The 72,089-nt window shown below is 41.6% G+C and overlaps 1 protein-coding gene across 1 annotated transcript; it reads right to left on the bottom strand.

Annotated features, from left to right (window-relative positions):
- Positions 1-50,052: 50,052 nt before the first annotated feature.
- LOC147453235 (eukaryotic translation initiation factor 1A-like) lies at positions 50,053-50,301 on the bottom strand. The gene has a single exon (XM_086519119.1). The coding sequence runs from the start codon at positions 50,299-50,301 to the stop codon at positions 50,053-50,055; it is 249 nt and encodes an 82-aa protein (XP_086375245.1).
- Positions 50,302-72,089: the final 21,788 nt, after the last annotated feature.

Here is a 72,089-nt window from a genome sequence, read left to right as displayed (position 1 = left end):
CACCACGTAAGTGCAAGGGAGGGGGGTTTTTTTACAAGCTACATAAGTGTATAAGTTAGGGACAGGCTCCCAATAATTTATCTCCTAAGCATAAAAATAAGGAAGGGGGTATCATATTTGGGGGGCGAGGGGGCTGACCCAGGTTGATTACTTGTAACGATTAGTCACTGGTGTGCACTAGAACTTGAATGAGTTTTGGGGAAGCTTTTTATCAGTCACACATTAGATTTTTCATCAAGCCAATCATAGATAAGGGTTGATTTAGAGTAGGTCAAGGGTTTATTTACACCATCTTTGGATGGGTGAGAAATGGACGAGTATCCATAGTGCAAGCTGATGGGACACACATTTTGAAAGTCAAAGTTATACTCATTGAGGGTACGTCTAGTTCTCAATAGAATGGTTTCTTAGTACGTTGTCAGTCACTATGCTACACACTCTTTGACTAGATTTACTCAGTTAGATCATGTGAGACCTGAATTATATATGTAAGATAGGGGTATGATAGTTTTCTTCATTTATTATCGTATACGCGTAGAAAGGGGGTTCATATTCTCGAATATGAGTCGTATATAGGGGTTTTATCTAAGTTGTCTACTTGCAGGTGGCATCCCGTTTTGTATATAGAGTGAATCCCTCGGGGTACACCTTTACAACCCTCTTCGCAAATGCGCACCAGCACTTTTGCAACCCATTCTAGTATATGGCATCCTTGTTTAAATGCTATTTGTTTAAATATGTGTATGTTGCACGTATGCTCACACTTTCAAAACACGTGTAGAAAAAAAGCCAAATTTTTTTGAATTTATTTTATTGCTTACTCCAAACTTTTTCAAAATGTGTTTTCAAGCCTCCTAATCAATACTGCACAAAAAAATATCGCAGTATTTTTGAGGGAAAATTCTCTAATTTTGAATGCTTTTTAGTGTATTTTTTAATATGTGATTTTTGGTCCCGGGACGGTGATTTTGACCATGGTTGTCATTCTAGTCGTAAAGAGACGACACGGACACTAACAAAGTCTCACGCCAATTTTTCAAAAAAAATCTATACTCGTTTTTTTCCCTGGAAATCTCTTTAAGTTTCCAATCCTTTGGTATGACTCTCCCTCCCCTAAGAAAATGATTTTAAACCCTTCAAAATTCAAAATAAAAGAGAGCGGGAATTTTAGGTTAAAAATTTGAAAGTCAAATTTTGAATTTTGAATTAACAAAATTGATTAACCTTATCTGTATCTCTCTCTTTATTTCTCTCTCTCTCTTTCTTTTCGAAACCCTACTCTACTCTCTCGAACACAGCTCTATGTGCACTTCGTGCGCCTCTCCTAAATGCTCTCCGTGTGTGCTCCCTACACCCTCCCTCTCTACGGCTCTCCCAAATGCCTCTTTTGCAACGCATCTCCTGCGTGCCCTCCCTTTGCCTTGAAGTGCCTCCTCTCTCAACAAAGAGCACCCCTCTGTCTCCCTTGCTGCACCTCTTCTCCCAAACAAACAGCACCTCATGCTGCCCTTCGCCAAACAAATAGCCGCCCTTTGCCACCCTCTGTGCACCTCTCAAGCATGCAACATCTCACAACATTGAATGCCTCCCTAAGCCTCTCTCTCAAATGTGTAACATCCTGCGGTGCTGCCTCTGCCGTCTTCTCTCTCCCTCCCTGCACCTCTCTCCCAAACACGAGAGATGAGAAGAGGGAGAAAAATAGTTATTTGAAGTGAGAGAGAAAATAGAGGAAGGGAGACAAATAGAGGAGAGGAAGCTGAGAGAGAGGGAGGAGAGGTAATAAGGTCAAATAAAGAATTTAAATCCAAGAGAGAGAGAGAGAGAGAGAGAGAGAGAGAGAGGGCACCTTGTGGCCCTGGGCCCGTAGGGTGTCAACGTAGAGCATAGAGGGGTTTAGGGTAGCATAGAGCACACCTGGGCCCTGGGACATAGGGTGTCAATGTAGAGCATTTAGGTTTTTTTAAATTATTGGCATGGAGGATGACACCTTGGTGTCGTAAAGCAATAGGAGACAAATCTAGAGCAATGGTGGTTTCTTATTAGCATAGAGGACAACCGCCATAAGATGCCAAGATAGAGCATGGAGAGTTTTTCCTAGTATACAACAAACCCTATGTCCATAAAGAGAGCACCCTATGGCCCTGGGGCCATAGGTTGCCAAAAAACCCTCATAGTGGTTTCTAGCATACAGAGGATCCGATGGCCTTCAGGCCATAGGGTGCCATATAGAGCATAGTTCGGTTCTTACTAGCATAGAGCGGACCCTACGGACTTTAGGCAAAAGGGTGGCAATATAGAGCATGGAGAGGCTCTTACTAAAATAGAGGGGACCCTATGGCCTTCAAGCCACATGGTGCTAATATATAGAAAATAGTGTTTTTTACTGGCATATAGAGCACCCCATGGCCCTAGGGCCATTGGTTGTCAAAAATCCATCATAAAGTGTTTTTTCAAATTGAAAACATAGAGGGAACCTTGTGGCCCTTGGGTCCATAAGATGTCATTATAGAGCATAGAGAGGTTCTTACTAACATAGAGGGGACCCTATGGCCTTCAGACCTTAGGGTGCCAATATAGACCAAATAGTGATTTATACTGGCAGAGAGAGCACTCTATGTCCCTTGGGCCATAGGTTTCCAGAACAATGAGGGTTATTTCGAAACAATGACGACACCTTGTGATATTGGGGCCATAGGATGTCAATATAGAGCATAGAGAGCTTCTTACTACCATATAGGGAACCCTATGGCCTGAAGGCCATAGGATGCCAATATAGAGCATAGAACGGTTCTTACTAGCATAGAGTGGACCCTATTGCCTTTAGGCCATAGGGTGCCAATATAGAGCATAGATCGATTCTTACTAGCATAGATCGGACCCTATGGCCTTTAGGCAAGAGGGTGCCAATATAGAGCATGGAGAGGCTCTTACTAAAATAGAGGGGACCCTATGGCCTTCAAGCCACATGGTTCCAATATAGAGTAAATAGTGTTTTCTACTGGAATATAGAGCACCCTATGGCCCTAGGGAAATTGGTTGTCAAAAATCCAGCATGAAGGGTTTCTTCAAATTGAAAACATAGAGGGCACCTTGTGGCCCTTGAGGCCATAGGATGCCATTATAGAGCATAGAGAGGTTCTTACTAACATAGAGGGGACCCTATGGCCTTTAGGGATTAGGATGCCAATATAGACCAAATAGTGCTTTATACCGGCATAGAGAGCACTCTATGGACTTGGGGCCATAGGTTGCCAAACCAATGAGGGTTTTTTCAAAACAATGAGGGCACTTTGTGGCCTTGGGGCCAAAGGATGTGAACATAGAGAATAGCTCATAGAGCATAGAGAGATTCCTACTACCATAGAGGGAACCCTATGGCCTGAAGGCCATAGGGTGTCAATATAGAGAAAACGGAGGTTCTTACTAGCATAGAGGGTACCCTATGGTCTGAAGGCCATAGGGTGTCAATATAGAGAAAACAGAGGTTCTTACTAGCATAGAGGGGACCCTATGGCCTTCAGTCCACGAGGTCTCCTCAATGGCATAGAGAGCACCCTATGGCCTTGGGTGCATAGGTTGCCAAGAAACCCTCATGAAGGGTTTCTTCAAAACATAGAGAGCACCTTGTTGCCTTGGGGTCATAGGATGTGTAGAGCATAGAGATTCTTACTAGCATACAGGGGACCCTATGGCCTTCAGGCCACAAGGTGTCAATATAGAGCATAGATCGGTTCTTACTATCATAGAGTGGACCAAATAGTGTTGGCCTTCAGGCCACAAGATGTCAATATAGAGAAAATGGAGGTTTTTACTAGAATAGAGGGGACCCTATGGCCTGCAGACCACAAAGTCTCCTCAATGGCATAGAGAGAACCCCATGGCCGTGGGTTCATAGGTTGCCAAAAAACCCTCATGAAGGGTTTCTTCAAAACATAGAGGGCACCTTGTGGCCTTGGGCATAGGATATGTAGAGCATAGAGAGGTTCATACTAGCATACAGGGGACCCTATGGCCTTTAGGCCAAAGGTTGTCAATATAGCGTATAAATCGGTTCTTACTAGCATAAAGCGGACCAAATAGTTCTTTATACCTTGGGCCATAAGGTGCCTAAACAATGAGGGTTTTTTTGTAACAATGAGGGCACCTTGTGGCCTATGGGGCCATAAGATGTCACTATAGAGCATAGAGAGATTCTTATTAGCATAGAGGGAACCCTATGGCCTTTCAGGCCATAGGGTGTCAATATAGAGAAAAAGAAGGTTCTTACTAGCATAGAGGGGACCCTATGGCCTTCAGCCGACGAGGTCTCCTCAATGGCATAGAGAGCACCCTATGGCCCTAGGTCCATTGGTTTCCATAAAAACCTCATGAAGGGTTTCTTCAAAACATAGAGGGCACCTTGTGGCCTTTGGTTCATAGGATGTGTAGAGCATAGAGATGTTCTTACTAGCATTCAGGGGACCCATGGCCTTCAGGCCATAGGGTGTCAATATAGAGCATAGATCGGTTCTTACTAGCATAGAGTAGATGTGCTACTGCTTTATACCCGGGGCCATAGGGTGCCAAATCAATGAGGGGTTTTGCGAAATAATGAGGGAACCTTGTGGCCTTTGGGGACATAGGATGTCAATATAGATCATAGAGAGGTTCTTACTAGCATTCAGGGGACCTATGGCCTTCAGGCCATAGGGTGTCAATATAGAGCATAGATCGGCTCTTACTAGCATAGAGCGGATGTGTTACTGCTTTACACCCGGGGCCATAGGGTGCCAAATTAATGAGGGTTTTTGCAAAATAATGAGGGAACCTTGTGGCCTTTGGGGCCATAGGATGTCAATATAGATCATAGAGCAAGTGCATAGAGAGATTCTTACTAGCATAGAGGGAACCCTATGGCCTTCATGTCAGAGGGTGTCAATATAGAGAAAATGAAGATTCTTACTAGCACAGAGGGGCATAGAGGGAACCCTATGGCCTTCAGGCCACATGGTGTCAATATAGAGAAAACATAGGTTCTTACTAGCATAGAGGGGACCCTATGGCCTTCAGCTCACAAGGTCTCCTCAATGGAATAGAGAGCACCCTATGGCCTTGGGTCCATAGGTTACCAAAAAACCCTCATGAAGGGTTTCTTTAATACATAGAGGGCACCTTGTGTCATTGGGGTCATAGGATGTGTAGAGCATAGAGAGGTTCTTACTAGCATACAGGGGACCTAGGGTGCCAATATAGAGCATAGAGCGGTTCTTACTAGCATAGAGCAGACCAAATAGTGCTTTATACTTGGGGCCATAGGGTGCCTAAACAATGAGGGCACCTTGTGGCCTCTATGGCCATAGGATGTCAATATAGAGCATAGAGAAAGTTCATAGAGAGCTTCTTACTAGCATAGAGGAGACCCTATGGCCTTCAAGCCATATGGTTTCAATATAGAGAAAGCGTAGGCTCTTACTAGCATAGAGGCTAGTAACATAGGTTACCAACATAGGTTACCAACATAGATTTTAGATGGTTTCTTACTAGCATAGAGGCTACCAACATAGGTTACCAACATAGATTTTAGATGGTTTCTTACTAGCATAGAGTGCACCTTGTGGCCTACGGTCTCTAGATGCTAGTATAGATTTTTAATGGTTTCTTACTAGGCATAGGGGGCACCCTATGACCTTGGGGCCATAGGGTACCAATGTAGAGAACGTATGTTTTCTTTCTAGCATAGAGGGCACCTTGTGGCCTAGGAGCCATTTGATGCACCCTATGGCCCAGCGGTTGTAGGTTACCAATGTAGAGCGTAGAGGTTTTCTTTCTAGCATAGAGGGAACCTTGTGGCCTAGGGGCCATTTGGTGATCCCAACTTAGAGCACACAAGGTTTCTTAGTGTTACGGCATTAGCCGCACATGCGATCGTGCGGTCCTCTGGACACTACGAATCGGGAGTCAGGAGTCATGCGGTATGCGGTGGCCAGAGCAGCAGTTCTTCATAGGATATCATGGGACAGGAGTGTGTGCACCGTTATCGATCTGTGCTGGAGCAGCGGTTGTATATGGAGGGGCATACCTGTCTTTTGATGTAACTTAACCAATCTCTATGATATTCATGGAATCATCTATTGTACTCTGTGTCTGGATTACAGATGAATGAAGCAAGGGTTGTTCTGTGTCTGTGTACTTTGTACTTCCTTCTCTTGTCATTCTGTGCGTTGATGTTCATATAATGTAGTTGCGGGTAATCATTCCCGTAATGCCTATTGCTCCTGTGTGGGAAATAGCCATTACATCTGGCGACCACGATGCGTGATGAACGGCCTGTGATGAATATGCATATGCACTAGGTCGCAGGGTCCGCCTGACCCTGTGGTTCAAATTGTAGGAAGAGGCGGTTCATATGAATTTGTTTTTTCTTCACCACGGATTGAGGAATCTGTATCTCCATCACCAAGCCCAGTGCGTAGTAGGAGGTTGCGGCGAGCGAGACGTACTCTGCGCAGTCAGTCATGTCCTCCTATTGTACGTTCACCCTCACCCACACAGGTTGCTCTGCCACCGTCTCCGGTAAGCATTCCCGGAGTATCTCCGCCACTGTCTTCACCTCCTAGTGCTCGTCATCTTTTCCCGGGGGGAGGAGGAACAGTTGGGCAAGGAGTGATGGCTCATCCTTAGATTAAGTATAGTCGGTTTTGAGGGTTTTCGAGTGAAGACCTGGATGCACATTTACGCCAATTCAATAAAGCTTATGGATTGAATCATCCTCGGGTGGTGATTTCTCTCCATCAACAGTCAGTATTTGAATCTACACTGTCAGGGAAAGCTACGAAATGGTTGTCCGAATATCCTGATGATCATTTCTAGACCTATTCTGACGGATCCATAGCGTTTCTATGAAGGTGAAGGGAGCAAAGTGAACCCCTAACCCCGACGGCCTCTAAAACACCGGGGACCGAATGGCGCGCCTCGATCCTGTCATGGTAAAGCAAACAGGGAGAACCACCTAGCTTCAGCAGCTAGGACGCAAACAACACACCACCATAACAAATTTTTCATCCAAGAGAGATGGATGATTGGGAGTAATGATGAAGAGGAAGGGAAATGAGATCAAGTGAGAGAGAGAGAGAGAGCGAGACAGAGAGAGAGAGGGAGGGGGTATTGCGGCTTAGTACTTAGGCACCACAGAAGGATGGCGAATCCACACACCCTTCACACATACATAAGCTCACTCCAAACACAAGACTAGGTGGCGATTCCGCACACCTCACATGGGCAAAACATTGCAGGAAAACATACTCACAAAACCTCAAGCTTTATTTAGAGAATAAGGCGATGAAATGGGGAGCATAGGGTAGGGGAATGAGAGGGGAGAGAGTGGTAGAGCACATGGCGGATAGGTGGGAGTTGATGGCGAATACTCGCACGAGGGTTATGGCCATCATCCTTCATTTAGCTGCTCTTCATCTTCTATAGCCCAAGGGTGTAGAGGTCATGCTCAAGACGAGCATGGTGATTGCGGTGATGGTGATGGTATGGGTGTGTGTGTGTGCACTAGGCACACACAATGCATAGTGTATTCTTTGGTGATGTTGTGTGTGTGTGTTTTTTTTTTGTCCTGGTGAGCTCTCATGGCCTCCTTATATAGGGAAGGAGGAGAGAATTTAGCAATATTTCTAATTGAAGTGAGTGTCCCACTCTGGTGACTAGGAAAATGGGTTGCATGTGACTGTGGCTCCCATATTGTCTCCTCATTATTTAAAATACCAGAGTTAATAGAGAGAGAAGAAGAGAGAATGTGGGTAGGATGTAGAGGATAGGAAATATTTACAATAGTCTAGCTTTGGCTAGACATAAGCTTATTAGGGAGAGAAGAGAGAGGTAAGAAATTTATAAGAGAGGTTGTCGAAGGTGGATATTTGTTGATGAGGATGGATCCTCCAAAAACGGTGATAGAATCACTCTAGACTTGCCAAGACCTCATTAAAAGAGCCTTGTATCTTGTAATCATGTGTGCGCTCCTTGCCGCACTGTCGAAGCAAGGGACTTGCCAATACACCGTATGCGAGCCACAAACGGCTCCAAGCACACAACAAGCCTAAACTAGCAAGCTCAAGAAAACAAAGGGTGTGTCACTCACCGCTCTACGCTCGCCTTCGTGGTGGATTCCTCGCCACGATGAAGAAGAAGCTGTAGTCGTGCCGCGCTCAACCGCTTCGCCGCCGTCGTGCCTTCGTAATGCTCGATCGCACACACACTCTCCCTCTCTCTCTCTCTCTCTCACACACACACACACACAAGGAGGTGAAGAAGAAGAAGAAGATGGAGATGGAGCAAGAGCACTCTTCAATTGCACAAATGAGAGAATGAGTAAAAATTAGGTTTAGTTGGCTTTTATAGGAGCTCACCCCATTCACACTTGGGCGCCCATGCTTAACCAACTAATCCCTTGAATGTCCAAGTTAAAGTGCGCCTCTCATCGGCGATCACTCTACCTTTCCCTATTGGTCCGACAAGCCCGGTACCTGACTCTATCGAATACATAATACGCGTCCATCGTAGGTGATGGGTGTCCGTGAGCCGTGAGGGTTAACATGCCCCCCTTCCTGATGTAGATTCCGTCCTCGGAAGCTATTGAGTTGAAATTGGATCGTCGAGGTGGAAGAGCATTTGAGATGAATGTCCTTAGCCTTCTTCAGTCACTGCAAAATCAAACAACATTGGCACAGTAATTGCATTCTCTTAAAAAGCATATGCAGTTTTAGGTAGAGAAATTGATTGGTAAAAGAATTTCAAACAATTTGGTAGCAATGAACATTAAATTTGACGGTCGAAAAGCACTAGAGATCGAATATTAATACCATGGGTAAGCTTCTTAATTTTCAGTGGTCAATTAAGTTGTTTAATCGCGAGAGCCAAGTATTCATGTTCAAGGGCTGACTAGAGGCTATATCTAGAAAACCTTGTAGTTAAGCTACCATAAAAGGAATTTCTCATGAAATCATCGCCTGTCTGATTACTTTTTCTTTGACCCCCCAAAGTCTTTTCACATTGATTCAATTATGATGTGTGTGCTTATTTTGTATGCCTTGGGTTTTTTGCTTTTCAAGGAAAAGCGCCCACACTGGGAACCTCTAGGGCTCTAGTACCATAGGCGATACATGTGAGTGAAGTACCAAATCAAGCCGAGATTTTTTTTCATGCTTAAAATTTTACATTGTGGCACTTTGATTTTTTGCTTGTTCATTTTCAGCATTTTAATTTTGTAACTTTGGGGGGTCATATAACATTGTTACACTCCCCAAGCTCATCACATTAGTAAACTCCCTTTATAATACTTAAGCTAAAGGTCAATAGGTTTAAGCCCACTAGAAAGCCCTAGTACATTTCATACAATGCTGCCTAAATCGGATTAAGAACCTAAGTAACCATTGTTTATTAGGAAGGCATTCCCCATGGTATTAAGAGAAAATCTCTAACACCTAACTTGGTCAAACTAGCTTAGTCGGACTGCTTGATTTTTAAACCTAGACAAGTGATTATGACAAAACATTACATTGAATTAAATGTTTGATACTAAGCCAATGCGCTGAATATTATGCTACCAATCACAATCAAAGCAGACAATCATAGATGCAAAAAGATAAGGGCAATGCTAATGGACAAGAAACACCTGTTTGTGTTGATGGTCGTGCTTGATTTGAAGTGTGAACGAGAGAAAGGTTCCATGAAGGTCCAAATCCTATCAATAGCAACACGCTCCTGTACACACTAGGAAACAAAAAGAATACCTCCAGGAGGCACATCAGTGGGAAAAGAGAACTTTGCTAATCACTCAACTCTAAAACAGAAACACTCCTATCATACTAATCTTACCTACCCTCCATCATTCAAGTGATGAGGATCAAAGGTGTTTTATGGCATAGGTTTCTGTTTCATTGAACCAAATGTGACATGTGTAGGTCTGAGTCAATGTTTTGACTTTAATGTGCATACTCGTTTGCTAATTGCTCTTGCTCTTTTTTTCTTTTTTCTTTTTTTTGAGTATAAAGCTTTATAGGTACATTCCCTAAGATTGGAATTGAGAGGTCAGGGAAAAAGGTTGAGAGGGAAACAAATGAATGAGGACTGTCAGCAAACACTCCCCCCTTCCTTGGGTAGATCATACCGTTTGAAATGAGCTTGTCACCCTTTGAAACCAATTGTTCCAGTTTGGTAATAGGTGAGGATTTTTGCCAGTAGTTTTCTATTACCCTAGGTGCCTCGTCAAGTTGCAACGGTGGTAAGGTACTCTCCCAGGGTTGAACTTGAAGTGGTTCATCAGGTGATTCTTGAACACTGGGAGGTGTGGATTCTCTTGTAGCTTCATGGAGGTCCACTACTATAGATGGAGGTTGTGTAGAAGCTTTTACCTCTATGGATGTATTACATGAGGAGCTAGAAGCTTCATGGGACTCTCCCCTTCCTGAGCTAGGTGGAACAAATCGTTCTTTCTTTGGTACCCAAACTAGCTCGGGAGCGGGTGTGTAACATTCCGTGATTTTTCCCTTTCCACGATCATTGATTCGTTTTGGAGCTACGGGATTGGGCTCACTTGGGTCAGGTGATAGGTAAGAGCACAATCTACGTTTTGGCACCCAGATTTGATCATTTCCTTGATAGTAGCCTTGGGCTTCCAATAGTCGTTTAGGGATCCATCGCAACATTTTCTTACTTTTCTTGGAGCGAGTGGTACGTTTCTTACAAGGCTTCTGTTTTTTAGCACTAGCTATAGTCGCTAAAGAAGCTTTAGGGACCCACTTGTATGTTTTCTCTGTTATATTAGGATGGTTCTTGTGTGTCTCAAGCTTTCTTTCAACTACATTAGTTGAAGCTCTAGAGAGTTGGGCTATGGGGACGTATGGTTCAACCTCCTGGACATGCAATGTCTTGGGTTTTATTTCCTTGGGCAATATCTCAGGGACTATGGCTTGAGTGGTAGGGCTAAGAGTTGGTTTTTGCGTTGTAACACCCCCAGTCCCCCAATCAATAGTGCATTTGGTGGCTATCATCCACGTGCGGCCTAGGTTTATATTACCCTCCATAGTTCCAGTAGGCATGACCAAAAAGTCTTGAGCTACCACCCCATTGTCATAACTGACAGAAGTGTGCCAGATTCCAAAAACCGTAGTTTTTTTCTTGTTGACACCCTTGACTTGGATAATACTCTCAGATAGAGGTGGCTTCCCTAACTGACACCACACCCCATAGGATAGCAGATTGTATTTAGCACCCGTGTCCAATAAGGCGTTATATAGCACTTTTCCATAGGCACTATTTAACTCAATGGGGTATCGTAGAGGTGTGTCAGAGTCCAACCCATCCTCTTCGGGTGCTTCATTTGCATCAGGTTCCGAGCGAGTAGCTCTACCTAATGTTTCCATGAAACGGCTAAACATACTAGTACTAAGCTGTGGAGCTTCGGGAGGTGCATGGCCTTCTCTCTCAGTGTTTTGGGTAGGGTATGCTTCCATGATTTCTGAGTCGGAGGAGGAATCACTAGCGGCTATTTTAGGGTCTTGGGTGGTGCTACCTTGTGTCCCCGCTGAGGGTCTAGAGCTTATCGTGGATGGGTAATGGGTGTCCGTATGAACAGAGGCACCCTCAATATTCTCGTGTTCTAGCACCCGCCCAGAGCGTAAGTGCATGTGCTTCTGATACCCTAAGGTGTCAAAAAGCTGCTCTAGGAGGCCTTGTGACTAGTTTTTAGCGTGTTTTTTGTTTGTTTTTTTGCTAGATTTTTTAGAGCGTGTCGTGGAATGGGCCGTGTGATAGCTCGAAACGAGCGTATCGGTCAGAGGGTCGTGCCGTGCTTTATAGCCCTCCGTTTGGTCACTCTATGCCCTCGGAATCCCTAAAACTGTCAATTTCCAGTAGGGAACTAGGCCCAAACTAGAAAGTCTAAGGGTGCAAGTGGGAAGAGAAAGGAGGAGAGTGGAGGACTTGTCCCACATGCTCTCATTCTCTCTTGAGGGAGTAGGGTATATATATAAGAGTGAGTCTAGTATACATCATAAGACTGAGGACTGAGGCCTGGGCCTGGGCTTGGGCTTGGGCTTGGGCTTGGGCTTGGGCTTGGGCAAATGATCCCGATCTCGATCTCGATCTATCTTTTATACAAACCAACCCGTACGTTTTTATACCTCACGTTTTTTATTTTCGAAAAATATCGCCACCCACTCGCTCACGTTTTTCCTTTTAATTTTTTTTTTGGTTGGTGCAGAAAATACAGAAATTGAAAAAAACGTCTTTTATACAAACCAACCCGTACGTCTTTTATACAAACCAACCCGTACGTTTTTATACCTCACGTTTTTTATTTTCGAAAAATATCGCCACCCACTCGCTCACGTTTTTCCTTTTAATTTTTTTTTGTTGGTGCAGAAAATACAGAAATTGAAAAAAACGCAAGAATGCAGAAATTGCAGAAATTGCAGAGAAATTGCAGAAAAAACGCAGAAATTGTAGAAAATGCAGAAAAAACGCAGAAATTGCAGAAAATTGACAGAAATGCGGAAAATTGCAGAAATTGAAAACGCCGAACTTGAAAACGCAGAAATTGCAGAAATTGAAAAAACGCAGACAATAGCAGAAATTGAAACTTGACAGCAATTGCAGAAAACGCAAAAAACAGAAATCTCCACACACTCCTTCCCTGCCTTTCCTATGATAGAAATTGCACCACAAGGAAGCGTAAAGTGCTAACCGAGCTTAGTGTAGGGCATATCCCCGGCAGCGACGCCAAAAATGTGCGCTCCTTGCCGCACTGTCGAAGCAAGGGACTTGCCAATACACCGTATGCGAGCCACAAACGGCTCCAAGCACACAACAAGCCTAAACTAGCAAGCTCAAGAAAACAAAGGGTGTGTCACTCACCGCTCTACGCTCGCCTTCGTGGTGGATTCCTCGCCGCGATGAAGAAGAAGCTGCAGTCGTGCCGCGCTCAACCGCTTCGCCGCCGTCGTGCCTTCGTAATGCTCGATCACACACACACTCTCCCTCTCTCTCTCTCTCACACACACACACACACAAGGAGGTGAAGAAGAAGAAGAAGATGGAGATGGAGCAAGAGCACTCTTCAATTGCACAAATGAGAGAATGAGTAAAAATTAGGTTTAGTTGGCTTTTATAGGAGCTCACCCCATTCACACTTGGGCGCCCATGCTTAACCAACTAATCCCTTGAATGTCCAAGTTAAAGTGCGCCTCTCATCGGCGATCACTCTACCTTTCCCTATTGGTCCGACAAGCCCGGTACCTGACTCTATCGAATACATAATACGCGTCCATCGTAGGTGATGGGTGTCCGTGAGCCGTGAGGGTTAACATCATGCTTGAAGACTTGTAGAACCATAGCCATTCTAGAGGGAAGAAAACTAGGGATGGCCTGTGTCACCATTACATGAGAAAACTGGGGTCCACTTCAAAAATCATAGCTCCGTGTTCATAACTCCAAAAATTCTGAAAACAATTGAGCTAAAAGTTGAGATCATGAGCTACATCTTTCATGTTGAACGCTCCTTCAGATTCGGGGTTCTTCTTTACTTAAAAAATTCAGCCAAATAATGTATTATTTGTGGCTGCAAAAGTCTTTTGGTGGTCCCCTTTGAGTGGAATTCTCTCTTGCCTTCAAGTGTAAGCTCCTTCATGTGTATGAAAACATGGCCTAGATTTTGAAAAGATTGGCAATTATCTAGATGGAGGTATTATTGAAATTTGAAAGTGGGGTTGAGGTTTGAAAATGAAAACTAGTGAATAAAATATTTGGTAGGGTGGAATAATATACATACATGAAAAATATATTAGAAAATACTAAAATATATAATGTAATTTATATATATTTAATATTTAAGGTCAAAAGAGAGATCAACAAAGAAAGCTTACTTATTTATGCTACATCGTGATTGATTAGCATAAGTTTTATTTATTTAATAAAGGCTAAAACGTTTGTGAAAAAGGAAGAAAAAATCAAAAGTAACTTATATAATGGGAAATATTTTGGTAAAAGGGCAAAAATATATGGGGGGGTTCCCATGCATGTAAAAGCTTGCCTCATTAGCCCTCCCCCTAAGGCTAGAGGCATTCATGTCTCCAGCTCTGTTTCTTCTTCCGTTAGCTGTAGGATCCGATATCGAGTTGCCTTCTGAACTAGCAATTCCATTTGGCCATTGGTGAGATTTCTGGGATATTCATGAATCTGTAACAAGTCCGGGTGATAGCTTGTTCCTTGGAATAGTGTCGGTTGATTAAAGGGGATACCCATGGCTTCTAGAACTTTGTGCCAATGTCCTCCTGGATCCCAAGTGAAAAATAGGATCATTGTCTGCAGTGTCTTGGCTATAAAATTTGCATGCCAAATTGGACCAAATTTGTAACCACCAGTAGTGAGAGGGGAAATGAGCATCTTGGCTCCTGCAAAGACAGAACTGAAAATTATGATTCCCAAGAGTGTGCCAAGAATCCACCATATATGGCCGCCTTGTTGGTGTGTTGAGCTCGAGTTGTTTTTAGAATCCTACTTACTGCCATGATTGGAAAAAACTGCAAGCATATCATGCTTCTTTTGGGTGTGCTGAAACATGTCAGCTTCCTTTACTAATGCTAATAGCAAGCCACCTACCTTGCGGCTTAAATACAAGCGTAATCCACTTACCTTTCTCCAAAGAGAGGATGCACTATTTGTAAAAAATTGTACCAAATTGTGAAGGAGGTCTTCATTCTTGCATTCTATCAGGTTTTTGTCTATCCATGGCTCCTTTGCTCTTATCTCCATGCTGATCTTCTCTCTATATGTTATAGCGGCCAGCCATAGCCATAGGTCTAATGCATCCCATGAAAACACAATGCTGTGTTGTGGAGGAGTTTGGAACATCCTTAAAAGGTTGGCAACATATTGATCATCAAACTTACTATGAACATCCTCACATATACTGGAGGCATTACCCATCTCCAAGTTTATAACACGCTTCAGTAGACTAGAGGCATTATCCATCTCTAAGTCTATAACACTACACAATAAAGTCTTGCTCGGCTTCCAAGCCTCTGGAGCAATATCCAACTCCAAACCTTTAGTCATGCTTACCTCTTCGTTATGGTCCTCAAGTGAAACCTCCTTGATGCAAGATTCCTTTAGCTTGCTACACTGTCCTGGGTCCATGTTGGTGCACAGGCTTTCGTTTTCAAAGCCCTCCCCTTTCCTTGATATGTTGTCCACCTTTTGCAAAGCCTTGCTAGCAGGCTGGTCTTCCTCTTCTCTTGTATCTTTCATGCCCTTTGCATTCCTCTTACTCTGACGAGGCCTAATCAACACTTTACACCTTCTTACCCTTACTGCCCAATGCTGTCGATTGATCGCTTTGGTGCCTATTTCATTCAAGGTTAAAGATGTACTCACATTTGTAACACAATTTTCTTGACTTACCTCCTCCACCTGGGTAGCACCTTTTCATTTTTTAACCTCTTGTTCCACTGCTTCAGTTCTTTGAATAAACTTCTCGCTTGATCCTTCTTCGGTTATCTTCATCTTGACCTCTTCTGCAAGACCAATGATACTTGGTGTGCGGGTACCAATTGATGGTGGGCGTAGGATGATTGTAAGTGGTGATTGTGGCGGACGTAGAATTTGTGTTGGTGGGGCTGGTGCTCGGGGTGGGGGTGTTCTTTCTCTAGGGGGTGACAATTGGTTCCTCCTACCTCCTCTATTATAGTTTTGTCGTGGTTTGGGACAGTAGTACATACCGTGACCGTCTTCTCCGCAGTTGTAGCAGTGATACTCTCTGTTTTGTCGTCATGATCTTCCAGGGTCTTGATCTCTTTCTTGACTCCTCCCTTGCTGTATTAAGTGGACAGACAAACTCTGCAGTTGGTCAGTAATATGGGCCAACATGTCTTGTTGGTCATCTCTTACCCCAAGAGCCGGTGGTGGTGGTGGAATGGTGGTTGTCATAGTTGCTGGTCAACGCGATGTTCCTGCTTCTATTGACTCGGTTTCTTTGGCTTTCATTCGCAGCTTCTTGTCCTTAAGGCGAGCAATCTCAACGGCTAACTCGTACGTAGCCGGGAATCTACCTTTCACCTTCTCCTTGAGAAGCGGCCATAAGCCATGCATGAACCGATCTTTTTTTAGGAAATCGGGTGCAGCTTCCCCCCTTACCAGTGACTCAACCCACCGTTCCCACAAATCCACAAATTTGGACTCATAGGTGGCATATTCTAAATGACCCTCCTGCTTCAAGTCTCTCAACTTGTCCCACAACTTTTCTGAAGTGGTACCTCCCCCAAAGCACCTCTTAAAAGCGGTTTTTAAGGGTTCCCAGTCATCCTTGGTTGCTTGTTGAAGTGCATTGTACCATGATCTAGCTTCTAGATTCATGAGATGCTTAAAGATTCTAACTCGGGATTCATCCGTATCTTTGTTTCTCACTACACAGGCTACTTCAAAGTCATCTAGGAAGTCTGTTACCAAATCCTCCCCCTTCTTTCCTTTAAATGTTGGAAATGCTACACTTGCCATGATTACTGAGAGAGAGCTAGAAAGACACACTGCTTAGCTTGTAAAAGTTTTTTTCTTCTTTACAAGGAGGCGTGTATACCCTCTTATACTAGGACATAGATTAAAACTTCAAACGTTACATTGCCTTGTACCAAAGGTAAGACAAATGGTTGATCTGATGCCAGAACCTCCAAAAACCGCTCCCCACTCGGCATGGTGTCAATGACATGCTGGTAGTGAGCTTTCAAATCTAGTATTACCTTGATTGATCGTACACATGTTGGTATGTGTGATCTGTCTTGAGGTAGGTTGTACTGATTCATGTGAAGCTTAGAGGGGCTTAGTCACTGTCCAAGCTTGTGGGAGAGGGTGGTGTTCTTTCCTGAAACAAACTCAGTAGATCCCTAGTTTCTCTAGTGAGAGTGTGAGCCAATGATTCCGTTATCTGTGTTGCAGCATCAAGTGCGACTTGAAAACTGACTGTGATAATTACCTCGGTGACTTGAGTTACCCGATTCTCAAAGTAGAATAGTGTTGATTCTCTATTGAGTAAAGCTCCTTCCATTTTGTTGTTCTGGGTTGGTTGTAGGTTGCGGACATGGTTTCGACCTTCTCGTTCTTCTTCTTGGCACTTGGCCTATGTATATCCATTGGGTTGGGCGTGTTGGTTGACTCTCCCAGTGCAAATCGATTACCGTTACGCTTGGCACTCGACCTTTGATGGAGATGCGGAGTTCGTCTAGTTGTGCTTGGATCTCTTCTTCTTCTGTCGTCCAATTAGCAAATCCTCCTAGCCATTCATCCATTCACAATAGTTAAGGGGTTTCAATCTTGTAAACTGAAGGGTTTCATGAAAAGTTCCTCAGTGGGGGCACCCCGAACCCCGACGGCCTCTAAAACACCGGGGAACGAAAGGCGCGCCTCGATCCTGTCATGGTAAAGCAGACAGGGGGCACCACCTAGCTTCAGCGGCTAGGACGCAAACAACACACCACCATAACAAAGTTTTCATCCAAGAGAGATGGATTCTTGGGAGTAATGATGAAGAGGAAGGGAAATGAGATCAAGTGAGAGAGAGAGAGAGAGAGAGAGAGAGAGAGTGAGGGAGGGGATATTGCGGCTTAGTACTTAGGCACCACAGAAGGATAGCAAATCCGCACACCCCTCACACATACACAAGCTCACTCCAAACACAAGACTAGGTGGCGATTCCGCACACCTCACATGGGAAAAACATTGCAGGAAAACATACTCACAAAACCTCAAGCTTTATTTAGAGAATAAGGCGATGAAATGGGGAGCATAGGGTAGGGGAATGAGAGGGTAGAGAGTGGTAGAGCACATGGCGGATAGGTGGGAGTTGATGGCGAAGACTCGCACGAGGGTTATGGCCATCATCCTTCATTTAACTCCCCTTTACCTTCCATAGCCCAAGGGTGTAGAGGTCATGCTCAAGACGAGCATGGTGATTGCAGTGATGGTGATGGTATGGGTGTGTGTGTGTGCACTAGGAACACACAATGCATAGTGTATTCTTTGGTGATGTTGTGTGTGTGTGTTTTTTTTTTGTCCTGCTGAGATCTCATGGCCTCCTTATATAGGGAAGGAGGAGAGGATTTAGCAATATTTCTAATTGAAGTGAGTGTCCCACTTTGGTGACTAGGAAAATGCGGTGCATGTGACTGTGGCTCCCATCTTGTCTCCTCATTATTCAAAATACCAGAGTCAATAGAGAGAGAAGAAGACAGAATGTGGATAGGATGTAGAGGATAGGAAATATTTAGAATAGTCTAGCTTTGGCTAGACATAAGCTTATTAGGGAGAGAAGAGAGAGGTAATACATTTATAAGAGAGGTTGTCGAAGGTGGATATTTGTTGATGAGGATGGATCCTCCAAAAATGGTGATAGAATCACTCTAGACTTGCCAAGACCTCATTAAAAGAGCCTTGTCTCTTGTAATCATGCTTGAAGACTTGTAGAACCATAGCCATTCTAGAGGGAAGAAAACTAGGGATGGCGTGTGTCACCATTACATGAGAAAACTGGGGTCCACTTCAAAAATCATAGCTCTGTGTTCATAACTCCAAACATTATGAAAAAAATTAAGCTAAAAGTTGAGATCACGAGCTACATCTTTCATGTTGAACGCTCCTTCAGATTCGGGGTTCTTCTTTACTAAAAAAATTCAGCCAAATAATGTATTATTTGTGGCTGCAAAAGTCTTTTGGTGGTCCCCTTTGCGTGGACTTCTCTCTTGCCTTCAAGTGTAAGCTCCTTCATGTGTATGAAAACATGACCTAGAGTTTTGAAAAGTTTGGCAATCATTTAGATGGAGGTATTATTGAAATTTGAATGTGGGGTTGAGGTTTGGAAATGAAAACTAGTGAATAAAATATTTGGTAGGGTGGAATAATATACATACATGAAAAATATATTAGAAAATACTAAAATATATAATGTTATTTATATATATTTAATATTTAAGGTCAAAAGAGAGATCAACAAAGAAAGCTTACTTATTTATGCTACATCGTGATTGATTAGCATAAGTCTTATTTATTTATTAAAGGCTAAAACGTTTGTGAAAAAGGAAGAAAAAATCAAAAGTAACTTATATAATGGGAAATATTTTGATAAAAGGGCAAAAATATATGGGGGGGTTCCCATGTATGGAAAAGCTTTCCTCAAAGGTTTCGAACGGAAAAGATAGTCCCTCAACATTTGGAGAAGCTTCAAACGCTCAGGCAGAAGTTAGTGCCAGTGGAGTATTACGCTGTAAAATTTCAGATGGTTTTGCAGAGGGTACCTCAGGCACAAAGACCGGCAGCGGAAGTACTGAATGACTATTTTTTACGAGGGCTCAACAAGGATCTCAGAACGGCTATGGCGGTAGTGGATAAGGTAACTAGTCCACTGGATACTGTAATTGCTAGGGCTGTAGTAGCAGGAGAGGCTTTAGAGGATACGGAACATCCAAAGAAGTCAAAGAAGAAAGATAGAAAGAAATCTCATCGGAAGTCACAGGACAGTGGCAGTGATAGTTCGGAGTCGGAATCCGTAGGATCTGATTCCTCGGACTCAAGCAACAGCAATTCGGGGAAATAATCGGAAGAGACACCATGAAAAATATCCCAGCGTCACCTGAAAGGTGTATCTTTCGGATCGACGGAATCGGTTGCAGTGGCTAAAAGTCTGAAGGAAATCTGGTGTACCCAATGTCGAAATCCGGGCCATGCTGCTCAGGAATGCGCAATGAATCAGAAGTGGTGTGCGATTTGCACGACCAATACTCATAATACATTGGAATGTTATTTCAATGGCCGGGGTCGTCAGAGACGAGAGGACTCTTCTACCTGGCAACAACCACAGATAGAGCAGGGACAAGAGCCTGCTATGGCGATGGCTCATGCTCATACACCAGAGCCGCCTCTGCAAGGTCAAGCAGGAGGACGGGGTCAAGGGGGAGGACGAGTCTGTGGAAGAGGTGGCAGAGATCCTAATCGCCCAAAGACATGCCTTTTCTATTTGGGGGATGGTCATTGGCGATTTGAGTGTACTGAAGCTATGGAATACGATCGGAAAAAGCAGGAACGCGCTGAAGGGAAACAGCCTAGTGTGGCTATGGTTCAGATTGAAGGATTGGAGGAGTCTGACCCAGCGGTTTCATTAATCACGCGATCGGGTAAAAATGTGGTTCCAACTCCCGATGTGAAAATTCCGGATTGGACGGCTTAGGAAGAGGTGCGGAAAAAGACTGTGTCCTGGTTGCCACAATCCACACCACCAGTAAAGACAGCAGGACCATTGACTATGCCAACCACTGTAGGCCTGAAAATAAGGGAAGGGAAAGCTGGAATTAAGGGTGATATTAAAGAACGGGAGGAGTGGAATTCAGTTTGGAAAAAGGTTCTCACGTCACCAATTCAAGTACCTCTGGGTTCATTGTTGAAATTTGTCCCGAATTTCCATAATGCATTGCTGCGACAAACGGCCACTGAGCTGACGAAAGTCGCCATTGGGAAGGTTGAAAGCGAGGATGATGATTCAGCCCCGTTGCCGACAAATAGGATCACGGATACCCGTATTCCGGAACTTTCAGTTCGATACCATGGCACATACATTGACAAGGTACTCTTGGATGGAGGAGCGGGGATAAACATTATCACCCAACCAGTGTGTGAGCGTTTTGGTCTCAGTGATTGGGAGCCTACACCCTTTGTAGTCCGCATGGCAGATCAACGAAGAGTGCAACCGATGGGTTTACTTTGGGGTATTGTTTTGGATGTAGCGGGCGTGTCCTTTGCTGTTTCCTTAGTAGTTTTGAATATTGAAGATCATAATCAGGATTATCACATTATCTTCGGGAGACCCTGGTTACGACAAGCGAGGGTAAAACATAATTGGGAAGCAAATATGCTTACATTAAAGAAGGGTAAAAGAAAAGTGCGTGTGATGTTGGGAACATGCCGACAACCAGTTCAGGCAGCATGGCCGGTGATAGCAGAAACAGTTAATATGGTGGAAGGATTAGAAGAGGATGAAGAGGAACAATTTCTCAAAGCAAATCCGGATTTGGTTTCTCTATACCTTGCGGATATTTCTCTGATTCCGAAAGGGCATTCGGTGGGGATTTCAGGAACTCTAGGAGGAATAGGGGAGCCCCAACAATAGGTGCTTCCAAGTCCTGAGTCACTAGAGGACGTGATTCAGCAAGAACGAGCGTTTGAGGCGCAAATGGAAAAAATTAGAAGGGTTAAGGAAGATGAATTAGAGAAGGTTTTTCTTGGGGAGCAAGCGGAGTCGCAACCCATATACATTAATAAGTAGTTGGAAGCAAGTTTTAGAAATGATTTGATCAAATTATTGACAGAGTTTAAGGATGTTTTCGCATGGAAATATGCGGACATGCAGTGATTGGATCCTAAGTTTTATCAGCATACGATCAATCTGAAACCAGATGCGGTTCCCGTGAAGCAGCATTCGTACAGGATGAATCCGAATGTGGCAAAGCAGGTTCAATTGGAAATTGATTGCTTGTTGGAAGTGGGTTTTATTACCCCTATTGATAATCCGGAATGGATTTGTCCAATTGTGGTAGTACCAAAGAAAAATAAGCAAATCCGAATTTGTGTGGATTACCGAAAATTGAATGCCGCTACTGTTCCAGATCCTTTTCCTCTCCCGTTTTTGGATTCCATTTTGGATGATGTAGTAGGACATGAGATGTTTACTTTTCTGGATGGCTTTAGTGGATATAATCAAATCAGAATGGCATTGCAGGATCAACCAAAAACAACTTTTATTACCGCATGGGGAGTATTTGCCTGCACAGTAATGTGGTTTGGATTGCAGAATGCACCTTCCACTTTTCAACGGGATATGTTTCAAATCTTTGGGCCTTACTTGACGGATTTAATGCGGATTTTTCTGGATGATCTTAGTGTTTTTGGAGCACAATTGGAGCATTTGCAACAATTACGGTTATGCTTTACGAAATGCAGAGAGGTAAAATTCAGTTTGAATCCTTTAAAGTGTGCATTTGCTATTCGCAGTGGCAGGCTCCTGGGGCATATCATCTCTGAATACGGCATTTTTGTGGATCCGGATAAAATTGCCGCAATTATGGAAGCGCCTGCACCGCGGAATCAGAAACAGTGCCAGATTTTCCTGGGTCAAGCCCGATGGCATGGGAGGCATTTGCGGTTTGTCGCGCATTTGGCAATCTCGATTACTCAGGCAGCTCATGCTATAGATTTCGAATGGACACAGGAATGTGATTTGGCTTTTCGAAGATTAAAACTGCAGCTTTCCAAAGCTCCGATTATGCTGGCACCGAATTGGGGGAAGGATTTTCATGTGTTCGTGGATGCTTCGGATCGCGCTATTGGCAGTGTGTTGATGCAGGAACAAAGTCAAGGATGGTTCCGAACGGTCTATTATGCCAGTAGACGATTATCATCTGTAGAAGGAAATTATTCAGTAACGTAAAGGGAATGTTAAGGGATGATTTATTCAGTGAAGAAATTCCGGTACTATCTGTTGGGCCGACGGTTTTTCTTCCATGTGGACCATTCGGCTCTGTTATACCTGGTAAGGCAACAAAATTTGACGGGAAGATTGGCCCGATGGGTGCTTCTGTTGCAGGAATTTGACTTTGAGGTCATACAGAGGCCAGGGGATCAGCATGCGGTGGCTGACTACCTATCCCGGCTACTCTGGAGAGCCGCCGATGGGGGTCACTGATGAATTTCCGGATGCATCGCTGTTTCTAACAGGAGTCGCTGCAGAAGGTATTACCGTCCCGAGTCACGTAAGGGTCATTTCGAGCATTCCATTGACATGGTATGAGGAGATGTTTCATTTTCTCGACAGCGGCGACATGCCTTTCTTCTTGACCAGCCATGAGAGGAAACGTATGGCTATTAGAAGCAGGAATTTCGAGATCATTATGGGGAAGCTCTATTACCGCATGGTGGCAGAGGTGTTACTCCGATGTGTGCTACCACAGGAGCAGGAAGCAGTCCTAGAGGAAGTACATACGGGTATTGCCGGAGGTCACTTTGCAGCACTAATTACAGCTAGAAAGGTTCTCCAATCAGGATTATGGTGGCCCACATTGTTTCAAGATGCGAGAAACTATGTGCAACAGTGTGATGTGTGTCAGCGTTTGGGGCAACCTACCAAACGGTCGAGAATGCCTTTTCAGCCAGTCTTGCCCTTGGAGCCTTTTCAAAAGTGGGGTCTGGATTTTGTTGGTCCTTTTAAACCAATGGCAGCTCACACAGGGAATAAGTATATCTTGACAGCCACGGATTACGGTACCAAATGGGTGGAGGCATGGCCTTTGAGGGATAACACTGCAATTTCTGTGGCGGGATGCTTATATAAGGATATCTTTTCTAGATATGGCTGCCCGATTGAGCTGGTTAGTGACCGGGGAAGTCATTTTTTGAATAAGGTGATGGAGAGAATGCTGCGGTTTTACTTTGTATTGCACAGGAAATCTTCTCCATATTATCCTCAGGAGAATGGGCAAGCAGAATCAACCAATAAACAATTGATTCGAATTTTGACAAAGTTAGTGAATATGAATAGAATGGATTGGGATGTGAAACTTCCTTCTGCCTTATGGGCCTATCGGACAGCTTACAAAGTGGCAACAGGATTGAATCCTTTTAAGTTAGCATTTGGCATGGAGGCAATCACTCCGGTGGAGCATGTGATTCCGAGTTTGCGGATGTTGATTGCGGATCGGCTTCTTCCGGAGGATTCCGTGATTTATCGATTGGATGTTTTGCAGGAACTGGATGAAGAGCGGCTGCAGAGCTTTGCGGTGCTGCAGGATCTACAGTCTAGGCGGAAAAAATGGCTGGATCGCCCAAAAGCACGGCAATTTGTTCGAGGACAGTTGGTCCTTGTCTTCAATTCTCATCTCGGGAAGATGCCGGGGAAGCTTAAATGAAGCTGGTCAGGACCATTTTGGATTTTTCAAGCATGCGGGCTTATTTCTTTTTATTTGGCGGATTTGCGGAGGGATGTTAATTTTGTGCCGGTCAATGGTTTCAGACTGCACCATTATGTTTCACCTACCACGATTCAGTGCCCCTTTGTTGCAGTACAAGAGCCGGAAGCCGCCTTAATCTTGATTGGGGATTCTTTTGCATGCAATCTTGGGAAGCAGGAAACGATCTATGATGGTTCCGACATCGTGGATCGCCCTATTTTGGGAACTCATTGTGGAAGGGTTACTATTGCATGCAGACGTTTTTTATTGTGGTTCTCTAGTTTCGTGTGTCGCGCGCTCTTAGTGTTTTATTCTCTGCTCCTGCATCTCATCGCCACCATGACAGCCTCTCTTCTGCAATGTGTCCCTTTCACTCCCGTGCAGCAGCTCGTGCTTCGACGAGTGGACGCATGGCTGCAAGACTTGCGGCTGCGTGTGTTCGCCAACCTGGACTGGCAAGGAATCCCAGTGCACCCGCAGGCAGCACGTTTGATCGAGCAACTCACGACTGGTGATATGGTGGTCCTCAACAATCAACAGATACAGTTGACAGCAGAAAGAGTCTCAAGATGTTGTTGTTTACCCAACGATGGCATGGTGCGAGCCTCCCATGTGATCCCTGCTGCAGATGTCGAGCAGGAATTTGTCTTGAAGATCAAAGGGGAGTATAAACTGTCAGGGTTGTCAGATGTGGCAACCTGGGATGCATATCTGTGGTTCCTTGAGACGATTTGACTACAGGAAAAAACGTATACTATTTCGACCCAAGCTAGAAATGTGTTGCATTCGGCCAACTTTGGGCCAGTAGCTTGGGCAGCACTGGTCAGAGAGCGACTGCTGGCGGAGTGCCAACGAGTGATGGCACAGTTGGGGAGGGGTACCCCAACCAATACAAAGGTGGGCCAACTGCTCACATTGATCTTTCCTTTGAGAGAATTGTTTCCTCTCGCCTTGCGTCCTCTTTGCCACTTTGAAGATGATCGCTTGGTGGTCTAAGGCACTAATCCTCCTCTGTCGCAAACACAAATCTTGGTAGTGCCGGCGGAGAGGGAAACACAGCAGCAACAGGTGGATACTGTGGAATTTCTTGGTTCATCGACGCCGGTGGTATCCTCTGGAGCCCAGGAGATGGCCACTGCAGGTGTAGGATCAGCAATCCGCAAGCGCGGCCATGAGGAGCAACAATTTTCAACACCACCTCCAGCAACTGCATCTTCTATTGCGGAAGATTCTGCGGTGGCTCACTGGCGCCGCCGAATGCAGGAAAGAGTTAGCAGTACGACTCCCTTGAGGATGAGCTCTGCGGTTGCGGACGTCGCCGCTCAACCAGACACGTTCGGTATTACGAATGCGGCTGCCTCGACGGGAGGTATTCTCCCCACAGCGCTACTCTGGGAGGCTACGCCAGCAGCGACCCCTCCTGACCAATTACAGGCATGCGGCACATTTTTTAGCAGACTTGCAGAGTCTTTTCGTGCGGTCTGGCCAGCCCCAGCCACAGAGGGACGAGTCAATGAGCTGGAAGCGCAGGTAGCGACTTCGCAGACTTGGATTGACGAGTTAAACACTCAGAATGAACAGCTGACTGCCACTACTCGCCAGCAAGGGGCCGAAATACAAAGATTAAGAGGGGCTAATGCTGAGTTTGTAAGTTCTATTCAACAAGAACTTCTTCAGTTGAGAACACAGCATAGCCTAGCTTCTTACTTAACCTCACACCCTGGCGATGTAATGATCAACATGACTGATTTGAATGCATTGGCAGTGGAGATGCAAGAGTATCTCAGAACTTTTTTAGATAATCAATTACAGAGTTGGAGCACACGCTTGGCTGCTGAGGTGGGAGCACAGCCACTCGCTCAGCAGGTTGTGGTGCACCAACCCGAGTCATCCAACACTGACAGAGGTAAGAGTGTTGTTCTAGAGGGTTTTGATGTTGTTGATTGGGCACAAGCTACAGAGGATTGTGCTGAAGCCCAGGCTCATGTCTCTCGTTTGTAGAAAATGATTCGTCGATTTCGTAAGGAGAGGCGCAGGGTCTATTTTTGGGTGGAGACCTTAGCTCATTCCTTTTCTCTCAGTCTCCCACCTTGCCCTCCGTTTTGGGCTGCTCTTAATCGCTACCGTACTAGTTATTATCCCTTGCATACACCTCTTGCTCCTCTGCCACAGCCGCCTCAATCTATCTCCTTGCCAACGCAGTTTATTCCTTGGGCTGCCTGGACGGAACAAATTGAGATAGATCCATGTCTTTTGGATGAGGTCTATCGAGCCCATACTGCAGATTTTCGGGGCTTTGGCTATATTGATGTTTCCTCTTCACCAGAGCAGGGTGCAGAGCAACCACCGGAACCTTCCAACTGGAGGGGCTGATTGTGGGTTCGCGCAATCCACCGTGCGTGCCAGGTGTTACGACATTAGCCGCACATGTGGTCCTGCGGTCCTCTGGACACTGCGGATCGGGAGTCAAGAGTCATGCGGTATGTGGTGGCCAGAGCGGCAGTTCTTCATAGGATATCATGGGACAGGAGTGTGTGCACCGTTCTCGATCTGCGCTGGAGCATCGATTGTATATGGAGGCGCATACCTGTCTTTTGATGTAACTTAACCAATCTCTATGATATTCATGGCATCATCTATTGTACTCTGTGTCTGGATCATAGATGAATGAAGCAAGGGTTGTTCTGTGTTTGTGTACTTTGTACTTCCTTCTCTTGTCATTCTGTGCGTTGATGTTCATATAATGTAGTTGCGGGTAATCATTTTCATAATGCCTATTGCTCCGGTGTGGGAAAAATCCATTACACTTAGTAGCATTATAAAGGGTACCTTGTGGCCCTCAAATATCCATAGGGTGCCAACATAGAGCATAGAGGGTTTTTCTTACTACCATAGAGGACATCCTATGGCCTTGGGTCCATAGGGTTTCAATATTGAGCATAGAGGATTTCTTTCTAGCATAGAGGGTACCTTGTGTCCCTAGGTCCATAGGGTGCAAACATAGAGCATAGAGGATTGCTTACTATCATAGAGAGTATCTTGTGGCCCTAGGTCCATAGGGTGCAAACATAGAGCATAGAGGATTTGTTACTAGCACAGAGGGCACCCTATGGCCCAAGGGCCATGGAATGACAACATATAGCATAAAGGGTTTCTTATTAGCATAGAAGGCACACCTTCTGGCCCTCGGGCCATAGAGTGCCAACATACAACATATATGGATTCTTACTAGTGCTCATAGAGGGCATCTTGTGGCCCTATGACAACCCATGGCCTTAGGGTCATAGGGTGACCCACAAATAAAGTACCACATGGCTTTGAAGCCATAGATCTATTTATATGTTAAGACCTGCTAACAATCCTAACCCTATGGCCTTGAGGCCATAAAGAGACATATTTTGGATTATTCTAAAGCCATGAGATATCTAAAAAGAGAACCCTATGGCTTGAAGTCCATAAGAAACTTAGTCAAGGAGATCATCTAATGCAAGAAGATAGTGAAATAGAAAATGAGACGTGTGTTCCAGAGCTTCAAGGCATAAATGTTTCTCCAAGTATACTTCTAGACACCACCATCATGGACAAAGGACTAATGTAGCTAGATAAAGATTAGGAATCTCTATACAATGATGAGCATAAAAATAAATTTGTTGTAGATGTGTTGTTAGTTAGTAAATCTTTTATTTGCGATTAGTTTTTTCTAAGAGTGTGACAAAAAAGATTTATGAAAATGTAGATACTTTGGAATCTAAAATTAGGTTTTCTTTAAACTTGGAGTCCTTCAACAAGATATTGCGGCCTACAGAGTTTTACTCAAGATCATTGGTATAGAGGATGCTCATGCCATTGACCCTACTGAGAGAGATTCTATCAATATCCATGTCAACCAAAGAGTTTCTGAAGAAGATGACAAGAATCTACAAGTTTTTGAAGGTCAATTCCTTCAACGACTGGATATAATTTTAAAGAGTAAACCAATGGAAGAAGACAGTGAAAGTTCCAAAACATGTGCAAGGCAACAAGAAGAATCCAATGAAGATATTCTAGTAGCCCAAGATTTGGGAATTGGATTGCATGGTAGTACAATCAAAATAGAGTTTGATGCAAGTTCCTAAACATGTGCAATGCCAGAAGGAGGATCCAACACAAATATTTTAGCACCCCAGGATTTGGAAATCAAAGTGCATGGTGAGTCAAACCTTCCATCCACCAACAAACCAATGCTAACTATAATAGTGAGCTTGTGTGGATTGTTCCTGAGGAGATGCTAGTAACATTCCAAGAAAATGAAGAGCTTAAAGTTTGGACATGAGCATATTGTTCTTCGTTCAGGATGCATTGAGTTTTTAAAGGCTCTACCTCAATGCAGGGATATGGTCAACTGCTAATGACATGCATGTTGTGGACATCATGAAGATTTTAGAAAAGGAAGGTAAGGAAAATTTTCCATTCTTTATGATCTGGGGGAAAAGCCAATGTCAACCATGTGTAGGTCAAGGATCACTCGCTTAGATAATCCAGGAGTAGAAGCACTTTTCAAACCGTTGGCTATTGCATCATCAAAATTTCGGATTGATGCAAGAAGATTGCTTCTTATGGATGATGAACCATTAAAGGGATGCGTGAATCCTACATTGAATTTTATTTTTCAACCATCATTTAATGTTGATGATGAGGAGGACAACATCCTCCTTGGGGAGCTACTACCATATATCAAAGCTCTCAATCATGTTAATGACATTCACACAGTTATAGGGTCTCATTTATATGGACAAGCACCCATAGCTCAAGGTCATAATCTTTATAACCGTATACACAAGGTTGTTGCAGAGTGGGAGGAGAGAAATCTAATCTTTCTAGGAAACACGTACTCCATGGGCAGTCTACCAGAAGTTTCTCGTCCTCTTTACGATGAGAAAGTTGCAACATCTAGAACTAGTGCAATGTCCACTCGAAGTCAAGACAAAAAACTTTCAGCACGTGATCGAGAAAAAGTAAGGGCCTTAAAGAATATCAAATCGTTATCAGCCTTGAAAGGTACAGAAGTAATTATGCTTGCACAAAAATTGGGATACAAGGAGCCTGTGATCAAAGTACATGAAGCGAGGAATTATATAAAGCATCTAAAAATTCAGTATGATCTCAAATAGCCCTATATCAAGAAATAATGGAGAAATGTTTTGTAACACTTTGTCATGTACAAAGATCTTTATGTACTAAGAGACTTTGTTAGAGTGCTTAGGGTTTCAAGATATATGAAGATGTAAATGATTAACAGTTTTTAATTTGTCTTTCAATAGTATAAGTAACTTCTGAGTTTCGTGTGCCAAATGCTCTTTTTTTAAAGGTTTTATAGTTGTTTGCTTTGAAATTTGAGTTCATTGTTATATCAAGGACAATCTACATGGTCATAAGGTCAAATCTTGCTTTATGACCTTGGGATAGATTTTCACTTTATGGTCTCAACACCCTATGACTCTCTAAGTCCATTGGGTCATAGTTTGGCATGTGTTCTTGCATAAGACTTACTAAGTGTAGCCACAAATTAGCACCCTATGTCCCTAAGGTCTTCAACACACTTAAGATCTCTATATTAACTTCTTTTTTTAAATCATTTTAGGGCTTCTAAGAAAAAATGTTTTTCTATTAGATTATCACAAAATAGAGGAGCTCCCTTTCATATTACATCAAATATCACATTCAAACCAAGAGCAATGGTTTCATTATCTACCAGCATCTTTCAAACATGATAAAAAAACGCTTATCTTGGATTTAGAGGGGGTGCTTCTTGCAACATTTGAGCTTCATTCAAGGCCAGCCTGGACTAAGTACATGTGGATTGTAGAAGATAACAATGAGGTGTATGCGGTGCGTCCAGATACAGATTATCTCTTAAGATTTTACTTTGAGTTCTTTGAGGTTTGGATTTGGAGCTGCCATCATTTACAAAAAGCTCAGTACATAATCAAGATCTGTTTTCCTACACAGAGTCACAAATTCAAGATGATATGGATAACAGGTGTTGTCAAAATACAAATCTCATGATCGGTTACAAAAGAGCCTATCACAAAAATCTTTTGACCATATGGAAGCTATTTGACTATTTAGATGGGGGCAACACTATAATATTTGATGATAGTCCATACCGAGTGATGTGGAGTATGCAAGGAACTTATATGATTTTTCCAAAGTTTTGGAACCAGCCTACTAAATTGCTTCAAAGTTTTTTAAAGGATGAAATTGTTCCATGGTTATGTGGATGGTTGTATGCTAAAGACAAGAGAGACTATACCATAAGAAATTTTGTAATGTTCCATCTTGATCCTGAGACTCACTATGTAATGCAATGTTATATGTCTCAAAGGACTCAAAATCTCAAGAGAAGGAGGCCACCTAAGTGTACTAGTTAAGTATTCTAAATAGCATCTACCAAGTATTTGCCATTGTGTACTTTTCAAGTTTTAAACTTGATGGAAAGTTGTCGGATAGCTTGAAAAATCCTTAAACTATTTTTTTAATGAAGTGCATCCTATTGTGAGGAGACTTCTCTCATTCAAGCTCTTTGGTTTCATTGCTTGATGCTTCTATGGTATTGTTAACTTTTTCTTCTTAGTAATTGTCTTTATTAAGTGATGCCAACAATGAGTATGTTCTTGGCATTTGGTAGTGTTACAAAACGGTGTTTTTTGAACACCCTCAATCTTGGAGATATCATACTCTTTCTAGTTAGTACTTTGTTGTATATGCGATGAAGACCATCATTTTTATGAAACTATCAAGTTGTTGGTGGTAATCTTTGTGTCTATAATTTATACTATTTTGACATAATCAATGTATACGATTCCTATTATTCACATCAAATGGTGTTTTTAAACACCTCCTTTTTTGGAGACACCATCTTTAAAACCTTTGAATGAAATTTTAAAGCATGTACTCGATGTAAAAAATCTTCATCTTAACATAGATTCTTTAGCACAAACTTATATTATGTTGAGAAACAAATTCAAAGTTAGAATTATGATAGTTTATCTAAGTAAGTGCCTCATTTAACTTTGTATAGTTAAATAAATACCAAATGAAATTATAGGTACAATAGATGACATCTTATGGTCTTAGGACCATAGGATACTCTATATTATTGTTTAGATTTTTTTATTGTTTGTGAACATAGAGCATAGAGGGTTTTTCTCACTACCATATAGGATATCCAATGGCCTTGGGGCCACATGGTCTCAATATTGAGTGTAGAGGATCTCTTACTAGCATAGCGGGTACCTTGTGGCCCTAGGTCCATAGGGTGAAAACATAGAGTATAGAGGATTTCTTACTAGCACAGAGGGAACCCTATGGTCTAAGGCCATATGGTGACAACATATAGAATAAAGAGTTTCTAAGTAGCATACAAGGCACACCTTGTGCGCCTGGGGACATAGAGTGACAACATAGAGCATAGAGGGGTTTCTTAATGGCATAAACACCATCTTGTGGCCCTAAGACAACCTACAGCCTTAGGGACGTAGGGTGGCACATAAACAAAGTCCCATATGGCTTTGAAGCACTAGATATCTTTATACGTTGATACCAACTAACAATCCTAACCCTATGGCCTTCAGGTCATAAACATACATATTTGGATTATCTTAAAGTTATATTAGATATATCTACAAAGAGCACTATATGGCCTTAAGGCCCATTAGGAGAAACATGGACTCAATTTTGGGCCCTGTAAGAAACGCCAACTCATCATAGAGAGAGGTAATTATGAAAAATACATTTTTTTTTTGGAATTCTATTTCTCATAGTACATACGTAAAAGTTTGCTCAATCACTTAAATGCATGCTCGTACAAAATGCTTTTCGAGAGCCCAACTTAAGTGTACATAAAAATCCATGTCTATGAAACTTGATGAGTGATATGATGTGCGATGAGAGAAAACACATAAGATTTGTTTTCAAAATACAAAAATAATGCCACGGATGCATTCGAAAAGTCCAAAAATCTTAAGATAGCTCTTTAAAACGTTGAAATCTGACGTCTCTAGCTCAAGATATAGCATTTTTAAGCCTAGGGCCTCATGACGTCAGTACCGAGCGAATAGAGGCCCTTGAGACCCAAGGGCCTCTACTCGCTCGGTACTGACCTCATGAGGCCCTAGGCTTAAAAATGCTATATCTTGAGCTAGAGACGTCAGATTTCAACGTTTTAAAGAGCTATCTTAAGATTTTTGGACTTTCCGGATACATCCGTGGGCTTAAAAAATGCTATCCTAATCCTAGGGCCTCATGAGGTCAGAACCAAGCGAATAGAGGTCCAAGAGACCCCTCAAGGGCCTCTATTGTCTTGGTTCCGACTCCTTCATAGTCTTAGATGGTACCTATCAATCACTATCAAGTAAAATCTATTCGAATTTAAATTGCGAGTACATTATAAAGAGGTGATTGATACGTGCGAGATGCACAAGTACAAGTACTTCACTTTATAGGATAGCAACAACGGGTCATAAAAAGGCGTTCAGTGCTTGTGCAAGATGTCATTATCAAGCGCCTTACTTTTCTGATGATAGTGACAATTTCACCAAAATGGTTTTCATGGACATTTTCAAAATGAGAAAAAAGGGTTTTTCAACGTAACGTTAGCCTTCTTCCTATTGGCTAAGGAGCATTCTCTCACTAGAGCTAAAAGGCCCGAAAATGAGTCCATTTCTTTCCTAATGATAGGTGCAATAGATGGCATCTCATGGTCTTATAGCCATATGATACTCTATTTTAGTGTGAAATTTTACTTTCAATGTTGTTTAAATTATCGTATATTTAAAACTTGATAGCATGCTACAAAAACACGACCAAGTATTTTGTTATACGTGGATTAAGGTCACTAAATTTATGACAAGAGTGTTTAATAGTATTTGTCTTTACATATTATCTTTTTTAATTATTGTAATCAATCTACATGCTGCTTAAAATTCATATCAATTGGTTTTTTTGACACCTCATTTTTTGAGAAGCTACTTCTAGAAGCATTTGTTGAAGTTTGAAAAGCATTGATGTCATACAAATCCTCTTTAAAAGAACTATATTGGAGGTTTATTCTTAAATTTTATAGTAGAGAAATTAAAATAGACTCATACAATCATGATAATTTATCTGAATTAAAGGCAACTAGAGCTTAGAAATGATTAAATAACACAATCCTAGCATAGACGTTTAGAATTTGGGAAATGGGATTTTTCCAAATAATCTAAAATGGTGTTTTAGGCTTATGTTTATGGCTACGTACAATTAGGCTTATGTTTATGGCTAAGTACAATTAGGCATTACTACTCTCACTCCCTCATGAATTTATCTCATGAATGGGTTGAATGGTTTTCAAGGAATAATAGGTCTCCTTTTATAGGTGAAGGTAACCCCCAATGCTTTACACAAGAAAGAGCAGAGCCAGTGTGAACAGGAACTGACAAAGTTTGAAATGAGTTGTCCTTGCATGATGTGGGCAGACTCGGGTACAGTACTTTGATCATATCTCCTCAACCGTGGCTTCAAATAAAAAACTCATAACCTACAAATCCCTTTTTATATACATTTTCCAATTCGGATTGAAACCTTGTGTAAAAAAATCATCAAAATAGGGTACAGTTTTGGCAGCATAAGTCTTCTTCTGGTCCCCTTAACCTATACTTTCATTTGATTCCAATGGAAACCTCATGCGATATGAAAGCATGAAATTGCTCCTTGAAAAAGTTTCATAAATTACAATAATGCATTAAAATAGAGGTATCTTTGAGAATCATGCAAGCTAGTGTCCCACTAGGATTTGATTCCTTCCTAGTAGCTTTAAAAAATAAATATAAGAAAAATATAAAAAATACATAGAATATATATATACCGAACGGTATCCTATATATAGGATCTAGTTAGGGTGTGAGACCATAATGAGATAATAGAAAGAAAGAACTAATGTTGTTTGCTCTCTCTCCCTAGTTAGAGAGGCGGAGCTATTGACGCTTTTTCCCATAGTACTTTTTGACGGTAAAGTAAGAATATGTTACCCTTGAGATAAATAATAGAATGAGATAGAGAGATTTATCATTATACTTAGATATGCATATGTACATTACAAAAAATATACTTATGTATCTAAAAAGTCACAAGATAGATCTTGTAGCATTCGTTCCCACTATATACGTGTCAGAACACGACACCAATTGAGTAGGCAATCACAACGCCGTTGATTAAGGCGTGACAAATGGATAGCATCTACTGGATTATTTCTTTGATCCGTGCCTTCTCTATCTCTTTTACAGGCAAATTTGCTACAGGCAATGACCTCCACTTGTGAGCAGCAAACTAACACAGATACCATTTTTTGGAGTTCTCATTGTAAAACACTTATTATTTTGATAGATCGGGAATATTATAACTATTTTCTTGGATAAACTCTGTAATTAATGAGCCGGGGCTACAAGCTTCTAGATTGTATCAACCTGTCATTACCCCTTTGTCTGATTTTCAAATTCAAGGGCAAAAAATTTATAATTTTTTTACCAATCATTAGAATTAAAATATTTTGGGAGATTTTAAAATGTGTGAATGGACATTGCAAATCTTTCTAAACAAAGCAATGGAGTTTTAATAAGAAGTTTACTTGGGATCTTGCCATGCCTGAAAAAGTTCTTTGTGAAACACTGGCGACCAATTACAATGACAACAATAGAATAAAAATCACTGTCAAAGTTGTTGTTCTTAGGCAATCTCCACTCTTTGATAGAATCCTCACTCCCACCAACATGGCTTCATCAAAGGAAGATCAATCTATGATAACATTCTAGTAGCAATGGTTGGCATCAGGTTTTCAAACTTCACTAATCAAGGATGTATAACTCTCTTCCAGCTTGACTTGCATAAAGTGTAAGATCGTATCCTTTGGTCATATATAGAAGATGTTATGAAAGCACCGATGGTCACTGATCAAGAATGTATCATCTTGCAGCTTGACCTAGATAACGCATATGATCATATCCTTTGGTCATAAATTGAAGATTTCATGAAAGCGTCGGGTTTTGTCTCTCAGATCTGACAAATCATACACACCCTTGCAGAAGATAGTCACTCATAGCTACTATCCAATAATAGAATTGTGGGTGCCTTTGAAGTTTAAAGGTCAACCAAACAAGGTGGCCCACTAGCCCCCCTACTATTTGCAATCGTGTCTCATCCCGAGATCTCCATGTTGGAGGCAAGTATTGCAAGAGGAGAAATTCAAGGGCTATCATTGCCAAATAACAAACAACTCCTAGCCAAGCTACTTGTTGTTGACTCACTCCTCTTCTTGAAATTTAGCGAGGAGCTACTAAGGACGGATCTATGTATTGGCTAGGAATTTTCCATAGCCTCTAGATCTAAGTGCAATGTTGAAAATTAAAAAGTGATTTCCTTATAAAAAAACAACTCTTTTAACCCTTTCAAATGGTGAGGAGAGTTTGTTTCAAAAGGAAAGGCAGTCTACCACCTTGGAGACTCGCTAGGGGTAGGAACATCTCACAAACAATAGTTCTAGTGGTCCATGGAGCAAATTAGGAGCAAGATACGAATGTAGAAATATATGCTCCTTCAACCCCATAATAGAGTAAAGGTGATAAATGCATTTCTGATCCCGTATACTTCTTTCATTGGGCCTCTCCTAAAAATAGCACAATGTAATTAGATGAAGTTTGTAAGACCCATAAAAATATTCCTTTGGCACCAAGGATATAGTACCCTAGCAGTGAGCTAAATGTAGGTCTATTGCTAGACACAAGGGGCGAGGAAGTATTGGGATACTCCACCGTGTAGCACATGGAGAAGCTCAATGTGCTATGTTTATGGCTTCAATCACCAAGCAAGACCAAACATGGGTAATCATGACATGGGATATGATTAACTAGTCTCCGAGGAGGGAGCATGGAAAGAGGTCAAGGTCCATGAAAGCACCTCACTAGACAAACGTAAAAGGGTAATAGCATGTTAACGTGTCATTGAATATGCTGTCTCGGACAATGCTAGTTACTTGTGCTTGTTAGAATATACTAAAAAAGGATGGGCAAGTCCTTTGAATTTCAAAAGTTCCATTAAAAAATTACTTTCCCTCCTCATGTGCTTCTGTTTTTAGTTTACTGAAGACGATGTGGGAGACTCTCTCTCTCTCTCTCTCTCTCACCCACACACACACACACACACACACACACACACACACTAGCAGGTGGTTTGCTGAGTCTTGCTCTCTCTCTCTCTCTCTCTCTCTCTCTCTCTCTCTCTCTCTCTCTCTCTCTCTCTCTCACACACACACACACACACACACACACACACTAGCAGGTGGTTTGCTGAGTCTTGCTCTCTCTCTCTCTCTCTCTCTCTCTCTCTCTCTCTCTCTCTCTCTCTCTCTCTCTCTCTCTCTCTCTTTCATTTTTGCACCGAGAATCCTGCCTGAGAGATGACTTGTCAAAGTTGAGCTCTTTCTCTCATTCTGACATAGACCTACAAAAATGGAGAACCAGTAGCCAATATTATTGCCACTAGCTCCAATGATGGAAATGGATCCGTACTGTAATGTGATGGTAAGAAAATCTTATGTGTAGCCCACCCACTCCAAATGAAGTCATTGATTTTGTTGGTCACATCTATAGTTTTGTGAGGGCATTTTTTTGTAGTATGTGTGTATTACAACATCAAGTTTTGATAGCTATACATTTAAGTGATTTTAAGTAAGTAACATATTATGCACGTCTACAGTTCTCAGGAAAAGGCAGAAGAGAGCCAGTACAGGCAATGAATTACAACTCCCAAGATCCAGCTCTTTCTGTAATCAGGTAATATGAGAGAGTAAGAAAGAGGAAACAACGGGAGCATAAACAAATGAAATTTGAGCGGCAACATCATGCCCTCAATGATGAGGAGAAAAATAAAATCTCCTCAGAGATTGTGAGAGCTTTCAAGAGTAGGACTAAAGGTTTTAGTACAGAAGAAAAGTGGGAAATTTGAAATCTTGTTGCTCAACATACGCATGTTTGGGCGATCCATGATGAGTCTTTTGAGGAGGAGGTTGCTCTACAGACTGCAATTGTCTGCAATGTCCGCAGCACACTGGCTACCATCAAGCAGGTAGGTTCCAATGAGGAGTTGCTTTTTGAAGAATGCAGCATTGCAGATGATGTTGAATTCAAAGGAAAACATGCCTATTGCAAAAATTGCCAGGGTCCTAAATGTCAATCGTCAGACCTTGCACAAGGCGAGATCACGACGGCGAAGCTTGATGTTGATGGTCGATTGTTTTCATTGGTTGCATGTCACGAGAAACACCGCCATAGCCCTGACGGGAGCAAAGCGAACCCCGAACCCCGACGGCCTCTAAAACACCGGGCACCGAATGGCGCACCTCGAGCCTGTCATGGTAAAGCAAATAGGGGGCACCACCTAGCTTCAGCGGCTAGGATGCAAACAACACACCACCATAACAATTTTTTCATCCAAGAGAGATGGATGCTTGGGAGTAATGATGAAGAGGAAAGGGAATGAGATCAAGTGAGAGAGAGAGAGAGAGAGTGAGGGAGGGGGTATAGCGGCTTAGTACTTAGGCACCACAAAAGGATGGCGAATCCGCACACCCTTCATACATACACAAGCTCACTCCAAACACAAGACTAGGTGGCGATTCCGCACACCTCACATGGGCAAAACATTGCAAGAAAACATACTCACAAAACCTCAAGCTTTATTTAGAGAATAAGGCGATGAAATGGGGAGCATAGGGTAGGGGAATGAGAAGGGAGAGCGTTGTAGAGCACATGGCGGATAGGTGGGAGTTGATGAAGAAGACTCGCACGAGGGTTATGGCCATCATCCTTCATTTAGTTTCCCTTCATCTTCCATAGCCCAAGGGTGTAGAGGTCATGCTCAAGACGAGCATGGTGATTGCAATGATGGTGATGGTGTGGGTGTGGGTGTGTGCACTAGGCACACACAGTGCATAGTGTACTCTTTGGTGATGGTGTGTGTCCTTAGTGTGATGGTGACCCCTCTTTATATAGGGGAGGAGGGGGGAGAAATTCTAGAATTTAGAAATGAAGAAATAATTATCTACATAGGCCATGTGACTGTGGGCCCCACTTGTCTGGCTGTGTGTATATGTGCCAGAACAGCAGTCTCATGAGAGAGAGATGGGTTGATGAAAAAAAGTGAGAGGTGACATGGAGAATAAAGTAATTACAAGAGGGGAGAGAGGGGAGTGTGTTCAGAGGTGAATCTGTGTGTAGATGTGTGTGAACACAAGAAAAATCAGGTAACCACCGGGTTGGGATGGGTCTGTGGGTACCTTTTTCAGTGAAACTGAGTGTGTGTGAGTGTGGGGGAGGTTATTTAGCTACAAGACAAGGGACATGGCGCCCTTTAGAGAGAGAGGGGGGGGTATTTGGGTCATGGGATATGATAGGAGAGAGAAAGAGGGGGTGGGGTATACTATTTTGGAAGATAGGGTAAGTTGCATGTGAGTTAAGGTGCATTATTGGTGAGTTATAATGCATTATTGGTGAGAGGTGGGGTAGCTTGAGGGGAGAGAGAAATGAGAAAGGACAAGGGGAAGAGAGAGGGGTTGACCTTTTGAGTGGAGGAGAGGAAAAGGGACACCCTGCGGGGCAACAATGAAGAAAAAGGAGGCAAGGTGGGGATGGGCTACCCCGCAGGCATGAGGTGGCCTATTTTACCTTTCTTATATATTTACATAATCATACTTTTTTTTTTCTTACTTTTTCCAATGCCTTTTATCACTCCCTCCCTAAGAGGGGGTTTTCATGGGGTGGGGACGAGAGAAGAGGGGTATGGGAGCTTGGCTTGTGAAAAGCCCCCATCAGCCCTATCATAGATGAAATTAAGGAATCGGTCTACACATTTTGGAAAGTGGAGACTTGCGTTTCACCAAACAAGAAGGATGTTTGTCGAAATAGGATGGGGAGGAAAAGGTACATAGAACACCATGTGCATCTCCTAGACGATCCTTAGGTGATCAATCAAATACTTGTACCATAACTTATGTGTCTTATGCATTGCATCTCTAGTGCTTAGTAACTTGTATATGCTGATCAATAGCATAATGATCTGTATACTTTTACTAGTTAGCATATGGACTATGTTGGTTAGCATATTGACTATGCTAGTTAGCATGTATTGGGTTCTAAATAGCATACATAGCTAGTTGGTTAACACAATATGTATGCTAATTAACATACCTGGTATGCTAGTTAACATACCTAGTATGCTCAATTGCATGATAAGTACGTTGTCTAATAGAAAGTGATTATGCTAGTTAGCATATGGAGTTTGCTAGGTAGCATACGGAGTATGCTAGTTAGCAGGCCTTCAGTTCTAAATAGCATACAAAGTTAGTCACTCAACACAAAAGGTATGCAAGTTAACACCACATATGCTAGTTAACACCTAGTATGCTCACTAACATGATGGCTATGTTATTTAAGACAAGGGTTATGCTAGTTAGAACTAGCAGCTGGGCTGGGTATGCTAGTTAGCATATGGAGTATGCTCGTTGGCATAAGGAGTATGTTAGTTAGCAGGCCTTGTATTCTACCTAGCATATAAAGTTAGCTAGTCAGCACAAGATGTATGCTAATTAACATCATTTGTGCTAGTTAGCACCTAGTATGATCAATAGCATGATGGGTGTCCTAATGTGAATACTAGTTAGCATAGTGAGTATGACAGTTAGCATACGGAGTATGCTAGTTAGCATATAGACTATGCTAGTTAGCATATGGACTCTGCTAGTTAGCATATGGAATGTGTTAGTTAGCATATGGAGTATGCTAGTTAGCATGCCTTGGGTCCTAAATAGCATACAACTCTAGTTGGTTAACACAATATGTATGCTAATTAACATACTTGGTATGCTAGTTAACATACCTGGTATGCTAGTTAACATACCTAGTATGCTAGATACATACCTAGTACGCTCAATTGTATGATAAGTACGTTGTCTTATAGAAAGTGATTATGCTAGTTAGCATATGGAGTTTGCTAGGTAGCATACAGAGTATGCTAGTGAGAAGGCCTTCAGTTCTAAATATCATACAGAGTTAGTGGTCAGCATAAAAGGTATGCAAGTTAACACCACTTATGCTAGTTAGAAACTAGCATACTAGTTAGCAACTAGTATGCTCACTAGCATGATGGGTATGCTATTTAAGATAGGGATTATGCTAGTTAGAACTAGCAGTTGGGTTGGGTATGCTTGTTAGCATATGGAGTATGCATGCCTTGTGTTCTACCTAGAATACAGAGTTAGCTAGTGAGCACAAGATGTATGCTAATTAACATAATTTATTCTAGTTAACACCTAGTATGCTCAACAGCATGATGGGTGTCCTAATGGTATGCTAGTTAGCATGTGGTCTGTGTTAGTGAAGCGGTCCGGGGCGGGCAACAACAAGAGAAACCTCTAGACACCCTTCAAGGCTCCCGTGCTGCTCAATGGGGCTGGGGCACAACACAACACAAACCAAAACAACAAACCCCTAGCCAAATCCCAACTACACAAGGGGCACCACCTAGTTTAAGAGCGAACTAGGATGCAAAAGAGGAGAATCGTTAGAGCAACCCACAAACAAGCAAGGAATTTACACTAACCCTAACACCAATGGAACACTCTCACACACTAAAACACGAGAGAGAGAGAGAGAGAGAGAGAGAGAGAGAGAGAGAGAGAGAGAGAGAGACGGTGCTCGGGCTGCTTTGAAGTGTATCGTTAATGATCAAGAAAACATAAATATATATATGTAAGAAAGAGAGAGAAGGGGGAAGGGGGTGCTTGTTGCACTAATGCCTTCTTACAAATCTGTCATGACCAATCAAAGTGAGATTAGTATTTGTTCAATATAGCCTGAGTAAATTACACCACAACACATCACAAGAAAAAGCCACCCCAATCACTGTCTTAAGGCCAGGGGAGTCCTCTCCACCCTGTCGCCCTCTTACAGCATGTGGGATTTATGGCTAAATTGATAACAATACCCGAAGACAAGCTATCAAGAACTTAAATAAACACCAAGACACTTACACATCATTATTGTCCAAGACTTCACGTTGGAAGGGAGACAAGGTATCCATGCTTAGTCCAAATTCACCCTCCTTGATTCAGCAAATGTTGGGCTTACACTAGTAGGAGAAATGATAGATTTCCTACTCTCAATTTAATGATCACTCTCTCTTACAATGGCATAGAGTTCCCTTGCTAATCACCCCTAATACAACACATACATATGCCTAATGCCAATGAGATTCCACTCAAGAGCTCCTTCTCAAGAGGTTGAGCTTGGCTTCTCAAGCTATAGCATAGTGCTCTTTCTTCTCCCCCCTTTTTTGTGCTAGCTACACCCTCCTTTTATAGCAATTTTGAAGGCTAGGGTTACTCCTCTAACCATGGTTGGGTTAGATTTTCAGCAATTTATCTAATTTCTTTTGCTTGGAATTATCAAGAAGTTGGTGGGGAAAGAGAGAGGAGAGAAATGGAGGTGATAGGACTTTTCATAGTGGGTTAGTGCTAGTAGAGTTAGTATTAATTTACAAATGGAATTGGATATTTACAATGGGAGTATCCATGTAGGATACAAATAAGGAAGAAAAACTCTTAAGAGGTAAGAAAAGGTGGATTTCTTACAAGGTTGATGCTCCAAGTGTCTTGAGTAGGGCCAATTTTGACGCTTGTTGACGGTCCACTAGATTTGACGGTACATTTTTTCTCCACTCTTGACCTTCCTTGAGAGACAAGGTAATTGAAGCTGAGTAATCAACCACCATGATGCTGTCTTTTAAGAGAAGAGGCTGAATTTTGTGGTTTTTTTGATAGATATGGGTAATTTGGAGGAGGAAAAATGAGACTAGGTGGTCAATTTTGGAATGGAATTGTGTGTGGGAGGTATGAGTTCACCATGGTTTCTCTTATTCTTCAAGGTTGAGGAGAAGGTGAGTAGGGTGCAGAGAGGAGTGGTGAGAGAGGTGGGGATGATGAGTGGAGAAGTGTGTGTGAAAGAGGAAAATGATAAAGTGGAAGATGTTGAGCTTATATGTGAAGCTACTCAATATATGGCTTCTCTATATATGGCACCGAGGTCCCCTCTATATATACATCATCTCATGTGTGTATTCTACACACTTTGCGGTTCTACTTCTGTGTTCTCTCCTTCTCTCTCAACATGGTATCAGAGCAGTACGTTTTTGTTTTTGATTTTTTTTTCCTGATCAAAAATGATTTTGTAGAAACTACCCGTTGAAGGGATCGAAATCGATGTGGTCTACAACTTTGCAGAAGAAAGTTTCTTCAAATTCTGCACCGATTTTGAGTTATCGTTCGCGGACTGCGTACATACCTGAAAAACAGCTTCCGCGTTTTGTTTTTGATTTTTCTGCTAATTAGAAACGATTTTGCAAAAACTACCCGCCAAAAAGACCGGAATCAATGTGGTCTACAACTTTACAGAAGGAAGTTTTTTCAAATTCTGCACCGATTTTGAGTTATTGTTCGCGGACTGCGTACATACCTGAAAAGCAACTTCCGCTTTTTGTTTTTGATTTTTTTGCTAATTGAAAACGATTTTGCAGAAACTACTCGTGCAATAGACCGGAATCGATGTGGTCTACAACTTTGCAGAAGAAAGTGTTTTCAAATTCTGCACCGATTTTGAGTTATCGTTCGCGGACTGCGTACATACCTGAAAAACAATTTTCGCTTTTTGTTTTTGATTTTTGTGCTTATTGAAAACGATTTTGCAGAAACTACCCACAAAAAAGATTGGAATCGATGTGGTCTACAACTTTGCAGAAGAAAGTGTTTTCAAATTCTGCACCGATTTTGAGTTATCGTTCGCGGACTGCGTACATACCTAAAAAGCAATTTCCGTTTTTTGTTTTTTATTTTTCTGCTTATTGAAAACGATTTTGCAGAAACTACCCGCATGAGAGACCGGAATCGATGTGTTCTACAACTTTGCAGAAGAAACTACCCGCGATGGGGATTGGAATCGATGTGGTCTATAACTTTGCAGAAGAAAGTTTCTCTAAATTCTGCACCAATTTTGGGTTATCGTCTCAGACTGCGAATATGTTTGAAAATCAAAATTTTACTTTTTGCTTTTGATTTTTCTCATAATTTAAAACTTCTCAATTATATTTTTCTTCATCAATCATATATTTGTTACTGACGTAACTTTACTGCGATTGATGGATTAACAAATTCTTTGTTTTTAGAGGGACTGCTAAACAAAGAACTTCATGCTATACTCTATAGTAAGAAGCATACAACCCTAGAGGAGTGTGTGTCAGATGCTATTGACTTAGGAGACAATTGTGATATTTTCAACAAAGAAGATGTCCCTAAGGATAACCAAAGCGAAAAAACATCATCCACTAAACCAGCACAAGTAAGATCGACTGTTGCAGCACCACTTTCAACCATAAAAGATATGCTCAACAGGATGAACGACATGATGAACAACATGTAAAAAGCACCTATGAGGGGACCAGGACAAGGGATACCTCAACAGGCACAACCAGTTAGGCCACAAAAATGGTGTGCAATCGAGGATAAATGGACCAACCACGAGACCCACGAGTGCTACTTCTGACCAAAGTATGATGGGAATGTTCAGTACGTGCCTATAAGGCCGCAAGGACAACCCATATACAGATATCAGCCTAATATGGTCTAAGATCAAAGACAATTGATGGGTATGGAAAGAACTCAACCTGTGTTGGGTCAACAACCTCCGTATCCAGGACACAATCTAGTGCGTGTAAAGTACATGCACTGCGAAGGAGTCATAGATGAGCAAGAATTAGTGCCTGCTACACCCTATGTGGAGCCTAGTCCATCTACAGTAATGGTAGAAGGAGATTGGTATAATTCACATCCACCACCAATGGAAGAAACCGTGACTTATGCTCCATCAGAGCTCGCACCAATGAACTATGTAGCTAATCAAGGAATCAGACCTCCCATATAAGACCCCTGATTAAGCGAAGAACGAGAAGCTGTCACAATTGTGCTGTAGATGATCATTGGAAAAATGAATGTCCAGAGCCTCACAAAAACGTCAATCCAGTTGAAGCCTATTTCATACAATGCTGCAAAAAGAGAGGACACTTTTCGAAAGATTGTCCTAAAAATCCTTTAAACAAGGGTAAAACAAAAATAAATGTAATCCAAGTGATACCTAGTATCTCATCTGAGAGTGAGCCGATTGTTCCAATCAAGGTTATCACTAGAGCCCACGCTAAGAAAAAGAAACACAAATCCTCTGATGAATCAAAATATATAAAAGTTTCCTCTCAAGGGATCAAAAGAAGCAAAAGCAAAAGATATGAGATGAGAAAACAAAGACAACGGGTTGAAATCGAGGAGAAAGCAAAAAAACTATTCTAGGAAAAGATGAAATAAACTGGAAGTAAAATCAAGGAAACAATCGTGAAATTTGGAGGATCCATTTTGGTTGATAAAATTTTTGAGCCTATTAATGCAGCCTTGAAAGCCTACCAAGCAGGACTTAAATCAGGCCAAAACATGGAAAACAATTGGAAAAGCTAGCCTTCTCTAGACATGGAAGCAGCTAAGCTTGAAGCTTATCAAAATTTGGTAAGAATCACGCAAAAAATGCTAGAAAAACAAAAACCCACACTTGAAAGTTTCGCAAAACCTGAGGAGCTTGTGGTAAGAGACACTAAAGAAAAATCCTAAGCGATGGTAGAACCCCACCTTGAAACAAAAGAACCAAAACTCATAGCACCAGGACAACGAAGATGCCTTAGATGGAATTTTGTTCGTAGAGGAAGACTGGCCAGGACACTTATGAGAAAAAGTTAGAGAGATCAATGATCAGAGCCTAACTTTAAAGTCAGCTTCTATAGAGGAAGTTTGGTTGGACAACCTACCTTCTGATAAGAACATGGATGTACCATACTTGTACGGGGATTGCGGATCGGAAGCTTCAGGAATGTCAAAACATTGACCTTGAAAACATTACTTTCTTACTTGGGAGATAACAAAGATGAATCCATCTTGTGTAAGACCACTCAAGTGAAAAGACCTGAACAGACCCTAGAAGTAGAAACATTCATTCAATCATGTTTACACCCATCCAATGCACTCTTATCTTGGGAGAACTGTTAAAACTCAGACCATATTTATGGAATGATCTACAAAAAGCCCTAGAGAAGGTGGGGATAACAGGGCTAATCTCAAAAAAATTGGGAAAATTAAAAAATGAAATGGACAACAAAGAGACTCAATCTGTTCTAATGAATAAAGGTGGAGAATATTACAAAGTGGAAGAAGGAAACACCACCCTTCCAATGAAATATAATGACATTGAAAGCATGACAATACTGGATAGTGGGTCAGGCATAGCCATAGCCACAAAAGTCGTATGGGAATCCTAGGGACAACCAGCCATTAGACAAACTCAAATGAAATTGCAATTGGCTAACGGACACATTGAGAGACCATTAGGGATGCTTGAGAAAGTGATAGTCAATTCCTGTGGGATTGAATATCAACACACTTGTGCCATAGTAGACTTTGGGACAAAACTCAATTACAAAATCATATTGGAAAGACCTTTCATGCGACACATACAACTTATCCAAGATTGGGGAAACAATTATCTGTACTTGAAGCAAGTGGGATCTATAACAAGGGTAAATCTAAAAGATCACACTTATAGAGATGTCTAGAAAACAACCATACAAGAGTTTGATTTGGTCTCTTTGGCTAAAACTAAGCTTCCATCCTCGTTAAACAAAGACACTCCTATTTGGATGCGTGGAGCTTCAAAAAATGGGAGTTTAAAACTAGTTTGCCTTGATTGATGCACTGTGCAGATGGTAATAATTAAAAAAAGTGAGAGTGATGTGGATTTTACTTCATGGAATAGCTTGTGCTGATGGCTCCATAGAATCTCTCTTAGAACCTTTCGCCCCCAAAAGTTCTATGGCCTCACATCACAAATGATATTTTGCATTAAAAGATGTATGGAGGTGAAAATCTGCACATTATAATAAATATGGAGAGAGAGGAATTTTGTGCATTTACGATGCTTGTGCCCAAAAAAAAACAAACCATATGTATGTATGGTGTGGAGTTGGCACTGTTCTCCACATTTATAATAATACCGTAGGGACCGTGCCCTTCCCCCACCGCTTTTATCCTCTCAAGTGTTGAAGGGGGACTTATGCTTCTCCTTCAGTGTTAGAGGGACTTTCTTAGTAAAAATATTACAGATGTACAAGGAAGAACTCATTACCAGTGTTTTATGAAGACATGTATCATTCCACATTGCCATACTATGGTGTATTGTCTATGTGTCCTTCCCTTGGGCATAACAAGTCTCTATCACCTTCATCTAAAATCTTTTTAATAAAAATGATATAAATTCATTGGTTTAATGTATACATGATATAATCTAAGAACTTTTGGGATCACATAAGGAAATCAAAACATGGAATATAAGTTTACCTTTGATATTGTTGTCTCCGTCAAAGAAAAATCTTGGATGGAATGGTGGCTTGACCTTCCTTGCATTGTTCCTTTTACCACCATGTAGAGTGTCACATTCATTTTTTCTATCATCCCTACCATTACCTGCACTAGTTTTGATGTTTGTGGTCTTAGGGTAGATTGAATCTATGGAATTGTCTGTCTGTAATCTCACAGGCATGCACAAACACAAACTCACAGTCTTTGGGGCACCCCATTTGACATACATATCCATCAAATCACGACCAAGCACTACAGCTTTCTCCAAGAGACCCTACACACGATATCTTTCTTCAAGAGCCCTCGCTTCACATATGTTGAAAACAACCTAGATCTAGATTTCTGGCATTGTCCTTGGGGAGAAAATTGTGCAATCAAGAGAGAGACCATTGCTTCGCATCTGCCAAAAACGGACTAGATCTTTCTGGCCCTGTCCTTATGGGGAAAATCTTGCAATCAGTGCATTCCATGAGTCCACACTCTAGACTTAGCAAACATGTCAATCAAGGCATTGCCAAGCACGACACCTTTTTCAACAACCCTTGACTAACAATATCAGTGTGAGTTTTCATGTCCATATCAGCATCTTGTGTAGAGACACATGCTATCAAGATGCACATGTATGTGATTGCATCGGGAGACAATCTTGAAAGCATCTTGAAAACATGATAAAGTTATTTGCCCTGCTCCTGTTGTGCTTATCCCGCAATCAATGCACTCCAAGAGACAATGTTCTGGAGAGGAAGCTCCTCAAGCACTTTTTGTGATTTCTAAATTGCACCACATTTGGCATACATATCAACCAAGGCACTGCCAAGCAGGACCTTTGTTGCAACAACCAATGGACTAACAATATGAGAAGTAAATTTTTAAAGTGCACCACATTTAGCAAACATGTCAACCAAGGCATTGCCAAGCATGACATATTTTCCAACAGCCCCTAGCTAACATTGTGATTGTGAATTATTATGCGCATATCATCATCTTGCGCAGAGCCACATGCCTTCAAGATTCTTTGCTTTCGAGACAAGAATGTCCTCTAACACTTCAAGCACATTATGTGCTCTCTAGAGTACACCACATTTGGGATACATATCAAGCAAGGTGTTGCGAAGCACGACATTTATTTGCAACAACCCAAGACTAAAAATATTACAGTGAATTTTAAAGCCCATATCGGCATACTGCGTAGAGCCACATGCCTTCAAGATACAAGTGTATATAGGTGATTTCATCTGAGGCCCTCACTTTGCATCCGTTGAGAACGTAGAGCTTTCTTGCCCTGCTCTTGTTGTGTGTATGCTTGGCATACATATCGACCAAGGCAGTTCAATAGCATTTGATTAACAATACAATTGTGAATTTTTGTGCCCACATCAACATCTTGCTTAGAGCAACATGCCTTCAAGATGCATACATAGGTGATTGCATCCAGAGATCATAGGCCCTTGCTTTCCATCCATTGAAAACTGCTCCTTTTGTGTGTATCCCGCAATCAGTTGTGCAAGTTGTTCCGAACAGTAAGCATATTCAAGCGACACATATAAGCACCACTATTGTTATTCACAATATAACCATCTCGGTATATGATCTGTAGGGGTTTTGTTGAGTTTGGACTTCGCATAAGTTGTACCATTATATGCTGATCATAATAATGACCACCTCCATTCGTTGAAGGCAATGATGATCATCCATGGCTTTTGATGCTAGACCCCTGAACTTGATTAGGAACCCTTGTGCTGCTCCACCGATGTGTGAGAATGAAAAGAGGTTGTTCTTGTGGCTTCATTTTGAATCACACACAGGAATCTGCATCATTTGTGAAGTCGAGTTCGCATGAGCAAAGTTGAGGTCGACTTCTTCTTCCAACTTCCCCTCTTCGACCGAAATTGAGTTGGCTGGTAGCAGTAGATTGAGGAGTACCAAGGAAGGCTTGGATTAGCATTGTTTTCTTGAGAGCTACATGGAAGAAGACCAGCAATAGAGTGGAGGCAAGAGCAGCATCAAAAGCTATCAGAGGTGCACCATTATTGTATGCGTCAGCATGATCAACATCAACCTGCTGTAGATGGGCATCCAGGGAGTACAGAGTACACAATGGAGGTAACTCCTCTCCATTTTCATCGACCAAGGATGCGTCGGCTTTAGAACCATGAAAAAACGTTCAAGCTGTAATTTTCCCTGTTGCATTGATTGCAAAGCAATCACAAAAATAGAAAGCACAACCAACACCCAAATAGGCACAAGCACAATAGGCTCTCTCTCGGCATTCAGTTGAGGAGGGATGTGAGTGTGAACGTCCAATAATTATCTAGGTGTACACCTCAAGAAGCGAAGAGGCACAAACACCTCTTCATATCCAATCATCTAGCCTTATAAAAATAACCCTTTTGTAACTCACATAATCAATCAATACAACCACCTACCCACCTATCTTTGCGTGTATCTCTATACCTTCTCCCTCTTTCTCTGTGTAACACACACACACACACTAATGCAATCACCAATGTAATGCTCCCCTGTGCCTCTGATAGTGGGAGGCCTCTTGGCTTTTTATTCCCACACAATGAATATGTCATTGACATGTTGTAGATGCGACGTTTTTTTCTATAGAGTTGACATGCTCAGCTGGGGTGCCGATGCCATTGCAACAACTTACATGCTTGCGACACTCATTGTAAGTGGTGGAGTGGTCGTGGGAATTCGGAAAGCCACTGCTTACATGCAGACATGGTGGCACATGAGTAGAGACGGGTGAGAGATGCATAGGAAGGCACCACCATCAATGAAGACGTGGGAGGAGGAAAAACTTGAGGTTCACTTGCGGGAAATGCTACAAATAGGGGGAGAGAAGCAAGGGGGGGGGGGGGGGGGGGGGGGGGGCCAGATTAGAGGGGGATGCATGTGGGGGGTGAAGCAGATGCAGAAGAGATAATTCTTGTACTTGGAGGATAGCAAAGACATCATGTGCATTGGGTAGTCTTGAATGGAGAACTCCATGATGCCATTGAAGGTTATCTTCCTCGTGGTCGGACGGAAATATGGTCATAGGTGAAGGCGACAATTAGCTCATGACACTACCTCTGGCACAATTCTCACTGTTCTAGGTGGCAATGCCTCCTACATCATGGCATTCGTGCTGCATTTTCTTGATGGCAACAAGGTGCAGGTCCTCTAGAACCAAGGTGGCCTGATGATCCTGCATTGAGGAAATATTTTCGCCTACACAGCTGCTGCCTTACTGATTGACACACGCACATGCAAAAAAATACCTCTATTCAAAAGGAGCAACCCTCGTCCGTGATATTTGTGTGTGGGAACAATATTCCAACCGCATCAAGGATTCTAGTAAAAGCCCCAACATGCAGAAAACCATAGCATGCAAGGTCTTGACAGAAACTCCTAGATACAACCCCCAAGTTAATAGGAACAGGCTTTAAAACACTCACAAAAGTATGCTATTCTCACAGATCAGATCTTGTCAATGTCCTCATCTTCGAAATCCAAGTAATCATCAGTAGCACCGTCATCTTCTTCATCCATGTCACCTGCAATACCTTCGTTGAGGCAGACATTGTCAGGAAGCTCTCCATATGTCTTAAGAAGATGAGCTTCATTAGGTTGATACTTGAGGATCATATCAGCCTTGTCATCTCGATAGTCACGCAGCCCAATGAGAATAATGTCTCCAGAAGCGATCCATACCTTCTTATATTGCATCTTACCTCCAATGTGACAAAGCCTTTGGCTACCATCTATACACAGCCTTGCAACGACCAATATTGACAAGCATTATGAGCACTTGTGCATATTCTTGCCTGTGTGTGTGTGTGTGTGTGTGTGTGTGTGTGTGTGTGTGTGTGTGTGTGTGTGTGTGTGTGTGTGTGTGTGTGTGTGTGTGTGTGTGTGTGTGTGTGTGTGGGTGGGTGGGTGTGGGTGCAGGTGCGTGCGCATGCGAGGACATGAGTATAACAGCGTTGTTGCTTTGTTCACTCTCTCACTCTCTCTCTCTCTCTCTCTCTCTCTCTCTCTCTCTCTCTCTCTCTCTCTCTCTCTCCATCCTCATTTAGCAACCCAATCACATGTGGCCACATGCCATAGCTAACCCTGTTCCTTTCACGAAGTAAATCTTAGATAATCAAGGTAGCGAGAAGAATGTATTCTAGAAAAGGATTGCACAAATGAAGCCTATGTACCTGAACCATTTCCAGAGCATTTGTTTGAGCCATTTGAGTGGACTCAAATTTTAGCGACAATGTATGTATTTTTGAATACGTCTATGCCTACTCAATTTTGCAATGAGGATGGTTACGACATAATTTCCGTCCAAATGATTTCAACCCTCAAAATTGAAGATGAAATTGAGGAACCCAAGGACTTGAAGAAAACTCAACAAGTCTTTTCAGACCTCTACTACGATGCAACAGATGAGTTAGATGAACACAATGACACAAAGCTACCTCAGAAGATTTGGGGTCAGAAAAAGAACATGCGAGAGATAAACTACTCTTGAAAGGAGTGGAGAAAAAGTTTTTTGACTTTCCTAACCAGAAATTGATAAGACAAAACTGATATAAATGAAAAAGAGACACCAGAAACGTGAAAACATGACCTATGCCATCAGTCTCTAGTAGAACACAATTCCTGATGGAGATAGACACACATGATTCTGTCAAAGGACAAATTCACTGGTAGATATTCTTCAAACAAAAATCCAAAAATGTCAAAAACATCAAGAAAAACAAGGAAGGATACTCAAGAAAAGCCAAACAAACAGGACAAGGGGCTAATCATGACACGATTTGAGTGGAAAAAGATATATCAAGAGTTTAAAAAAGCTCTAAAAGAAATATATACGACCGAAATGGAAACCACAGAAGAGGATGGTAAGGATGTAACGAGTGTTCCATCTCATTACAAAAATTATACTCTCCAAGATAGAAAAATCATAGTCGAACAACTTGTTTGGGAATTACGAAAACAAAGCGAGTCCTATGAAGGGCCCAAGAATGTGAAAAAGATAGACTTGACTGAACCAGGGGAAGAACCTATGCCTGCCTACACTGCAAACGACCAAACAGAGGAAGAAGAAGAGCTTTCGCTAAGTTTTCTAAAAGAATACCGAGATATCTTCGTTTGGTCTTACAAGGATCTCAAGGGTGTTGATATAGGATTTTGTCAACATACCATACCCATGAAAGATTATGCAAAACCAATAGGCAAAGGCCATACACATATAATGAAACATTTTTCAGGAAAATCAAAGAAGAAATTGAGAAACTAAAGGAAGTCTAATTCATTTATAAAATTAAACACACAGATTAGGTGTCTCCAATTGTGGTAGTACCCAAGAAGAATGAAAATTATGAGTGTGTGTCAATCTCAAAAAAGTGAATGTAGCTACCATGAGAGACAACTTTCCTCTTCCAATCATGGAGCACGTTTTAGAACGAGTAGCAAGAAAAGAAGCTTACAATTTCTTAGATGGCTTTTCGGGATACAATCAACTTTTGCTTGACCCAAAAGATCAGCATAAACCTGCTTTTGCAACGAAATGGGGTATTTTTGCCTATCGGGTTATGCCTTTTGGGCTAACTAACGCTCTAGCCACCTTTCAAAGATTGATGAACCATGATTTTAAAAAATATCTGAGGTAATTCTTGGAAGTGTATATGGACGATATATGCGTACACTCATCAATTCGAGCTGATCATTTTGAACACCTCAAAAAGGCATTCAAAAAATGTAGACTTTATAGGATTTGCCTAAATCCTGAAAAGTGGACATTCATGGGTAGACAAGGAAAAATTCTTGAACATATTGTCTAAAAATGGCATAGCTACTGATATTGAAAAAATTCATGTCATTGTCGATTTTCCTAGACCAAAAACAGTCAAGGGGGTTCAAGCCTTCATGGGGCGTTGTGGATATTACAGATGGTTCATTTACATGTACGCTATAATTGCAAAACCCATGTATAGCTTGATTACACACTTTGAATGGATCGAGGCATGTGAAGAATCCTTCATGAAGCTTAAGAAATCTCTCACCTCAGCTCCAATATTGAAAGCACCAGATTCGAATAAGATATTCCACATACATGTAGATGATTTCAGTTTTGCTATAGGTTGTATACTAGCTCAGCCAGGAGACGGGAAAATTTACTTTCCTACTTCTATTGAACATGGCAGCCGATAGCTGAACATGGTAGAAAATAATTACACTACCACCGAAAGAGAAGGGTTAGGAATAATCTATGTCGTTAAAAAGTATAGACATTACCTATTAGCCAACAAGTTTCTGTTCTTTGTAGACCACCAAGCTTTGTTTTATTTGGTCAACAAGCCACGCAGCACAGGAAGAATAGTGATATGCTTCATCATTCTTCTCGATTTTGATGTCACTATGGTTATAAAAAATGACACTACACATCAAAGAGTAGATCATTTGTCAAGGATTATTTTAGGAGAATCACCTAGAGGGGTAGATGATGATCTACCAGATACCTATTTTTTCTCCATGGAAATGATACCTCGATGGTTGGAAAACATGGTATGATTAATGACAATAGCTCAAGTGGATTCACAAATACCACTTCCTATTACAATCGGATTAATCGAGCAATCGGCTATGTATCAATTACTAGCTGGTAGGCTATACAAAATAAATCAAGATGGAATAATGCTCTTATGCATTAATCCCGAGGAGAAAAACCAATACCTAAGTCAAGCACATATTACCATAGTAGGACTTCACTTGGCGGAAGACCAAACTATGCAAAAAAATTTGAGACTTAGAGTATTTTGGATGACTATCAGGAGTGATGTTCAATATTTTGTAAAGGATTGTCCTCAATGTCAAAAACAGACAACCATACATCATGTAAAATTGTTTCAAATGTCACCTGTTCCTAAGTGGAGAAATTATCTGGTTAATTACTTATCAAGCCGAACATTTCCTGAGGATATGACTAAACACCATCAAAGAGTAATTGAAATTGAAGCAAGAGACTATGCTCTTTTTGAAAACCAATTGTATCGGAGAGGTAAAGATCAATATTTGCGTCTTTGTACAAATGAAGATGAGTATATTCCGGTTATAGAACAAGCACATGCTGGATTAGTTGGAGGTCACTTTTCTAGTGAGACCACCACAAGAGCAATCTTGATGGCAAGCATATGGTGGCCAACACGTTTTGCAGATGCCAAATAATATGTTTGAATGTCTCATGCTTTTCAATGAGAAAAAATGCCAACACGTGTAGATAGCATGCCCTTAAGACCAATGATGGGGGCTAGAGCTTTCACAAAATGGGGGATATATTTTTTTGGACCGGTATAGCCACCTGCTTATAGAACCCAAACTCAATAGATCATTGTAGCTACGGACTAGTTGACCAAGTCAGCTGAGGCTAAAGAAACTCAAAAGAATGAAGCTAAAGAAACTCAAAAGAATGAGGCTAAAGAAACCCAAGAATGACTACCAATAGAAATTGTCAGTGATAGGGGAACTCATTTCCTCAATGAGGTAATCGTGTATTTGCTTAATGAGTTTATGGTCATCAAATCAACTCCCTATCACCCACAAGCAAACGAACAAGCTGATCATACGAATAAAATTCTTAGCTTGGTACTGACTAAAGTGGTTAGTTCAAGAATGACAGACTGGGAAATGAATCTCCATACAGCTCTATGGGCTTATCGAGTTTCATTGAAAACAACTTTAAATGCTACACCCTTTAACCTTGTTTATGGTCTTGATGCCATAATGCCAATAGAATATCTATTTCCGACACTAAGGGTAACTAAGGATCTTGAGTGGACTGGACATGAATTGTCAGAAAGACTTGAAGATTTAGAAAATCCAGATGAGCAAAGGCTAACTATTGTAGCTCATATCTATGCACAAAAGCAGAAACAAAAACAGATTTTTGATTCCCATCTAATAACAAAAAACTTCAAGAAAGGGGACTTAGTTTTATTATATTCCCTTAAGCAACACATTCCCAAAGTTTAAGAAAAAGGAAAACAGACCGTTTACAATTGAAGATGTATCTCCAAGTGGAGCAATAAAGTTGTCCACCCTAGATGGTGAACCAATGGCTAATTGGATTAGTGGATGCTGTTTAGATAAATACAATTTACCGCTAACCAATGAATTGCTAGAAAGAATGCATGCAGCCAAGCAAAGGAGAATTAAACAACAGTAGGTTATTGATGAAGGCCTAGAGGAAGTTCCGCATCGGATACTCAAACGGAAAGCTTCTTTCAGGAATCAATAGATATCGACTCCCATCAACACTCTGGAAATAGATGACTGGCAATGGGAATTGCCTAAAGATGACAGATGATGACTGGTTAGACGGAATGAACCTGCGCATCGAAGTACAGCTCAACAATCATAGCACCAATAGATATCGACTCCCATCAACACTCTGGAAATAGATGACTGGCAATGGGAATTGCCTAAAGATGACAGATGATGACTGGTTAGACGGAATGAACCTGCGCATCGAAGTACAACTCAACAATCATAGCACCAATGCTTTGGTCGGCACAGGAGCTAGAGTAAATGCAGCTAGTTATTCCACGTACAGAAAAGCAACAAGTCAAGCATTGACAGTAGGAATAGCGACAATCAAAGGATGCAACAAGAACCCAACACCAACATTGGGAGTAGTCAACTTGAACATGATAGTACATGGATTTCATGTGCTCATCAGTTTGTATGCTTACCAGATGAACACATGAATGAGATAATGATTCTTTGAATTTTTTGGATGTGAACATACAAAGCAATACCAGATTGGGATACAAATCATCTCAAGCTATCACCTAAAGGCGGGCAAATCATTGCTCCAATTTCACTAAGCAAGGAGGAATGGAAAGAAAGCAATCAGTAGACCAAACCCCAAAGTAATCAATCTTCTCCATCCTCTCAACAACCAAATGCTACAAGTAGCATGCAAGGAGTTAGGCAAATCTGGGTGCCAAAAGAACAGCTTAAGGACAAGCCGATTCAAACCTGGGTGTCCAAAACATCACCGACAAAACCAAAGAAGGTTCCAGGGTCAGCGAGGAGCATCTCCGAGAAAGGAACCTAACTTGAAATGGATTTGGCAGAAAAAGGAGCACTCATCTTCTCCACAAACAGTAAAACAAATCAAGCAATGGAGCGTTAAGTCTCAAAAGACTCCACCACACCATTCCACACCAAAGCAAACCAACCTACCAATGGCGATAAAAAGATGGACAAAAGTCAAAAGTGCTACCAACACCTTAGGTAATCAGCGTGCTGATGCATCTTGATGGTACAATCAAACAAAGAGCACACAAGCTACAAGATTTGCTTTTTGGAAGACAGCATCAGAAAGCATCAACATCAGAAACCCTTGAATTAATTACTCAAGACCCACCTCTTGCACAGCATGGTGGTTTGAATTGCATTGATCTTGAAAGCATGGTAGAGCCAACCACGGCTATGCATAAGACACAATTGTTTAACCCATGCACATAGTCATCATGGAGTACGCCATCTAGGACGGATGGAAGGGCACTAAGTAATTAAGGGCAATGTTTGAAGAGGGAGGAAAAAGTTCGATGTTAGCATGTGATTTTTTACAAAATTACCTAATAATGCCCTTATAATTCATCATCAAGGGAAAATTCATTGATAATATCTTCCCAATGACTGTAAATAGTGTATATATGTGGGACTCATGTCCAACCTCACCATCCTATCTTATTGCAGTATTAGTGAGAACCACGGTTAATTTATCAATCCATGGGACGAATCTGACTCAACTAGTGCATAGAGGCTACAAGAGGTTGTCAATCTCTCGGGAAACAACTAACAACTCGCATCTAACTTAAGCTATACTCAAGTGACCGAAATCACCAAAAGCCAATCGCTCATCGGCAAACAAATCACATCCGTTACATCAAATGACATCCAAACGTAATGAAACTTCTAGGAAATGTTTATAAGACCTAAGCACACATGCTTATGGTCTCAAGCCTCACTTTAGGTCAGCTTTCAAAATCGCGCTTATTAATAGTAGTGGATTTTTAGCCTAGTCTTTTTTGACCCAGAATGCATCTAAATGCTTAGCAATGATGTCCCAATACCCCGCCTATGCTTAGTTTCTAATTTGAAAGTGTAAATTCTTAGTTATGATGAAATTAGGCCGTGGGTCGGCGACGCTAAAAGCTACGAATACTGTGAACTACTTGCGTCAAAGCATAGAGCTCTTACATGCGGTCGCAATGCAACAAACACGCTTACAATGTGACAACCGGGGAGGGAGTAGGAAGCACGAAAAGGAGAGGAGTGAGTGTCGTTAGCTCATGCTATGTATTTCATTATCCAAAACTTATAAAGAACTTACAAAAATTGACTTTTAACCTTAGCCAAGGTTTTTGGGTGGTCAAAACTAATAATCTAGAGTTCTACCAAAGATGGGTAATGACAGGCTCATACAATCTGGAAGCTTGTAGCCCCGGCTTATTAATTACAGAGTTTATCTGAGAAAATTGGAGTTACAATATTCTCGATTTATCAAAGAAATAACTGCTATACAAAGAGAACTCCGAAAAATGGTATGCATGTTAGCTTGCTGCTAACATTTTCCCCCTCCTCACCTGTGTCGTCCTTTGACACAGCTTCATGAGCTGAAATAGTCTTCGGGCTGGCGGCTGGCAAGTCGGACTTTAAGCACATTTAGTTCCTTTTGGTATCTTATTTTTCTTTCTTTATTTGGCACTTACAGAGACTGTATGGTTACTCTGCTCTTCAGGTCCACCGCTGAGTAGCCTACAAACCTGGATGCGAGGTTGCTGATCACTGGTGCAAATATCTTCATTCGCCAAGTGAATAATCTCGTGTAGAAATCTTCCTCAAAGGCCAATATATTATGTGATGGTAAGAACATACACCAGGCGTAGAAGCCATAGAGGGAAGGATGACCACTGAGATCATAGAATAACCCTTTAATTTTCCTCAAGGAATAACATCCACAGGGTGCGTGCTTACTCTAGCTCATGAAATACTTCAATACAGGTGAGCAGCATTCGGCATATCTTATATAACATTGCACAAGAGAGATGCGGTAGACTCTTGAAGAAAGACATAGTGCCCGTTAGGGTTTTCACCATATAATCCTCTGTGGCCGATCTCTTTTCTAGAGCTGGAAATCTCGAGTAATTCAGCCAGGTTGGCCTCTTCTTTGTTAGTGCCTCATGCTCTTGCCAAGTCCTTACTCTTGGTACAGGACAAAAAGTGGGATCTCTTTGCAGGGCCGCAGGTGCTCTTGTGAACAAAATCAAGTACCTCGGATTCTTGTTCAACCTGCTCAGGCTCCACTTGGGATGGTCTTTATCTGCGCCTTCTTCTTGCATGTCTTTGTAGAGCCTCTCTTTTACCTCTAATAATTCCACTTTTATGAGAGGGTATGGCAGGGATTACTGATTCCATTGTGCATTGATCTGATTGGGAGTGAGTTGAGTGACGTTGACGGAGTGAATAACTCTCATTTCCCAATCCATCGCGGCCTTCCACTGCTCATCCACCTCTTGTGTGATTTTTTCTTTTAGTGCATCTTCTTCAGCTTTTGATAGCTAGACCATGGGAACTGTGTCTGCATCTGTAATGCTTATCTGAAAATCCTCCTTACCACTCAGCTCTGCTGTGGATTGTGTCCCTAGTTGAGCAAATGACATTGAGGGTATATCAATTTGCGACTGCTCTGAAGTGCCTGCCTCTTCCTACGTTTTTGGATTTCCTTATCTCAAGAGCTGGTTAACTCTTTTGACCTTAGCTATTTCTTTCAGGAGCTCTTCTTCTCTCTGGACCCGCATTGAAGCCAGGTCTCTGCACTGAGATTGCTCCAGCTTTAACTCTAGCTCGAAATCTTTGTTCTTTTTCTCTAATGCTTTGTACACTTCATTTGTTCCTTTGATCGAGGCTACGGCTGGATTCTCTCGTATTTGCTCGTAAGAAGATTGTATGATCATTTATTCTCGGTTCGGAGTATTGTAAAGAGGTGTTGGCAACATCCAATTGCACCTGAATTTTCTGAGTTGACAGGGTGGTCGTTGGAAGTTCGTTTGTAACTTCTGTCAGCTGTTCGTCTTTTGCTTTGCAAGCATCTGATAACTTTGTGACCGTCACCTAGCTCTTTCATCTCCTTCTGATGTCTACCTGGATAGCTGATGTGTTCAGCTTCGGCTTTCGTTTCCTGCACTTTCCTTTGAAGATCGGTGATGACGTTGGTGCACCAAAGGTGTCTCGAACCATGGAAAGTGTCAGCAAGGTAAAGGGCAACAGACAATGTGATAGCAGAATGCTTGGACAAGTACCAGGTGCAACCAGGAATAGGTCCCACAAAGATGTGTATGCCAGATGTGGCAATTAGCAGATGTGTATGCCAGATGTGGCAATTAGCAGGTCAGGTAGCATCGGTTTCTCATAAGTAAAATGCTCGTCAATGCAGGGAATTTACTCTATGGCAACTCTATGGTCCCATAATTTGGTCATGGGGTTCTTTTTGGAGGACTATTTCAAGGCCAGAAGATTGAAGTGAGGTTAGTTGTCGTAATTACGGCAAGTTCGGTGTGGACCGCAATCGGGATGCCCTCCACTATCGGCAAACTACAAAGCTACTGAAGTGCGACTCGAAGGGGGCGGTCGTGGCTACTTGAAGATGGAAATATTTGGATTTGTCTATCACGGCCTTGAGGTTTACCGGTTTGGGGTGATTGAGGCTACGATCAACTTTGCGTGAGGTCTACCGGTTTTGGGTGATTCAGGCTACGGTCAAATTTGCGTGGTCAAAGATAGCCAAGCTAAAAAAAAACAAACGCTAGTCTGCAGTCTACGAGCAGCAGGTGAGCATGGAGGGCTGCTAAATGGCCGCCTAGAGGACAGGTGGAGATTGCATGAGGGAGTGCGCACTGTTGCAAGGCCACTTGGAGCTTGCATGCACGAGAGGGTAGCCGACTACAAGGAGCACTGCAAGGAAGGCCGGGCTAAGGAGGTTGAGAAAAGAGGGTTGCTATGGGGCAGCGCTGCAGTAAGGGGAAGATGGAAAGCCGCGTGCAGTTGAAGGGGAGGGACTGGAGGGTCCATCAGTGATTGGGGCATCAAGCTAAGAGCTGTAGCGAGCAGGGGTGGCGCAGTTGAATAGGGACAGGAGGATGCCATCTGTGAAGGTGAAGGGAAGCTTGTGATAGCGCATGAGGAGAGGTCTGCAGTGGGCAGGAAAAGACACAGAGGGCCACCAAGTCAAAGAGAGGCTGCAGGATGGTTGAGATGCATTAAAGGGTGGCTGCCAGAGGGCCGCCAAGGAGCTGTGTGAGGTGAGAAGAAGGGCCGTGAGAAGGCTCGGGAAAGAACGAGGGAGGTGATTGGAGCCACGAGGTGGCATGTAAAAAGAGAGCAGCAAAGGTGATTGGAGTCACGAGAGGCTGCAAGAAGCTTGAAGGGGCCTTCATCGGGGAGTAAAGACGAGCACGGGGCTGCCTATGCATGAAGAGGCGAATCGATTGAGGAACTTTGGACACGAAGAGGCCGATGAGGGCTTTGGTGGTTTTTCAGCAGGTGGCAAAAAAGATTTGAGAGTGTGTGTCTCTCGAAGATTGTGTATTGAGTTTGTTTTGATAAAAGTATATCAATCATTACCGGGTTATTTTGTGCTGTCTAAGTCTGCTTATTCCATCTCGACTATCTCGTCTCATGCATAGTTCCAGTGGTAGCAGTGGCTCTGGGTCTTTGGTGTGTGTGTGCAGAGAGAGAGAGAGAGATTGGTTGTGGTTGCAGACTGAGTGTGATTTTGTATGCGGTCGAGGCTTGCTAGGTCTCCCAGTGTGATTGTGTTTATAGATACGGGTACATTAGTGTGTGCATCAGTAAATGTGATTGTGTGTGCATCAGTAAATGTGATTGTGTGTAGCCGAAGTTGCTCAAAGGCAAGTCCATGATGTGAAGGTTGGCAAAAAGTGTGCATGCGTGTATGTTTCTGTGTCGTTTGCGGTGCTGGGTATCCGATGGGCTAAAGAGAGGTAGTTAGCTTGTGTATCAGGTGTGTTCCCATTTCCCCCATTGCAACGTTCATTCTATCTTCTAACTCTCCTTGGAGAGCGTCAATCACCATCTCCAACTCCTTGGCATTTGTGCTATGGCCAACTGCTGCTGAGCGGACTCTTTGCGTCATATCTTGCATTTGCCTTGCATTGTTGTTTACTTGAAGGATTACTTTGTCATTAGACTACTAGTCTTCCTGTCTTGCTAGTTGGGTTGATGTGTCAGTTGCCTCATGTGAGTCTTTTGGCTGTGCCGTAGCGGCTGGTTCTTCTTGCCAATGAGGCTGTGTCTGGCCTTCTTCTGTCTTGTCTTCCTGAGGCTTTGTGGATGCCTCGACTGTTTCTTGCTATGTGGAAGTAGAAGGTGTTGGCTCTGTTCCATGTTCCTGTTTTTGCTCAGGTGGTCTCTTCTGGTGTAGGGCTCACTTCCTTTTCTGGCTCAGGTTCTTTCTCTTGTTGCTGCTCTTGTGTAGTAGTAGCCTCTTGTGCAGATTCATCTGCCTTTTGCTGTTCAGGCTTTTGCATAGCTTTGGATGCTTTCTCTTGTTCCAACTCTGCTTCTTTTGATTAAGATTTTGTCTCCTTGGTGGTGTCTTTACCTGCAGGTGATGGTGGTAGGTTTGGCATAGGATTTTCTTGCTGTTCAGTAGACGACAAAGTGGGTTTGGGAGACCCTTGACCTTGGCCGTGTTATTCTTCCCTTGTTGTTTCCTCGGCTTGTCTCTACTCCTCCACCTCTTTTGCTTTCATTGCCTCTTCTTGGGCTTCTTTCATTTTGAGGGCTTCTGCATCTTCGTACATTTTTTCCAAAGACTCTGTTGGATCTTCATCTTCTTTTCTCCTGTGATGCTTTGTCCTTGGGTCCTTAAGTCCACTAGACACCCATTTTTCTAGGTCCTTCCCTTGTGATTGTCGACTATGCTAGTAGGCATGTTTTTCTCTTTCAAAGCGGGCTTGCTTTTGCATTGGCTCTTCTTGGTGGGCGGCCACAACTTTTCTCTTCATCTCTTCTCTTCTTTCTCTCTTCTCCTCATTATATGAGCTCTCGCTGATGTGCCTTTTCGGCAAGCTTTCAACCGACTCTTCATCAGATCTATAGAATCTCTTGGTTGATCTTGTAGCTCTACGAGATGGTTGTACTGCCAATATCCATTTGTTTTCGTTGGGGACATGTGGTAGATTGTTGGCCATGCTACGCAATCCTTGTCAAGACTTCTGGTGCACCCAGGTAAGTAATCTTCCCTTCTTCCTTTGTGCCCTTCAGAGTGGTTAAGACTGCACGGCTCTTGTTCATAAAAATCTCTGAGTCCTAGCCTGCGGTTGGTTTCTTTGGTCTCACGCTTTGCGAAAACATCATATACTTCTTTAGGTAGGAGTTGAAACTCGACCTAATGTCCCTCCTCACTCTTGAATTTGCCGATGAAGATTGTGGTATGATGCTCTTCTAGCTGTTCTTTGGAGAGGTCGGCTGCCTTGGCAGCTTTGACCGAATCTGGATCCAATTGATATCCGAGAAGTTCCTGTAACTTTTCCTTTTGGTTGAGCTTTTTCTTGGCCCTCTGTGCTGCTTGCATGGCTCCTCCTTAGTGAATAGAGTGTCAAAGTTAGCAGATTTGTTGAAATTTCTCTGAAATGTCTTTTAGCCTCAAATGCTAGCAATTTTGGTCCAATTTGCTTCAAATCAATTTTTGAACAAGCATAGATGCATAAAAACATGCAAGGAACAAAACTGTAAAGTCAAAACAATTTTTTGCAACCAAAGTAAATAATCATGATTACTTATAACTAAGTATTTTTTTCAACTTTTTGCAAACTTGGTATCACAGGCTTGAAGTATATACCAAATACATGCTCTGAGTGAAATATGGGCTCATTTGGATGCATAGGGTGAAAATGCTACCAGATTTTGGCTTTAGGTCTCTAAAATAGTAGATATAAAGGAAATTTGAGATTTTGAGCTTCAAATTGGTTCAAACTTGACTAGTGGGCTTAACATATCATGTACTCCCTATTTGGAAAAATGTATGATGGAAAAATATCAAAATTCTCCCTATTTGGCTAGAAAGTAAATTAACGTGATTATTAACTTTTCTACCAAATTCAACATTTTTTGGAATGAATTGGTTCTATGCATTGTATAGACCTTGTGTATTAGATATGAGGTGATTTGGATCAAGAAATGAATCCATAACCCAAAAATTGGCTTGCATAGACTTCTTTGCATTTTCTGGCAATTTTCCAAGTTTTCTGGCTCATACTTGATTTTTGACATGTATTAGGTGTGTACACATGATAGGTGAGGTGATGATATAATTTCCAAGCAAAAACAATGCAAAAGTAAATAATTGCAATTATTTACAGTGACAAATCTTTTGCAAAGCTTACAAATTTTGACCTAGACACATTCTATACACCTAAAACAAGTCTCAAATAGAATTTGGTCAAGTTTGGTCATGTCGGCATCACTTTGTGCTTTGTTGACTCTATAATGACCGTTTTTTGTGACTACACTACCTGTTGAGTTGGTCAGTCAACTTTGAGGCTTTGGACTTGTTCGCAACATAGTCGTGAAGCAGCTCATCCAATTTTGGCTCATTTGGAGTCAGTTTGACCCCGTATATCAAATTTGACGCTTGTAGCCTTGAAGTCGTTTTATGCTTTTTGAGGGATTTGCTTGATTGATTTCCCTAAACCAATCATATACATTGTATATGAACCATGTAGGCAAGCTATCTGTGGAGTCAGCTCAGAATTCTAGCATTTGTCAAAACCCTAGCTTTTTCTATTGGGGACCCCCTCGACCCTTGCCGAATGGTTAATTGATGATATAGAAAGGTTCTATTATGTTAGGTCATGATGTAGTTCAAATCCCATCTGATTTGGTCGAGCTGACATGCCGCTATGGTAAGTTTTTGGTCGTGTCGTTGTGCACTGCTCCGTTTCTAGGGTTTTTTCTAGGGGTTTAGACTAGTTACCAGCCGTACAAAATGGATCATTGACGAGTAAAGAACTTACCCCTCATCTCTCGTATGAGACGGTGTTGAAAACGGGCAACTGTGGACTCCCGAAAAGACGCGCGAAAGAGGTTGAAAAGCTCTCTCTGCAAAGGCCGCAGGTCAAAATGAGGTGGTTTTAGCTTACCTTGGATATCTATACCCGAGCTTCCCGAGTCAATTTTTCCCAGATTCCCCCGTTAGTCCTACTAGGCCGTGAAATCTATGTTAGACTCAAAAATTTCCTTGATTGGATTCCTGTAGCTCATTCTGCAAGAATTTTGCAAAAGTAGGTATGACCGCCTAATTTAGGCTTCTCTCTTCTATCTTCTGCTTTTATTGAAAATTTTTGTGTTTGTCCGCATTGTCTTTTTTATCACCATCGTGGATTCCGTTTTTCCATCTGAGCTTCCTTATTATTTATTATGAATTTCAGCTCTATTTATTTTAAAAAATCAAAGAAAATAGAAAAATGCTCTAAAAAAGTAAAGTGAAAATCCAATAATTAAGAAAATCCATTGAAAAACACAGCTTTATTGTTTTTTGTTGGATTTTTCTATTTTTAAGTCTCATTATCAATAAAAATGATGAAAAATACCCAAAAAATAAATATTTATTGATGATTTTCCTATAGTATATACACTATGTACATTCATCGAAAAGATATATAATTAATGTATTTTCCCTTGATGATGAATTATAAGGGCATTACTAGGTAATTTTGCAAAAAATCACACGTTAACATCGAACTTTTTCCTCCCTCTTCAAACATTACCCTATATTACTTGGTACTTAGTGCCCTTCCACCCCTCCTAGATGGCATACTCCTGGACGACTGTGTGCATGGGTTGAACAATTGTGTCTATGCATAGCTGTGGTTGGCTCTACGATGCTTTGAAGATCAATGCAATTCAAACCATTATACTATGCAAGAGTTGGGTCTTGAATAATTAACTCAAGGATTTCTGATGTCGAGGTTTTTTGCTGATGTCTTCCAAAGAGAAAATCTTGTAGCTTGTGTGCTCTTTGTTTGATTGTACCATCAGGATGCTTCAACACACTGATTGCTTGAGCTGCTGGTAGCGCTTTTGTTTGTTGTCGAGCTTTCTCTTGCCATTGGTAGCTTGGTCTGCTTGTTGCTGTATGGTGTGATGGATTCTTTTGAGACTTAACTCACCATTGCTTGATTGGTTTTACAGTATGTGGAGAAGAGAAGTTCTCCTTTTTCTTCCAAACCAATTTCATGCTAGGTTCCATGCTCTAAAATGCTCGTCTTCTTGGAACCTTTTTTTGTTTTGGTGGCGAAGTCTTAGGAACCCACATCTGAATCGGTTTATCCTTGAGTTGTGCTTTTGGTACCCAAATTTGCCTCACTCCTTGCATGCTACTTGTAGCTTTTGCTTGTCAAGGGGATGGAGAATATTGGCTACTTTAAAGTTTGGTCTGTTGATTGCTTCCTTTCCATTCCTCTAACCAGTCATCATCTGTCAAAACTACATCTTTAGATAATTCCCATTGTCAGGCATCTATTTCTAGAGTGTTGATGGGAATTGGTATTTGTTGATTCTTGAGAGCAGCTTTCCTTTTAAGTACCCGAATCCAAGCTTCCTCTTGGGCTTCATCAATAACCTGTTGTCGTTTAATATTTCTTTGCTTGGCTGCATGCATTCTTTCTAGCAATTCATTGGTTAGCGGGAAATTGTATTTCTTTAAATGACATCCACTAATCCAATTAGCCATTGGCTCACCATCTAGGGTGGAAAGTTTTACGGCTCTATTTGGAGGTACATCTTCCATGATAAATGGTTTGTTTCCCTTTTTCCTAAACTTGGGAATGTGTTACTTAAGGGAATAGACTAAAACTAAGTCCCCTTTCTTGAAGATTTTGGTGATTAAGTGCGAATAAAAAAAATGTTTTTGTTTCCGCTTTTGTGCATAGATGTGAGCTACAGCAATCAGCATTTGCTCATCTAGCTTTTCCAAATCTTCAAGTATTTTCGACAATTCTCTGTCCAGTCCACTCAAGATTCCCTGCTATCCTAAACGGCGGTAATAGAAATTCTATTGGCAGTATGGCATCAAGACCATAAACAAGGTTAAAGGGTGTAGCATTTAGAGCTTTTTTAAATGAAACTCGATAAGCCCATAGAGCAGCATGGAGATTCAATTCCCAGTCTGTCCTTCCTGAACTAACTATTTTAGTCAGCAGAAGCAAGCTAAGAATTTTATTCATATGCTTAGCTTGTCTGCTTGCTTGTGGGTGATAGGGAGTTGATTTGTTATGGATGACCATAAACTCATTAAGCAAATACTTGAGTACTTCATTGAGAAAAGAGTTCCCCGATCACTGACAATTTCTATCGGTAGTCCATATCTCGTGAATACATACTCATATAAGAATGTAGCAGTGTTTTTGGCATCACTAGTTTGAGTTGCTTTAGCCTCGGCCCACTTGGTCAAATAGTCCATAGCTACAATGATATATTGAGTTAGAGTTCTATAAGCAGGTGGCTCTATTGGCCCAAAAATCTATACCCCATTTTGCGAAAGCTCTAGCCCCCATCATTGGTCTTAAGGAAATTCTATCTACATGTGTTGGAATTTTTGCTCGTTGACAAGCATCACACCTTCGAACATATTCTCTAGCATCTGCAAAAAATGTTGGCCACCATATGCCTGTCATCAAGATTTCTCTTGTGGTGATCTCACTAGAAACGTGACCTCCAGCTAATCCGTCATGTACTTGTTCTATAATTGGAATATCTCGTCTTCATTTGCACAAAGGCTCAAATGTTGATATTTACCTCTCTGATACAATTGATTCCCAATAAGAGCATAGTCTCTTGCTTCAATTTCAATTGCTCTTTGATGGAGTTTACTCATATCCTCAGTAAATGTTTGGCTCAATAAGTAAGTAAACAGATAGTTACTCCACTTAGGAACATGTGACATTTGAAATAGTGTTACATGAGGTATGGGTGTTTTTTTTTTACATTGAGGACAATCCTTTACAAAAGATCGAACATCGCTCCTCATAGTCGGCCAAAATACTCCAAGTCTCAAGATTCATTGCATAGTTTGGCCTTCCGCAAAGTGAAGTCCTACTATGGTCACATGTGCTTGACTCAGGTACTGTTGTTTTTCTTCAGGATTAATGCATAAGAGAAATATTCTGTCTCGATTTCTTTTGTATAGCCTACCAGCTAGTAATTGATATATAGCCAATTGCTCGATTAATCCGATCATAATAGGAAGTGGTATTTGTGAATCCACTTGAGCTATTGTCATCAATGAAACAATTTTTTTGGACCATCGAGGTATCATCTCCACGGTGAGCAAGTAGGCATCTGGTAGATCATCATCTACCCCTTGAGGTGATTCTCCTGAAACAATCCTTGAAAAACGATCTGCTCATTGATGTGTAGTGCCCTTTTTTACAACCACAGTGAAATAAAATTCCAGAAGAATGATGAACCATCTCAATATTCTTCCTGTGCTGCATGGATTGTTGAACACCCAAATACAACAAAGCTTAGTGGTCCACAAAGAACACAAACTTGTTGGCTAATAGGTAATGTCGATACGTTTTAACGACATAGATTATTCCTAATCCTTTTCTTTTAGTGGTGTAATTCTTTTCTGCCATGTTCAACTATGAGCTAGCATAAGAAATAGGAAAGTCAATTTTCTCGTCTCCTGGTTGAGCTAGTATATAACTGATGGAAAAATTAGAAGCATCTACATGTATGTGGAATATCTTATTCCAATATGGTACTTTCAATATTGGAGTTGAGGTGATAGCTTGCTTAAGCTTCACGAAGGATTCTTCACATGCCTGGGTCCAATCAAAGTGTTTAATCAAGCTATACATGGGTTTGGCAATTATAGCGTACATGTAGATGAACCGTTGGTAATATCTACAATGCCCCATGAAGGCCTGTACCCCCTTGGATTGTTGTTGGTCTAGGCAATTCAGTAATGACATGAATCTTCTCAATATCAATAGCTATGCCATTTTTAGACACTATATGTCCAAGAAATTTTCCTTGTCTACCCATGAATGTGCACTTTTTAGGATTTAAGAAAATCCTATAAAATCTAATTTTTCGAATACCTTTTTGAGGTGTTCAAAATCATCAGCCTGGATTGATGAATGTACGCATATATCATCCATATATACTTCTAAGAATTTCCTAAGATATTCTTTAAAAGCATGGCTCATTAACCTTTGAAATGTGGCTGGAGCATTAGTTAACCCAAACAGCATAACGTGATAGGCAAAAATACCCCATTTTGTTGCAAAAGTAGTTTTATGCTGATCTTTTGGGTCAACCAAAAGTTGGTTGTATCCTGAAAATCCATCTAAGAAGTTGTAATCTTCTTTTCCTGCAACTCGTTCCAAAACATGCTCAGTTATCGGAAGAGGAAATTTGTCTGTAATGATAGCTGCATTCCCTTTTTGAGATCAACACACACTCGTAATTTTCCATTCTTCTTGGGTGCTACCACAATTGGAAACACCCAATCTGTGTGTTCAATTTTGTAAATGAATTTGGGTACCTTTAGTTTTTCAATCTCTTCTTTTATCTTTCTCGCAAATGTTTCATTATACGTGTATGGCCTTTGTCTACTTGGTTTCGCATCATCTCTCATGGGTATGGTATGTTGAGAGATTTCTGGATCAACACCCTTGAGATCCTTGTAAGACCAAGCGAAGATATCTCGGTATTCCTTTAGCAAGCTTAGGAAGAGATTTTCTTATTCTTCTTTTAGGTCATTTGCAATGTAAGCAGGTCTAGGCTCTTCTCCTAATTCAACCAAGTCTATCTTTTAAGCGTTTTCATGCCCTTCGTAAGACTCGCCCTGTTTTCGTAGTTCCCTAACAAGTTGTTCAACTATGATTTTTTTATCTTGGAGTGTATACTTTTTTTAATGGGATGGAACACTCATTACATCCTTACCATCCTCTTCCGTGGTTTCCATTGCGGTCGTGTATATCTCCTTTAGAGATTTTTTCAACTCTTGATATTTCTTTTTCCGCTTGACTCGGGTCATGAGTGGTTTCTTATCTTGTGAGTTTTCTTGAGTATCCTTCCTTGTTTTTCTCAATGTTTGAAACATTTCTGAATTTTTGTTTAAAGGATATTTGCCAATGATTTTGTCCTTGATACAATCGTTTGCATCTATCTGCATAAGGAATTGTGTTCTACTGGAGACTGATGGCATAAGTAGTGTTTTCATGTTTCTGATATCTCTTGTTTGTCTATACATTTTTTGTCTTTTTGATTTCTGGTTTGGAAAGTCAAAAAACTTTTCCTTTTCTCCCTTTAAGAGTAGCTTAGCTCTCATATGTTCTTTCTCTGACCCCGAACCTTCTGAGGTAGTTGAGTGTCCATCTAACTCATCAGTTGCATCATAATAGAGGTTTGAAAATACTTTTTGAGATTTCATTAAGTCCTTGGGTTCCTCATTTTTGTCTTAAATGTTGAGGATTGAAATCATTTGGATGGGAATTATGTCATAGACATCCTCATTTCAAACTGATTAGGCATAGATGTATTCACACATACATCCATGGTCGCTAAAATTTGAGTCCACTCAAATGGTTCAAACAAATGCTCTAGAAAGGGTTCGGGTACATAGGCTTCGTTTGTGCAGTCCCTTTCTAGAATACATTCTTCCTGTTTTAAACTTCCATTTTCTGAAGCTCCACACATCCAAATAGGAGTGTCCTTGTTTAACTAGGATGGAAGCTTAGTTTAAGCCGAAGATACTGAATCAAACTCTTGTATGGGTGTTTTCAAGACATCTCTATAAGTGTAATCTTGTAGATTTATTCTTGTTATAGATCCCACTTTCTTTAAGTACAGATAATTGTTTCCACAATCTTTGATAAGTTGTACCTGTCGCATGAAAGATCTTCCCAATATGATGTCATAGTTGAGTTTTTTCCCAAAGTCTACTATGGGAAAAGTGTGTTGATATTCAATTCCACAGGAATTGACTATCACCCTTTTAAGCATCCCTAATGGTCTCTCAATATGTCAATCAAGCAATTGCAATTTCATTCAAGTTTGTCTAATGGCTGGTTGTCCCCAGGATTCCCATGCTGCTTTCATGGCTATGGCTATGCCTGCTCCACTATGCAGTATCTCCATGGTTTCAATGTCATTATATTTCACTAGGAGGCTGGTGTTTCCTTCTTTCCCTTCATAATATGCTCTGACTTTGTTCATGGGAATAGAATGAATCTCTTTGTTGTCCATTTCATTTTTCAAATTTTCCTTTTTTTTTGAAATTAACCCCATTATCACCACCTTCTCTAGGGTTTTTTGTAGATCATTCCATAAGTATGGTCTGAGTTTTAATAGTTCTCCCAAGGTAAGAGTGCCTTGGATGGGTGTAGACATGATTGAATGAATGTTTTCTACTTCTAAGGTATGTTCATCTCTTTTTACTTGAGTGGTCTCACACTATGGATTCATCTTCGTTATCTCCCAAGTAAGAAGGTAATGTTTTCAAGGTCAATGGTTTCGACATTCCTGACGCTTCAAATCTGCAATCCCCATACAAGTATTGTACACCCATGTTCACATGTCAGAAGGTAGGTTATCCCAACCAGACTTCCTCTATAGGAGCTAACTTTAGCACTAGGCTCCCATAATTGATCTCTCTAACTTTTTCCATAAGTGTCGTGGCCAGTCTTCCTCTAAGAATGGAATTCCGTCTAAGGCATGTTTTGTCCGGCACTATAAGTTCTGGTTCTTTTCTTTCAAAGTGGGGTTCTACCACCACATCAAATTTTTCTTTAGTGTCTCTTCCCACAAGCTCCTCAGGTTTTGCGATACTTTCAAGCTTGGGTTTTTGTTTTTCCAGCATTTCTTGCGTGATTCTTACCAAATTTTGATAAGCTTCCAGCTTAGCTGCTTCCATGTCTGGAGAAGGATAGTTTTTACATTTGCTTTCCATGTGTTGGCCTGCTTTAAATCCTACTTGGTAGGCTTCCAAGGTGGTATTAATAGGCTAAAAAAATTATAAACCATTATGGATCCTCCAGATTTCACGGTTGTTTCCTTGATTTCACTTCCAGTTTCTTTCAACTTTTCCTAGAATAGCTTTTTTGCTTTCTCCTCAATTTCAACCCATTGTTTTTATTTTCTCATCTCATATCTTTTGATTCTTTGAGAGGAAACTTTTGTATTTTCTGAATCATTAGAGGAGTTGTGTTTCTTTTTCTTGGCCTGGGCTCTAGTGATTACCTTGATTGGAACAATCGGTTCAATCTGTGATGAGCTACTAGGTATCACTTGGACTACGTGTACTACTGTTTTACCCTTGTTTAAAGGATTTTTAGGAAAATATTTTGGAAAGTTTCCTCCCTTTTTGCAACATTGTATGCTATAGGCTTCACCTGGCTTGAGGTTTTTATAAGGCTATGAAAATTCATTTTTCCAGTGATCATGAGCACCATAGTTGTGACTTTCATGTTCTTGGCTTAATCATGGGTCTCACCATGGGAGGTCTGACACCTTGATTATCTACATAATACATTGGTGCGAACTCTGGTAGCGCATAAGTCACAGTTTCTTCCATTGGTGGTGGATGTGATTTATACCAATCTCCTTCTACCATTACTGTAGATGGACTAGGCTCCGCATAGGGTATAACATGCACTAATGCTTATTCACCGATGACTCCTTTGGAGTGCATGTACTTTACATGCACTGCATTATGTACTCGATACGGAGGTTGTTGACTCAACACAGGTTGAGGTCTTTCCATACCCATTGGTGGTCTTGGAGCTTGGGCCATATTAGGATGATATGTGTACATGGGTTGTCCTTATGGCCTCATGGCCACATACTGAAAATTCCCATCATACTTCGGTCGGAAGTAGCACTCGTGGGTCTCATGGTTGGTCCATTTACCCTTGATTGCACACCATTTGTGGCCTAATTGGTTGTCCCAATTGAGGTATCCCTTGTCTTGGTCCCCTCATAGGTGCTTTTTGTATGTTGTTCATCATATCATTCATCCATATCTTCTATGGTTGAAAGTGGTGCTACAGCAGCCATTCCCACTTGTGTCGGTTTAGTGGACGTTTTTTTCTCGCTTTGATTATCCTTAGGGACATATTCTTTGTTAAAATAATCACAATTGTCTCCTAAGTCAATAGAATCTGACACACACTCTTCTAGGGTTGTATGCTTTTTATTATAGAGTATAGCATGAAGCTCTTTGTTTAGCAGTCCCTCTAGAAAAAAGGATACAAGTCGCTCTTCTGTAGGTATCTCTAGCCCTGGGCATCTGGCAATGTATTGTTTCATTCGAGTTGCACAATCCCTGACAGACTCACCATGTTTTTGTTTAAAGCTGTAGATTTGAGCTACCATATTATGTTTGATCCCCGTTTTGGAACTAGCAGCTACAAACCCTT

This window comes from Adiantum capillus-veneris, chromosome 8 (assembly GCF_014529385.1).
Source record: "Adiantum capillus-veneris isolate H3 chromosome 8, ASM1452938v2, whole genome shotgun sequence".
NCBI classification, from domain to species: Eukaryota; Viridiplantae; Streptophyta; class Polypodiopsida; order Polypodiales; family Pteridaceae; genus Adiantum; species Adiantum capillus-veneris.
The sequence above is the reverse complement of the archived record's forward strand: the minus strand, read 5'-3'. Positions and strand labels throughout refer to the sequence as shown.

What these genes read in the sequence shown, in the direction of transcription:
- LOC147453235 (XM_086519119.1), bottom strand. Translation starts at nt 50,301, where the DNA reads ATGCAATATAAGAAGGTATGGATCGCTTCTGGAGACATTATTCTCATT.